The sequence below is a fragment of the Bos javanicus genome, chromosome 8, assembly GCF_032452875.1.
Source record: "Bos javanicus breed banteng chromosome 8, ARS-OSU_banteng_1.0, whole genome shotgun sequence".
In the NCBI taxonomy this organism is placed as follows: Eukaryota; Metazoa; Chordata; class Mammalia; order Artiodactyla; family Bovidae; genus Bos; species Bos javanicus.
Window position 1 is genome coordinate 19884705 of NC_083875.1, and position 72089 is coordinate 19956793.

The window sequence follows — 72089 nt, forward strand, 5'->3', positions numbered from 1 at the left end:
GGAGAAATATACAACTTTGGGGATTAAAGTTTCATAAATATTAACATAATATTTTTCTAGAAAAATTAAGATATTATTGATAACTTTTTAACCTGGCATCACACCCATTATGTCTGTGTACGTATTCATGACCACTGAATATTCTCGTGACAAAGACTATGGTGTTAACTCGTGGGGAGCCCTGGCATCAATCTAAATAAAATACCCTTCCTCTTGTTTATCATCTTGAAGAAGAAGATTGTGCTGAATTTATCCTTATTTCTTCTGTCTTAGGAAGCCAAAACCACATAAAGTAAGTTTTACTTTTAAAAAGTTTCACACTTCAAGATTCTTATAGGTTTCACCTCTGTCAATAGTCCACAGTCAATAGTCCATACACCAATGTTCTGTTCGACATTCTAGGAATCAGCAAACTGAAATGGACTGGAATGGGTGAATTTAACTCAGAGGACCATTATATCTACTACTATAGGCAGGAATCCCATAGAAGAAATGGAATAGCCATCATGGTCAACAAAAGAGTCCAAAATGCAGTACTTGGATGCAATCTCAAAAATGACGGAATTATCTCTCTTTGTTTCCAAGGCAAACCATTCAATATCACAGTAATCCAAGTCTATGCCCTAACCAGTAACACTGAAGAAGCTGAAGTTGAACGGTTCTATGAAGCCCTACAAGACCTTTTAGAACTAACACCCATAAAAGATGTTCTTTTCATTTTAGAGGACTGGAATGCAAAAGTAGGAAGTCAAGAAACACCTGGAGTAATAGGCAGATTTGACCTTGGAATACGGAATGAAGCACAGCAAAGACTAATAGAGTTTTGCCAAGAGAATGCATTGGTCATAGCAAACACCCTCTTCCTACAACACAAAAGAAGACTCTACACATGGACATCACCAGATGGTCAACACCAAAATCAGACTGATTATATTCTTTTCAGCCAAAGATGGAGAAGCTCTATACAGTCAATAAAAACAAGACCAGGAGGTGACTGTGGCTCATATCATGAACTCCTTATTGCCAAATTCAGACTTAAATTGAAGAAAGTAGGGAAAACCACTAGACCATTCAGGTATGACCTAAATCAAATCCCTTATGATTATACAGTGGAAGTGAGAAATAGATTTAAGGGACTAGATCTGATATATAGAGTGCCTGATGAACTATGGACGGAGGTTTGTGACATTGTACAGGAGACAGGGATCAAGACCATCCCCATGGAAAAGAAATGCAAAAAAGCAAAATGGCTGTCTGGGGAGGCTATACAAATAGCTGTGAAAAGAAGAGAAGCAAAAAGCAAAGGAGAAAAGGAAAGATATAAACATCTGAATGTAGAGTTCCAAAGAATTCCAAGGAGAGATAAGAAGGCCTTCCTCAGCGATCAATGCAAAGAAATAGAGGAAAACAACAGAATTGGAAAGACTAGAGATCTTTTCAAGAAAATCAGAGATACCAAGGGAACATTTCATGCAAAGATGGGCTCGATAAAGGACAGAAATGGTATGGACCTAACAGAAGCAGAAGATATTAAGAAGAGGTGGCAGGAATACAAAGAAGAACTGTACAAAAAAGATCTTCATGACCAAGATAATCATGATGATGTGATCACTGACCTAGAGCCAGACATCCTGGAATGCGAAGTCAAGTGGGCCTTAGAAAGCATCCCTACGAACAAAGCTAGTGGAGGTGATGGAATTCCAGTGGAGCTGTTTCAAATCCTGGAAGATGATGCTGTGAAAGTGATGCACTCAATAAGCCAGCGCATTTGGAAAACTCAGCAGTGGCCACAGGACTGGAAAAGGTCAGTTTTCATTCCAATCCCAAAGAAAGGCAATGCCAAGGAATGCTCAAACTACCGCACAATTGCACTCATCTCACACGCTAGTAAAGTAATGCTCAAAATTCTCTAAGCCAGGCTTCAACAATATGTGAAACGTGAACTTCCAGATGTTCCAGCTGGTTTTAGAAAAGGCAGAGGAACCAGAGGTCAAATTGCCAACATCTGCTGGATCATCGAAAAAGCAAGAGACTTCCAGAAAAAAATCTATTTCTGCTTTATTGACTATGCCAAAACCTTTGACTGTGTGGATCACAATAAACTGTGGAAAATTCTAAAGAGATGGGAATACCAGACCACCTGACTTGCCTTTTGAGAAATCTGTATGCAGGTCAGGAAGCAACAGTTAGAACTGGACATGGAACAACAGACTGGTTCCAAATAGGGAAAGGAGTACGTCAAGGCTGTATATTGTCACCCTGCTTATTTAACTTCTATGCAGAGTACATCATGAGAAACTCTGGGCTGGAAGAAGCACAAGCTGGAATTAAGAGCCGGGAGAAATATCAATAACCTCAGATATGCAGATGACACTACCCTTATGGCAGAAAGTGAAGAGGAACTAAAAAGCCTCTTGATGAAAGTGAAAGTGGAGAGTGAAAAAGTGGGCTTAAAGCTCAATATTCAGAAAACGAAGATCATGGCATCCTGTCCCATCACTTCATGGGAAATAGATGGGGAAACAGTGGAAACAGTGTCAGACTTTATTTTTGGGGGCTCCAAAATTACTGCAGATGGTGACTGCAGCCATGAAATTAAAAGACACTTACTCCTTGGAAGAAAAGTTATGACCAACCTAGATAGCATATTCAAAAGCAGAGACATTACTTTGCCAACAAAGGTCTGTCTAGTCAAGGCAATGGTTTTTCCAGTAGTCATGTATGGATGTGAGAGTTGGACTGAGAAGAAAGCTTTGTGTGAAGAATTGATGCTTTTGAACTGTGGTGTTGGAGAAGACTCTTGAGAGTCCCTTGGACTGCAAGAAGATCCAACCAGTCCATTCTGAAGGAGATCAGCCCTGGGATTTCTTTAGAAAGAATGATGCTAAAGCTGAAACTCCAGTACGTTGGCCACCTCATGCGAAGAGTTGACTCATTGGAAAAGCCTCTGATGCCGGGAGGGATTGGGGCAGGAGGAGAAGGGGATGACAGAGGATGAGATGGCTGGATGGCATTACTGACTCGATGGACATGAGTCTGAGTGAACTCTGGGAGTTGGTGATGGACAGGGAGGCTTTGTGTTATGAGATTCATGGGGTCCAAAGAGTTGGACACAACTGAGTGACCGAACTGAACTGAACTGGTAATCTCTGAAATCCTGTCTGTCTGTTTTCTAAACCTCCAGCTTTTCATAACAAAATAATAAGGTTCATGAAGGTAGGAATTACACTCCTTCACCGCTGTATTCCTAGTATTCACCACAGTATTTAGCACATAATAATCACTCAATAAACATTTAAATTAATGAACTGATTTAATTAATGGGGATTTCAGTGTATGATTCACTCATAATTTGATAACATAATTAAAAAAGCATTCTAAACATTTACTCTGGGCCTCCCAATTGCTTTACTGTAAATAATGTATTCATCAATTTTAGCAATTTAGATGATCTCCACATGTTTTTGATTGTGTACTTCTAAAAGTAAAATAATGTTGAGGATGAACCCCAAATACATATTTACTCACTTTAATTGGATGATGTCTGTTTGTATATTACTTATTAGTAATGTCTAGCTTTCATATTTTAGTTAACAGAAGTTTAAAAATTTTCTTCCTGCACCCTTATATACCTTGGAGCAGCACAATCTCCTACATGGAGCCTCCAATATGAATTCTGGACAGTAAGGCATTCAGAAGACTGGATTATCTTTTCAGGATTCGATGAGTGCACGACATTATTATAAGAGCTCCCTTCCCTATTCCTAGGGCACTGCTGCCAACATCAAAAAGAATCACCAAGTTGTCCCAACTCTGCAATGCTAGTCCAGTCAGCTCTTGCTCCATTCATAACACACTCCATAGTGCAATGGAAACTGCACCAGCCTGAGAATTAGGAGTCTTGACTTAGGACTGATTAGTTGAGAAACCTTCAGCAAGGTCCTTATACCTCTGGGTTCGGGTTTATGATTTTATAAGTGACAAGAAATGATTATCAAACCTTATGTACCTTAAGAAAGTATGAAATATAACACCTTTATGATGTGTCTGTGGACAAAAGAGCACAACCAATTTCAGAAGAGGACTTGGTACTAGAACGTATTATTTGGTTATTGTTAAAACAGTCAAATAATTGTATCAGTTTCCTGCTGGCTTTCTTATTTCTAAATTACAAAGCCTCGTGAATAACTGGCTATAAGTGATTCCTGCAGAATAGTGTTTTAGAAAGAAAACTGATGGTTTGTTCTTATGATAATTATTGTTAAACATTATTAAACACTTCTTCATCAATTTGCACATTAGATTTTTCTCTCATAATTTAGAATTTGATAAGATTTTAAGAATCTAGGTTAACAGCATTAGGATTTTCAAGCATACAGATTTATCCAAAATTAAGTTTCTGCATATTAAAAACTATTATGCAAATATGTGCAAACATATGTATTATCCAGTATATTCTATCAACTTAATTTAACTGTCTTTCAAAAGGCTTACTATTCTTCACTTTTCTTATTATGACAATCCAGTTAAAATGTATCTGTTTGTATTATCATGTAACAATATTATAACAACCATTCATATTGCACTCTGAATTTTTCAAAGTCCTTTCACATAAATTATCTCAATTTTAGTTATACAGAATTAAATATCTAATGAACAGTAGAGAACGAATCACAAACTGGGTTTTTAGACTTACTCTCACTAAAAACTCAACTGTGTCCTAAACTGAGCCAATTTTAATCTTGAATCTGTAGATCATATTTTATAATAACTGTTGGGGACTGAGGAACATTTATCTTATTATGTATTAATTTGTTTGAAATAAGGTGTAACCAAAAGTAACTGAAAGTGAAAGTGAAGTCGCTCAGCCGTGTCCAACTCTTTGCCACCCCATGGACTGTAGCCCACCAGGCTCCTCCATCCATGGGATTCTCCAGGCAAGAGTACTAGAGTGGGTTGCCATTTCCTTCTCTAGGAAAAGTAACTGAAAGCGGAGTTAAAGAGATTGTTTTCTTTTTCCATAGAGGTTCACATTTCCTATTTTGATGAGAATTTTTTTTATGCTAAAATCTTGTGGGAATCTTGATCTTTTATTTCAAAGATATTTTTCATCTAAAAAATTTCTCCCATCCTTATACTTTTCATATTATGCACTTTACCTTTTCAGATCTCATGTGAAAATATATACTATCACTCTACTTTGTTTTAATCCCCTGAGAATCCACTGTTATCTTTTCCAGCCACACCTCAGTACTGCTGACAATAATGTATACTATAGTCTAGGCTGCATTATTTTAACATGGGGAGATCCTGTGTATGGGTGTAATAAAGTTGGAAACAATCTTACTATGTTTCCCATAAAAGAGTGGAAATTTTACCTCTATAGTGAGAATTTTAAGTTTAAACCTAAGGCCCTCAGATTTGGAATTTATATACTATAGGATCAATCATAAATTTAGTCCTTTCACATTTATGTCTCTATGGGTTTTCTTTATCATCAAAGTGTTAAAATGTTCCTCAAAAATTTCAATAAGTTGACAGTGTTGACTGATACTCTTGCCTAATGTTCCAGATTCATGAAGATGTAATTTATACACTTTTTTTTACATCTGCTAGATCTGAGATCAACATCAATAGGAGAGTAGCTAGACCAGAAAACAATTCTATTGTTTTAACTCTTGACCTAGGAAATATGAAAAAATGTCAGGTAATCTGTATCATTTTTCTTCAGAGTAAACTTCAACTTAATGCATCTCATAGAATTTAAACAAACTCAAAAAACCAAGGAATGGTCACCATCATTGTTTTATATAACTGGTATAAAATTTCCTAATTATAAAATACTATATGCTTACAGTTGAAACATATAGAAAACACTAAGTAAAACTCAAATAAAAAAAGTCAACTATACAATCATCACTCAAAGAAAATACAGGCCCCTGCAGTAACTGTAAACCAATTCCATTGAACAGGATCCATTAAAAGGTGTATTCTCTGCTTTATTAGAACTTCTCCCTTTCTGATTCAAACCTTAACCCTCTCGTCTAGAGTACCTCTAAAAGTCAAGATTTTCTGTGTTTCTCCTGAGCACCTATTGCTTCCTTAGAGTTCTTGACATGTATTTAACATCCTTCACTTGCTCTCAATGCTGATGTAGACTTGCCCTCTTCTTTACTTTGCCTTAATCATTTCAACTAGTTTAGAAAAAATAGCCAAAAATATGCTCATGTCACAATCTTCTCTAGAAATCTGTAAAGATGCCATATTTTAAAATATAAAAATTAAAGCAATAATTTTAGCATTTTAAAGAAAATTATTTATTAACTAAAGATGAAAAAGCCTGCTAATAAAAGGACTGATAAGCTTAATATTTTATTTATAAAGTTATATATTCATATAACTTTATTTAAAAAATTAATAAATAGATCATGCCAAATAAATAAAATAAATATGCTAAACACAGGTGATACAATTAGTTAAAAGTCAATGAAGAACCAGAAAAAGAAACAAAAGGGGTTAGGCTAGATCATTATATATGTATATTAATTTGCTTATGTATACTCAAGGTGGTAATGTGATATGCAAATTTCAGTTTTTATAAGGAAAAGATACAAAATTAGACATATGTAATTTTTAAAAATTTTTACACAAAAATTATCAGCAAGAGCAAAAAAAGACACTATAATCACCTAATAAAAACTTGATGAATGTGTTCTCCAAAAACCTATCTATCAATTATTACAAATTATTCCTCAGTAAGAAGTCCTGATGCTCTCTTCAGTCAAGTTTCATGCAATGTTTTACCTCACAATGTCTATTTTATAAGAAACTCTAAATGGATGTGTACAGTCAACAGGTATCTGCACATACAGGAAAACTGAGTCATAAGGGCTTGAAGAATATTTTAGCAAGGAAGTAGTAATGAAGACCAAAAGGAAGTAAAGAGGTAATAAGTCAACAGCAGCCTTTGGTATGGTAGTTTGAGTCAATGGAAAGTCCACTGGACTAGTAATCAGAAAACCTAGATTCTAATTTTGGCTGAAGTACTGATTATCTATGACTTGGTACAAGTAAAATGACTATCACCTTACATTTCTCAATCAGCAAATTAAAAGACTGGACACAAGTTCTAAGAGACTATCCTTTTACCTCTAATATATGGTCACACAAACTTTAAACCTAAAAGAGCAGGATGGACAATAAAGATAATAGGAAAGGAATTCTATATGTACTTAAAAATGAGGAGTCCCATTGGGCTATAAGCTTCAAATTAAAGTGACAATACCATATCTATTTGTGGAAGACAATGAAAGTTGCTTTTTTAATTCTATGAACGGAAGTTTCCAAATAGAACTGCCATCTAAAACATATCAGTTTTATACGGCAAATCTATTGCTACCCATGGAAAAAACATCTTAAATCTTTTATTTAATTACAAGACAGATACATATTTAACCTAAATTTCAGCCTTTACTTTTATTACAGCCAAATGAAAGGTATATTTCCCATAAGATTTAAATTAAAATTGCTTTATGATGAAAGTGCATGTTTCCTTTTCCTAACATCCTACTATCATACTGAGTAGACACACATTAGATAAAAAGTAACTCCCTTACCCCTTCACCACCAAAGCTAAACACACACACACACACACACACACAGAAATGCACAATCACTTAGGTACTAAGGAGCTTGCTCCTGACCTTTGTAGAAATGCCATGGATGGGGAACACATGTATACCTGTGGTGGATTCATTTTGATATTTGGCAAAACTAATACAATTATGTAAAGTTTAAAAATTAAATAAAATTTAAAAAATCAAATAAATAAATAAAATAATTTCTAAAACTTGTTATTTTATAAAGTATTATTTTTCTTCATCAGGATTGCCAAATCACTGATACCTCAGACACTATCTTGGAATTTATTTTATAATAATAAGGAAGAATAAAACTCACATCAAGAGGCTTCCCCTATATGTTCTGGAGCCATACCCAGGGATGCAAGTCTGAAAGACTTTGTGACAATATAATTATGATATTTTACCTTTAAATTATTAACAACATACATTCTAAACTCATTTAGACATCTTTAATTTTTATCTTGTATCCTTGGAAAAAAATTATTAACACTTTTATTGGAATATAGTTGCTTTACAATTCTGTATAACATCATGAACCAGCCATATACATGTATCCCCCCTCTCTCCTGAACCTCTCTCCCATCCTCCCATTCACCCCACTAGGTCGACACGGAGCACCAAGCCGAGCTCCCTGTGCTGCACAGCAGCTTCCCACTAGCAATCGACTTTACACACAGTGGTGTGCATATGTCAATGCTACTGTCTCAATTTTTCTGCCCCCTCCTTTCCCTCCTGCAACACAAGTCTTTTCTCTATATTTCTGCCTCTGTTACTGCTCTGTAAATAGGTTGATCTGCACCATTTTTCTATATTTCACTTATTTGCACTAATATACAATATTTTTCTCTTTAAAACTTATTTCCCTCTGTATGACAGGCTTGAGGTTCATCAACATTACTTCAACTGATTCAATTTTATTTCCTTTTATGACTAATACTACAGTGTATATATGTAGTATTCTTCTTTATCCATCTATCCATTTATCTATTCATCTGTCAATGGACATTTAGGCTACTTCTTGGAAATAATTTTCAAGATATATTCAACATCATGGCTTGGTACTACTTCAATTTTACATGAAATTTCTAGGAAATTTTTAAATAATCATGTAAATTTTAGCGTATTATTTTGCTTATATGGCAATTTCAAAATATCATATTATAGAATTCAGTAGGAAGTGCACAATCCTACAGAATGCAAGACATCAAAGGAACAATGTGTGAGAAACTTGGTATTATTCAGATGCCTGCTCCATATCATTAGGAAGGTCAAATGAAGTAGCAATGTAAAAGCTACTACAGATTAAAAAGAAATCTTCCGTCATTAAAGACAGACTAATGATTAAAGTATTAACTAGGCATATATGGAGCTGAGCAATGATGAACATATAAGTTCTGGCTTCCAGGATAGTAGCAGAGTTCAATTTAGTATTCTTTACAATGCCCAGACATTTATAAATATTGATTGCAATAAATTCAGTGTCAGAGAAAGTTTTAAAATTCTTAAGGCAGAGGACCCAGAGACCAAATTGCCAACATCCGCTAGATCATCAGAAAATCAAGAGACTTCCAGAAAAACAGCTATTTCTGCTTTATTGACTATGCCAAAGCCTTTGACTGTGTGGATCACAATCAACTGTGGAAAATTCTGAAAGAGATGGGAATACCAGACCACTTGACCTGCCTCTTGAGAAACCTATATGCAGGTCAGGAAGCAACAGTTAGAACTGGACATGGAACAACAGACTGGTTCCAAATAGGAAAAGGAGGACGTCAAGGCTGTATATTGTCACCCTGCTTATTCAACTTCTATGCAGAGTACATCATGAGAAACGCTCGGCTGGAAGAAGCACAAGCTGGAATCAAGATTGCCAGGAGAAATATCAATAACCTCAGATATGCAGATGACACCACCGTTATGGCAGAAAGTGAAGAGGAACTAAAAAGCTTCTTGATGAAAGTGAAAAAGGAGAGTGAATAAGTTGGCTTAAAGCTCAACATTCAGCAAACGAAGATCATGGCATCCGGTCCCATCACTTCATGGGAAATAGATGGGGAAACAGTGTCAGACTTTATTTTGGGGGGCTCCAAAATCACTGCAGATGGTGATTGTAGCCATGAAATTGAAAGACACATACTCCTTGGAAGAAAAGCTATGACCAACCTAGATAGCATATTCAAAAGCAGAGACATTACTTTGCCAACAAAGGTCCGTCTAGTCAAGGCTATGGTTTTTCCTGTGGTCATGTATGGATGTGAGAGTTGGACTGTGAAGAAAACTGAGCACTGAAGAATCGATGCTTTCAAACTGTGGTGTTGGCAAAGACTCTTGAGAGTCCCTGGACTGCAAGGAGCTCCAACCAGTCCCTTCTGAAGGAGATCAGCCCTGGGATTTCTTTGGAAGGAATGATGCTAAAGCTGAAACTCCAGTACTTTGGCCACCTCATCCGAAGAGTTGACTCATTGGAAAAGACTCTGATGCTGGGAGGGATTGGGGGCAGGAGGAGAAGGGGAGGACAGAGGATGAGATGGCTGGATGGCATCACTGACTCAATGGACGTGGGTTTGGGTGAACTCTGGGAATTGATGATGGACAGGGAGACCTGGCTTGTTGCAATTCATGGGGTTGCAAAGAGTCGGACACAATTGAGCAACTGAACTGAACTGAACTGATGCTCTTCAATATTTGATATCTATAACTTGTATTTTTTTTTAGTCATCATTAATAGTATTTTGTTAAGATGGTCTATTTTGTGAACCATTCTCTATCACCTATGCCCCCAAAATTCATGTCTACTAGAATTTCAGAATGTGACCTTATCTGGACCTAAGATGTAACCAACCTAGACAGCATATTAAAAAGCAGAGACATCACTTTGCCAACAAAGTCCGTCTAATCAATGCTATGGTTTTTCCAGTAGTCATGTATGGGTATGAAAGCTGGACTATAAAGAAAGCTGAACGCTGAAGAATTCATGCTTTTGAACTATGGTGTTGGAGAAAACTCTTGCAAGGCCCTTGGACTGCAAGGAGATCCAACCAATCCATCCTAAAGGAAATCATCCTTGAATATTCACTGGAAGGACTGATGCTGAAGCTGAAACTCCAATGCTTTGGCCACCTGATGCGGGGAGCTGACTCATTTGAAAGGACTCTGATGCTGGGAAAGATTGAGGGCAGGAGAAGGGGACGACAGAGGATGAGATGGTTGGATGGCATCACTGACAGAATGGACATGGGTTTGGGTGGACTCCAGGAGTTGGTGATGGACAGGGAGGCCTGGCATGGTGTAGTTCATGGGGTTGCAAAGAGTCAGACACGACTGAGTGACTGACCATGCAATCATGCATACTACTTGCTTATAGTATATCATTATGTATGTGTGTGTACATATATATACATATATTGATATATATGTATAATATGCAGATGTTTTTAAGACAGGTAGTACCAAAATATTTTAAATATAAGACAAAAATTAAGTTAAAATCTAAAAATAAAAATTAAAAAAATAATTTTTAAAAGTTACCAAAAAAACCTAAAATTAACAATATCTGAAGGATTTTAAAGTACCTTGACAATGACTTGACCCTTCCCTACCCTCACCACTCCTTTTATAAATCTAGATACTTTACTAGGGATTAGACTTTTACTTAATCAGAAGCTTTACTAAGGAGACATTCATTCTTTTGCTTATGAACAGCTGTATCTCTGTATTTAAAAAAATAAAAGTATTTACAGGATACTATAATAAATAATTCTTCAGTGTAGACACCAATTGTGGTAAGTACAGAACACATCTTGATAGCTACTGGAGTTGGAAAAGGCACTGTCATTTATAAAAATAATTGTGGAGAACAAATAAGGGGCTTGGATAAGGGGTGAAAGCAGGAAGAAATGGAGAGAGTGAAGAAAAGAAAGGGAAAGGGGAAACAGTAAAAGGCAAGGGAAAGAAGAATAAAGAAGGTAGGAAGAAAATGGGAAGGAAAGAAGGAAGAAAGAATTAAAGAGAAGGGAGAAAGCAATACAAGTACTCAAATAGTAAATATTTGTCTCTCTTTTTTAAAGAGAGGCAGATGGAAAAAGGAACTGTCATAGTTAAGATTAGCCAGTTAGGATCTCCATTATGTATAACTGAAGGCAGACACTAGAAGACAAGGTAATTGCAGTTAATACCTGAAGCTACACAATAAATGCATGTTAGCTTCTCTATGCAACACAGGATTGACCCTTCATTGTAACAGAATGAAACTGAAAATATTGAAACCAGTGATTTTCAAAGTTTTGTCCTCAGGACTGCAACAACATCACTAGGGAACTTATTAGAAAGGTAAATTCTTAGGTTCCACAGGTCACCCACCAAATCAGACAACTAGGAGCTGGGTCCAGAAATCCATGTTTTACCAAGCCCTCCTGGTGATTCGGATGCATGCCAATGCTTAGAAACCTCTGATTTAAACCACACTTTTTCAGGCAGAGCACTCTGCGTGCTTTGTTCAGACAAAAGCATGATCATGTTTCCTGAGGTGTCACAGTATACAAATTAACTTATATCAATACAAACGAGTGTTAGTGAACCAACTATTCTAAGACGGAAAACCTGAAGCTACAGATGTATTCTTTCTTCTTTCATATTTCAAAAAGCTCATTTGCAGCCACATTTTCTAATTCTTTTCTGCCCAACATCCTAAATTCTATCAAGGTCCTATAGTCAGGGCCTCTAAGGCTGAACCTCCTAGGGACAGAGTTCTATTAGGGAATTGTCTTGAGACATATGAAAATCTCTGAATTTCCATATGGTTCACACTTTGAGAGTTCAGGACTATAATCCCCCTAGAATACAGGACAGAAATATCCTACCATGAGACAAAAGTCAAGCCCTTTTATCTCAGTACTGAGAAGCAGCTAAAAACCTAGATGACAAAGAACATGCATTTCTTCAACATGATATTTAAAAGAAGCTGTTAAGCTATTATGGAAAAATTATTGCTGATGCCCCTTTTGACTACAGCTGTAAACTAGTATTATGCAAGATCTGAATCACACTTTTTCTTCAGAACGGATGGTTAAATTTTAAGTACCTTGCAGTTAGTTGTTAAAATATAGCTATTTATTTAAAATTATGTTAAACACAGTGTTAAAAACAAAAGTAATATATACTGAAGGACCCTTGCTTCACAAATATTTTACTCAATCTTGTGCTTTTCTATGATTTAAGGTCATCTACATCACTTGCCATGAAATCAGAAGACGTTTGCTTCTTGGCAGGAAAGTTATGACAAGCCTAGACAGTGTGCTGAAAAGCAGAGACATTACTCTGCTGGCAAAGGTTCATATAGTCAAATCTATGGTTTTCCCAGAGGTCACTTATGGGTGTGAGAGCTGGACCATGAAGAAGGTATAGCGTCAAAGAATCGATGCCTTTGAACTGTGGTGCTGAAGGAGACTCCTGAGAGTCCCTTGGACAGCAAGGAGATTAAAGCAGTCAATCTTAAGGGAAATCAACCCTGAATATTCATTGGAAGGACTGATGCTGAAACTCCAGTATTTTGGGATTTCTGATGCAAACAGCTGACTGATTAGAAAAATCAGTGATGCTGGGAAAGATTGAGAGCAGAAGAAGAGGGCACCAGAGGATGGATAGGACCAGCAATGCAATGGAGTTGAACCTGTGCAAACTTAGGGAGATGGTGAGGGACAGAGAGTCCTCGCATGCTGCAGTCCATGGGGATGCAAAGAGTCGGCCATGACTGGGTAATTGAACAACATCATTACCTGCACATCCCTGGCTATAACTGAAGATTTCTAGAAGTCCTATTAAAAGCTGCTTTTGAAGAACAGACAGCAGACACTGGAAAAATTGCTATAAAGTTGAGAAAATGGCTTATATGACTTATATGTAGGTCATATAAGCCAAAGTTAATTAAAGATATTTAACTGATTATGAAATTTAAAAATTCACATTTAAAAAATTTAACAAAAAACTTAATGTGCAAAGGAAAAGGTGAATGGCTAATATGCATTTTTTCAACTCTAGGGCTTTTTTCTTGTGTTTAATAAAATTCAAACAGAACTATATTACTTTCTTTTCACAGATTTTCATCCATTTGTTTCTCCCTTCTCTAGTGGCTCAGACAGTAAAGAATCTGCCTGCAATGCAGGAGACCAGGTTTGATCTCTGGGTCGGGAAGATCCCCTGGAGAAAGGAATGGCTACCACTTCAGTATTCTTGTCTGAAGAATTCCGTAGATAGAGGAGTCTTTTGTGCTACAGTCCATGGGGTTGCAGAGTCAAACACGACTGAGCAACTAAGCATGCATGATGATACTTTCATTTACTTTGAGCTTTACTTTTGCACTCTCTTTTCTGAATATATATAAAATGTCCTTTTGAGTATGAACTCTACTAGTTAATGTGAAATAATTGGTTTCTTTTTGTCAACCTTTTAAATAGGAAAAATAAAAGGAGAGGGCACAATGAAATTATTGAAGCAATTGAACCTGCATGTTTCATACTTCAAATTAGTATTGTTAGGTGACTCTCTGTGAAGATACAATCTCCAGGCTTGAGAAATTTGTATTGTGAAATGGTTTCTTTATCAGTGAGGTTAATGAAGATGTCAGCAAATGGGATGAAGCCTTGCCAAATGGAATTACTTTCACCTCCAATCCAACTTGGAAAAGGTGTTAATCAGTAAAATAATCTTATCAGCAGCTGAGAAGGAGGTTTTGGATGTGGTCATTTCTGTTCCTCAATAGAAAGCCCTGAAAAGATAATTATTCTCAAAATCTATATTATCTATATTATGAAAATCTCTTTTCTAAAGTACAGACCTTTATAAAACAAAGACAGAAATGGGTTGATGGGTCAGAAAGAGTTTTGAAAGAAGAATTTAGATAGGAACATATCTATAAAGTATTTTTAAACTTTTCTGGAGTATTCAAGGCATGACCAAGAAAAGTATATATCAACTAAGCATAATCATAGAAATAGAGTCATCACATCATAGAAACATAATCACTTAATTGAACAGGATCAACACCACAGCAGAAAACTACATGCTTGCTGAGAATATCAACATGTAAAATAAGAGTGAAAGCTATAAAGTTTACTACCTGGTATAGTCTGCATATAAAAAGTAATGGAAACCCATATATAATACTGTAAGTAAAAATGAATTCTAGTAGACTAAAGGTCTCAATCTTTAAGGTAAAATGATAAGGATTTCCAGAAAATAAAACAGCAGAACATCTTACTGATATATGGTAGCCCAAGATTTTTCAGTAAGACACATAACCATCCAACCATAAAGGGAATAATTAATCATTTGGATTTCATAAAAAAAAAAAAACCCAAAACCTCTGTTCATAAACAAAATCAATACAAAAGAATAAAAAGATAAGACACAGTTAAGATTTTGGAATTGTATATAAAAAATAAAGACTATTACCAAAATATGCAAAGGGTTCCTATAAATCAATAAAGTAAAAGTGAAGTCACTCAGTCGTGTCTGACTCTTGTGACCCCATGGACTGCAGCCTGCCAGGCTCCTCCACCCATGGGATTTTCCAGGCAAGAATACTGGAGTGAGTTGCCATTTCCTTCTTTAGGGGATCTTCCCAACCCAGGGATTGAATCCTGGTCTCCCACACCACAGGCAGACTCTTTATCATCTGAGCCACCAGGGAAGCCCACATAAATCAATAATAAAAGATAAAAACCTAATTTTTAAAAAATGGGCAAAAGCTTTAAATATTTCCCAGAGAAGGTATGCTGATCTCCAATAAACTTGTGCAAAGGCACTTAACATGTTTAGTTATTAGGGAAATGCAAATTTAAAACTACAAAAGATGAAAAGATACTATTATATAACAACCAGAATAAAAATTAAGAGACTGCCAATAGCAAGTAAAATGTGGAGTAACTAGAATTCTCATGTTCTACTTTTATTTCCTCTTTTTTTTTTTTTTCAGATGCTTCTGATGACAGTAAAAAATGGTATAACTATTTTGGAAAACTCACAATGTTTACTAAAGTTGAACATAAGAGAACACTGTGTGTGTGTGTTAAATTGCTACAGTCGTGTCTGACTCTTTGTGACCCTATGGACCATAGCCTGCCAGGCTCTTCTGTCCACGAGATTTTCCAGGCATGAATACTACAGTGGGTTGCCATGACCTGCTCCAGGGGATCTTCCTGACCTAGGGATTGAACCTGCATCTCTTACGTCTCTGGTATTGGCAGTCAGTTTCTTCATTGCTAGTACCACCTGAGAAGCCCAACAATCTGGCAACTCTGCTCATAAGTAGTTGCTAATAGAAATGTATACAAATATCCCCCAAATATAATTATGAGTGCCTCTTGATGAAAGTGAAAGAGGAGAGTGAAAAAGTTGGCTTAAAACTCAATTTTCAAAAAACGAAGATCATGGCATCCGGTCCATCACTTCATGGCAAATAGAAGGGGAAACAATAGAAACAGTGACAGTGACTTTATTTTGGGGGGCTCCAAAATCACTGCAGATGGTGACCCAGTTCAGTTCAGTTGCTCAGTCATGTCTGACTCTTTGCAACCCCATGGACTGCAGCATGCCCAGCTTCCCTGTCCATCACCAAGTCCCCAAGCTTGCTCAAGCTCATGTCCATTGAGTCAGTGATGCAATCCAACCATCTACAGATGGTGACTGCAGCCATAAAATTAAAAGACGCTTGCTCCTTAGAAGAAAAGCTGTGACAAACCTAGACAGCATATTAAAAAGCAGAAACATTACTTTGCCATCAAAGGTCCATCTAGTCAAGGCTATGGTTTTTCCAGTAGTCATGTATGGATGTGAGAGTTGGACTATAAAGAAAGCTGAACACCAAAGAATTGATGCTTTTGAACTGTGGTATTGAAGGAGACTCTTGAGAGTCCCTTGGACTGCAAGGAGATCCAACCAGTCCATCCTAAAGGAAATCAGTCCTGAATATTCATTGGAAGGACTGATGCTAAAGCTGAAACTCCAATACTTTGGCCCCCTGATACAAAGAACTGACTCACTTAAGACCCTGATGCTCGGAAAGATTGAAGGCAGGAGGAGAAGGTGACAACAGAGGACAATATGGTTGGTTGGCATCACCAACTCAATGGACATGGGTTTGAGCAAGCTTCAGGTTGAGACAGGGAAGCCTGGCATGTGACAGTCAGTCCATGGGCTTGCAAAGCGTCAGACATGACTGAGCAACTAAACTTGGCAACATTATACATAATTGCCTTCAAGTGAAAATAACTCAGATGCTCAAAAGCATTAGAATAGATAAAACAAATTGATGGTATGCCCATGTAATCAAATACCATAAATCAAAATAAGATATTGTATTACTGATGAATACAATAGCATGAATGTTTCACAAAAGTGAGACACGAAAGAGTAAGTACTTATTTAATCCCACATGTATCGGGTCAAGAAGAGAAAGAACTAATCATGATAACAGACATCAGAATATTGCTAATTTCTGGAGTGTAACCTTGAAGCAGTGATTGAGAGATAGGTTAAGGGAATGCTAGTAATTTCCACATTTTGATCTAGGAGCTGCTTAAATGTCTGTGCTTACTGTGTTAAATTTTATTGAAGTATACACAGGATTTGAGCACTTTATATATTTTGTATTTAGATGTGAAATTTCCAGTTAAATAGAAAAAAAAAGAAGTTAAGAAAATTCAGTTAGATTATAGGAAAACTATAATGAACTCTGAGGAAAACTTTAAGAAAAAATATGTAAGAAGATTATTATCTTCCATCTGGAAAATTAATGATACAAGAGTGAATGCAAAGTGATCATTTGAGATAGGTTGAGTGCTTTGGTGTTCTTTAATATGCTTTGAAATAGAAAAGGTGCAATATTTATTTCCTTGTTCTAGAGACTAAACCTAGAAGTAATATAAATTACTTACATAAGCCATAAGGAGAAGTTTTTATCATCACAGATAACAAGAAAACTTGAAATAGACATTTCCCAATCTTAGTTAATTTATAAGTTAAATAATATAATCAATAACTCGGTTTTATTTCATTTTTCCATATACTCATATTGGTTTACAGCTTGAAGACTGAAACCACCCTGAGAAGTGGTGGTTTAAAACGAGATTCACAGTGTAATACTAAAGAGAGATCTTATCTCTTTGAGAGTTATGTCTCTTAGGAAGGGAATGTACAAACTCTTCTCTTAACAAGGGGAATGCTTGCAACAAAAATACTGGCACATACAAAATACACACATGTAGGGATAAACTCTTAAATATCCCCAAAAAACTCCCCCACTAACAGGGTATGGGCCTTTTCAAGCACCATCTTATCCCTTGTACAAATTTAATTTTAGTAAAACACATTTCTTCCTTGGAAGTTTCATGTCTCTACAAGGTATTAAATATTGCTAATATATTAAACTAGACTATCAAAATTAGCAGGTGCTAGTTCAATACCTCAGAGTAGGCAATGGCAACCCACTCCAGTATTCTTGCCTGGAAAATCCCATGGACGGAGGAACCTGGAGGCTGCAGTCTGTGGGGTTGCGAAGAGTTGGACATGACTGAGTGACTTCACTTTCACTTTTCACTTTAATGCATTGGAAAAGGAAATGGCAACCCACTCCAGTGTTCTTGCCTGGAGAATCCCAGGGATGGGGGAGCCTGGTGGGCTGCCATCTATGGGGTCACACAGAGTCGTACATGACTGAAGTGACTTAGCAGCAGCAGCAGCAGCAGTTCAATACCTGGGTTAGGAAGATTCCCTGGAGAAGGATATGGCAACCTACTCCAGTATTCTTGCCTGGGAAGTCCCATGGACAGAGGAGCCTGGTCGGCTACAGTTCACAGGTCACAAAAGAGTTTGATACAACGGAGTGACTAAATGACAACAACAAAGCAAATTTACATGTAATTTTCATAAACACCCTATGAAGTAAGACAGGTAAAACTGAAGTGAAGCTCAGAGGGGTTAAGTGTCATTTCCAAGGTCACACAGCTAAATATGGATAACTCAGAAATTTAAGCTCTGCTCTTTCAAAGATAAAATCCTAAATCAGGGGCCAACAGATTTATCTCAAAAGTGATAATTAGTATTTTAGGTTCAGTTAACTAAATAGTCTCTGTTAAAACCATTCAGTTTGGTATCATAGCATGGAAATAGTAATAAACAGCATATAAACTAATGAATATAATTGTGCCTCATAAATCTTTATTTATAAAAAATGGTGATGTTTTACCTGATGTATTAAAGAGGAAACAATAAGTTAAATTTTGGTTGCAAAATATTCTACAAAATTATTGACCTAGACTCCTCAAATATGTACTGGGCACAAAGAATCGTCCAAAGAAACTCCTTATTGCCAAATTAAAACTTAAATTGAAGAACGTAAGGAAAACCACTAGATCATTCAGGTACGATCTAAATCAAATCCCTTATGATTACAGAGTGGAAGTGAGAAATAGATTTAAGGGACTAGGTCTGATAGACAGAGTGCCTGATGAACTATGGATGGAGGTTTGTGACATTGTACAGGAGACAGGGATCAAGATAAAGAAATGCAAGAAAAAGCAAATGCAAGAAAAAGAAATGCCAAAAAGCAAAATGGCTGTCTGAGGAGCTGTGAAAAGAAGAAAAGCAAAAAGCAAAGGAGAAAAGGAAATCTATACCCATTTGAATACAGAATTCCAAAGAATAGCAAGGAGAGATAAGAAAGCCTTCCTCAGCGATCAGTGCAAAGAACCAGAGGAAAACAACTACGGGAAGGACTAGAGATCTCTTCAAGAAAACTAGAGATACCAGGGAACATTTCATGCAAAGATGGGCTCAAAAAAGGACAGAAATGGTATGAACCTAACAGAAGCAGAAGATATTACGAAGAGGTAGCAAGAATACAGAGAAGAACTGTACAAAAAAGATCTTCACAATCCAGATAATCATGATGGTGTGATCACTCTCCTAGAGCAGACACCACCTAGGGCTTCACATGGAATGTGAAGTCAAGTCAGCGTTAGGAAGCATCACTACAAACAAAGCCAGTGGAGGTGATGGAATTCTGGTTGAGCTATTTTAAATGTGAAAAGATGATGCTGTGAAAGTGCTGCACTCAATATGTCAGCAAATTTGGATAACTCAGCAGTGGCCACAGGACTGGAAAAGGTCAGTCTTCATTCCAATCCCAAAGAAAGGCAATGCCAAAGAATGCTCAAACTACTGCACAACTGTACTCATCTCACACGCTAGTCAAGTAATACTCAGAATTCTCCAAGCCAGGCTTCAGCAATATATGAACCATGAACTTCCAGAGGTTCAAGCTGGTTTTAGAAAAGGCAGAGGAACCAGAGGTGAAATTGCGAACATCCACTGGACCATCAAAATAGCAAGAGAGTTCCAGAAAAACATCTATTTCTGCTTTATTGACTATGCCAAAGGCCAAAGCCTTTGACTGTGTGGATCCCAATAAACTGGAAATTCTGAAAGAGATGGGAATACCAGACCACCTGACTTGCCTCTTGAGAAATCTTTATGCAGGTCAGGAAGCAACAGTTAGAACTGGACATGGAACAAATAGGAAAAGGAGTACGTCAAGGCATTACACTGTCACCCTGCTTATTTAACTGATATGCAGAGTATATCATGAGAAACACTGGGCTGGAGGAAGCACAAACTAGAATCAAGATTGCTGGGAGAAATATCAGTAACCTCAGATATGCAGATGATACCACCTTTACGGCAGAGAGTAAAGAAGAACTAAAGAATCTTTGATGAAAGTGAAAGAAGAGAGCAAAAAAGCTGGCTTAAAGCTCAACATTCAGAAAATGAAGATCATGGCATCCGGTCCCATCACTTCATGGGAAATAGACGGGGAAATAGTGGAAGCAGTGGCTGAGTTTATTTTTTGGGGGTCAAAAATCATTGTAGATAGTGATTGTAGGCATGAAATTAAAAGATGTTTACTCCTTGGAAGAAAAGCTATGAACAAGCTAGATAGCATATTAAAAAGCAGAGACATTACTTGGCCAACAGAGTCTGTCTAGTCAAGGCTATGGTTTATCCAGTAGTCATGCCTGGATGTGAGAATTGGACCATAAAGAAACCCAAGTGCTGAAGAATTGATGCTTTTGAACTGTGGTGTTGGAGAAGACTCTTGAGAGTCCCTTGGACTGCAAGGAGATCCAACCAGTCCATCCTAAAGGAGATCAGTCCTGGGTGTTCTTTGGAAGGACTGATGTTGAAGCTGAAACTCCAATACTTTGGCTACCTGATGCAAAGAGCTGACTCATTGGAAAAGACTCTGATGCTGGGAGGGATTGGGGGCAGGAGGAGAAGGGGACGACAGAGGATGAGATGGTTGGATGGCATCACCAACTCAATGGACATGAGTTTGGATAAAGTCCAGGAGTTGGTGATGGACAGTGAGGCCTGGCGTGCTGCCTTCCATTGGGTCGCAAAGAGTTGGACACGACTGAGTGACTGAACTGAACTGAAGCAGACATGATAAGTGAAAGCAATGCATAATCCTTGATTGAATTCTTCATGAATGAATTTTTCCAAATACCGGACAATTTGTGGACTGTTATATCTGAATATGGACTGTATAAGATATAAGATTACTAAGTTGATACTAAATTTATTAGGTAGAGAAGTGTTCTGACTCTGTTTAAAAAAAGTCTTATTTTTCTTTGGAGATACAGCTTGGTGTGCTGCAGTCCTTGGCGTCACAGAGAGTTTGACTGAACTTAGCGACTAAACCAGAACAGACTAAAGTACTGGAATGGAGGGAAGAAAGGAAAAGAATAGGAATGAAAAGAGAAGGGAAGGGAGAAAAAGAGGGAGGGAGGAAAGAAGGAAGGAGGTGAGGAAGGAAGAAAAGTACTGGATCGTGTTGTCCCATGGCCGCAGTTTGCTGCTCCTCTCCTTAAATTTTTTAATAGTCTGGGTGCCCACCACATATCTTTAAGATAACACTGCTTACAAGAGTTTCATTTATTTATTTTTGAATACTAAGTGTAAGAAGATCAAAAGGGTCTAATTTTGACCAACTCCAGCAGCTGGCCTCCATGTTGCCCTCAATTCAGTAGAATTTTAGGTAAGTTTCTTACTGAGTTTCTTTCATTGACCTTTTTCTTAGAACAGTTAGTTTAGAAAAATGTGCAATTGTAATTTCTTTCTCTGCCCCTTTGAGATGTAAATCTTCTACAGTCCAGGGATGTCTTTGTCTCTGTCAAGAACCTGGGAGCCAGCAAATCCCTTTGAAATGTAATCATCAAGAAGAGAGTGCCTCTATCCATCCAGTCTCTGGGTGACAGCAGGGGCCTAAATCTGATATACTTCAATTAGCAAATCCTAAGAGCCTAATCACAATGACCAACTTACCCCCTAACATCCTCTAGTACTTTTCCACTAGCTCATCCAAAACTTCAAAAATCTCTAGCCTTTTGTTTCATGGAGTTGAGTGCAACCTTTTTTCCCTATGGCAATAGTCTTGAATAAAGTTTTCCTTCACATTTGTAACCGGTACCCAGTGCAATTTGTTTCTTTTACTCTATATGTCAGAATATCAATGGCTATTAGGTCTCAAACAACCAGGTTTGGGTCCATTAGTAATTGTGATTCAACATTATTGTAATTAATTTTATAATGTGTTCTGTTTGTATTTGAGTCCTTCATGAAAGTTGGCATTAAGAAGGACATCAAGCAAAGCAAAATAGATTTGAATGAAATCTACCTGTGCCTTCAAGTTACATCTAATCTTTAAAACACTAAAGTTGCATTTTCTGAATCACTATTCATGAGCAGAAAGTCATGTGCATCATCTGCTTCCCAGAGAAGGCATCTTCATTTTCTTAAAAGGTGACTTTAATGTGACACCCGGTGAAATATTTAAGGATGATCAGGCCTTCATTACTTTGGCCACCTGATGTAAAGTGCAGACTCATTGGACAATACCCTGATGCTGGGATAGACTGAGGGCAGGAGGAGACAGGGGGGACAGAGGATGAGGTGATTGGATAGCATCATTGCCTCAGTGGACATGAGTTTGAGTAAACTCTGGCAGACAGAGAAGGACAGGGAAGCTAGTGCTACAGTGTATGGGGTCACAGAGACTCAGACACAACTTAGTGAATGAACAAGGCTTTCCTTTGTTCACTATTTCCTAACATATCTTCCCTGATATATGGACTGAAGGTCTAACCCTTGAAAAAGAGCCAGAAGCAAACTATATTCTACTAGTCAGCCTTATTTACCAAAGACAACAAAAACCACGATCCCCATCTAGGATTATGGAGCTCTAAATCTCATTTGGGCCTCCCCTTGTGGTTCAGCTGGTAAGGAAGCCACCTGCAATGTGGGAGACCTGGGTTCGATCCCTGGATTGGGAAGGTCCCTTGGAGAAGGGAAAGGCTGCCCACTCCAGTATTCTGGCCTGGAGAATTCCATGGACTGTACAGTACATGCGGTCATAAAGAGTCAGACATGACTAAGTGACTTTCACTTGTAAAAATTCTTTTGATTCCCTGGTGGCTCAGACAGTAAAGAATCTGCATGTAACGTGGGAGACTGGAGCTCAATCCTTGGGTCTGGAACATCCCCTGGAGAAGGAAATGACAACCCACTCCAGTATTCTTGCCTGGAAAATCCCATGGACAGAGGAGTCACAAAGTGTTGGACATGACTGAGTGACTTTACTTTCACTTTTCAAATCTTCTTTACTTAAATGCTTTAGTTTCAAGAAAGTTAGAGAACACTGATTTTTTGTGATCACCTTATTCTTGTGCCAACCTTGGAGTTTTTTTTATTTGCTTGTGCTCTTTTCCCTGGAGTCTGATATGATGATTTTAAAAGGTGAAGGTGGTGGTAGAGGGGATCTAAAGGACAGGAACTATAAAGTAGATAGAATGAACTCATTAAATATGTCTGTGAAATGCACCAGAAGTCAGCCAAGAGTTGAGTAGCAGCTGAAACTCACTATCCCAACCTTGAGTCCAGAATATGGATCATGTCTATCTGCAGGAAAAGGTGGCCCTTCTCTCACAAGGCATCCTTTATTCTCCTAACCATGCTCCCTAGAACCATACATGTCTAGAAGGGGAGCCCTTCTAATTTGTCCTTTTTCTAGAGAAATCTCTCTCCTTCTCTTTCTTATTTTCTTAATAACAACAAATAGTCAATATAACTCAGGACTTAGATGAGAAGCCTAGTATTTCTAGACTCAACTATACTCTGAATTTCTGCCATGGAATGATTATATAGTGCAGATTTAAAAGAAAAAGAAACAGTAAAGATTTCAGAAACCTGAGTCATCATTCTGATTTTTCCAACAGTGCCCCAAACAACTTTATACTTGATTCTTAAACTCCTTTAGCTACAAAATATGATGACACTGAAGCCAGAGGTCCACAGCAGTACAGATTAAATGAAATGACAGATGAAAAAAATGCTTTGAAAATGTTGCAAACATAATCTAAATGCAAAGCATGACTGCTAGGCAAAGGAGATTTAGTTGTTTTGTTTTGTTCTTTATGACATACTTTTTTGATTCTAGTCTTTTTTTTTTTTCTTTGTCTGCTTCACATCATCTCCTCCCTCCCTTCTCCCATGTAGCATTAAGGGCTTAATAACTACAGTCACTCTTCCCATCAGTAGTCACAGAATGTTTAAGTTTCTTGTTGATTTTCTTCTTAATTTAATTAGAATTTTAATGGAATAATTGCAACTTTACATACTCTGCATAGTGATTTAGAGGATTATGTTTACTCTGAGGATTTTTTTTAAGTCTCTGGAGGAGAACAGACAATAAACAAAAATGAATAAAATCATTACAGCAATTTATTGAGAATAGTAAAAAGGAAAATGCTTCTGAAATTCCACTTGAACATCAACGTGTTGGGTTTTCTTAAAAATCCTCAACGAAGCCATTCAGTCATTTATTCTGAAAGTATAAGAGAAGTAGAAAAATCTCCTGAGCCTTACCATTTTGCTTGTGTAATCATCTATTCCATATTCTTCCCAAACTGAGAAACTTGATCAAAACCTCTAAGGTATTGTTTTCCTTCACATTCTTGTTCTGTAATTCCCTCCCTTGATGAGGGATTAATTAATTTTCTGGTTGGTAGTTTACTTGAATATTCTTTTTAACTAGGAAGCATAAGTATATATAATATACACATATAGTAGCTTTGTTCACTATAAAACACCATTTAAGTTATTCTGATACATGTAGTGATATTGAAGGTCAACATAGAAATTGTATCATTTTTTTAAACAACACATGCACATCCTGATCTCTTACCAGCTTGCCATGCCCTAGGATGAATACCTTATCTACACTATATTATTTAATTCTCAAAATAGCCCTATAAGAAGTAGTTAATCTTATTATTTTATGCAAAAATGAATGAAATTGGATAATTTGTAGAGATGTGGATGGACCTAGAGACTGTCATACAGAGTGAAGTCAGAAAGAGAAAAACAAATAACATATACTGTGTGGAATCTGAAAAAAACGTATATAGATGATCTTATTTACAAAGCAGAGATAAGGACACAAACATAGAGAACAAATGTATGGACACCAAGGGAGAAAGGCAGAGATGAGATAAATTGGGAGACTGGGACTGACATAGATACATAGTGATACTATGTACAAAATATATAACTAATGAGAACTTACTGTGTAACACAGGGAACTCTACACAATGCACTGTGGTGACCTAAATGGGAAGGAAATCCAAAAAAGAGGGGATATATGTATACATATAGCTGAGTCACTTTGCTGTACAGTAGAAACTAACACATCGTAATTATAATTCAATTAAAAAATTTTAATGATATAGAGAAGATCATTGGATAAAAAGTCTAGACTCTTAAGAATCACTTAGCAAAGCAATTTGCACTGGCACTTTCTCCAGATTATACTAGTGGATGTAGCCTATGAGGCCAACATGTACTGGAACCCTGAGTTTTACCCCAAATCTCTCACTTCAACCCACTCACTCAAACTTACTTCACCTCACTGAGCCCCAAGGTCTTTTCTGTCAACTAAAGCAAAGGGGTTTCATGATATTTCATGTTCCTCTCAGAACAGTCCATGAATCAATGGGGACTGTGCCTACAATTTCTTTAAAAAATCTGTTTAAAATGTTTGATTTTCCTTGTTGTGTATCTTACAAACTAAGCACAAAAGTTTTATAAGCCTAAATTATCATGTATACATTTTCAGAAAACTCCATAGACTTTATTTCCACAGATTGATTCTTTGTTTTCATGAAAATTAAAATGGAAAGCAGCTCATATTTGCAAGTTAGACTTCCAATTACAGACTTTGTAATGCAAATTTGAAGTTCAATTCTAGAAAAGAAAAGGATAAAAAGGAGAACCAAGGCTTTAAAAAGAAAAGATTCCTTTTTGCCTTCTTCAATATAATGATTTCTGGAAAGCAAAATAAGTAACAGAATACTGTCTGGTATTCTTGCCTGGAGAATCCCATGGACAGAGGAGCCTGGTGGGCTACAGTCCATAGGGTTTTAAAGACTCAGACAGTACTGAAGAGACTGAGAATGCATGCATGCATGTGCACTGACTTATCTTCACTTTCTTTTATCCAGAGTCCACTCAGTTGCTTTCTCTAGCATGTTGCAATTGGATATGGCAAATTCATTTTTTGCATGTTTCATTTCTTACAATAATTTTTTTAAAAAAGAATGAGTATATTTTCTTAAAGAAGTTTATCGATGCTGTTTTTGTAGAGGGGTAACCAAAACTGAGTAATAGAAGGCTAATAGAAATTACTGGGCTTCCCCCATGGCTCAGGGGTAAAGAATCTGCCTGCATTGCAGGAGCCAAAGGAGATGCAGGTTCAGTTCCATTCCTGGGTTGGAAAGATCTCCTGGAGGAGGAAATGGCAACCCACTCCAGTATTCTTCCTGAAAAATCCCATGAACAGAGGAGCCTGGAGGGATAGAGTCCCAAAAGTTGGACATGACTAAACTGACTCAGCACACAAAAATAGAAATTACTATGTATTAAGCACTTTGATCCAAGCAAAGTGTAAATTTTTAATCAGAATGAGTAAAATCAATGTCCCTGGCAGTAGGATAGCAGAATCATGCTCTGTCCTCTGCCTGTGTATTCCGCTTTCATGCAGTACCTTACATCTGGCAGTCAGCGGTCTGCGCAAACAGAAGCAACTAACTGTCAACTTCACACCCTCCATCTCCAAGACTGCTTTCCAAAGGGTCAGCAGTTGGGTAAATTCTCATGGTAAGACTTCTAGGTCATTTTTTATATCCTCTTTCTTCTCATTAAATTCTCTTTACCTTCTGTAACCCCTAATATCAGGAAAGTAAGTAAGTAAGTAAGTGTTAGTTGCTCAGTTGTGCCTGACTCTTTGCGACCCCATGGACAGCCGCCCACCAGGCTCCTGTGTCCATGAGATTTTCCAAGCAAGAATACTGGAGTGGGTTGCCATTTCTTTCTCCAGGGGATCTTCCCTGACCCAGGGATTGAACCCGTGTCTCCTGCACTGCAGGCAGATTCTTAACCAACTGAGCTACAAGGGAAGCCAATATGAGGAAGAAACCTAGTAAATCATTCTTGCTCAGCCATTTTCACTTGGGCAATTCTTATTTTATTATTATCATGTAAAATTCAGCTTAAATATCACATCTTCTGGGAAAAACTTCTAGAAACACCAATACAGACACTATCTTCCTTTGCCTCTTCAGCTTCTGTAACAGTCATGATCTTGTAGTGCTATTTATCTGGCAAATATTTATTAAATGTGAAGGTCACTGGGAATATAGATGAAAAGAACACAGAACTCTTATCCTTGTGAAGTTTGATGTACTTTAAACAAGCAAGCTAAAAAATACATATAGTATAATACAAACTTTAGTAAATACAAACTTAGTAAATGATATAATACCAAAAAAGGGAAAGACAAGTGAGAAGAGAATCCTCTTTTGAAATAGAGAGTTTCTCTGAAGAGAGGACAGAATCAAGATGGCTGGGAGAAATATCAATAACCTCAGATATGTAGATGACACGACCCTTGGGCTCCAAAATCATTGCAAATGCTGACTACAGCCATGAAATTAAAAGACGCTTGCTCCTTGGAAGAAAAGATGATCAACCTAGACAGTGTATTAAAAAGCAGAGATATTACTTTGCCAACAAAGGTCTGTCTAGTCAAAGCTATGGTTTTTCCAGTAGTCATGTATGGATATGAGTGTTGGACCATAAAGAAAGCTGAGCACCAGAGAACTGAAGATTTGAACTGTGGTATTAGAGAAGACTCTTGAGAGTCCCTTGGTCTACAAGGAGATCCAACCAGTCCATCCTAAAGGAGATCAGTTCTGAATATTCATTGGAAGGACTGATGCTGAAGCTCTAATACTTTGGCCACCTGATGTGAAGAACTGACTCATTGAAAAAGACCCTGATGCTGAGAAAGAGTAAAGGTAGGAGGAGAAGGGGACGACAGAGGATGAGATGGTGGGATGGCATCACGAAGTCAATGGACATGAGTTTGAGGAAGCTCTGGGAGTTGGTGATAGACAGGGAAGCCTGGAGTGCTACAGTACAGGGGGTTGTAAGAGTTGGACATGACTAAGTGACTGAACTGAGCTGAAGTGTTGATAGTTAATTTTCATACTAGTTTTAGAAAATGGGGAGATCGTTACATAGTGTTCTACCTCTGACATTAAATATTTCTTTTTTACACTGAGTCACAATATTTCTCCTTCTAAACCCTAGCCTTTGATCCCACACCTCATCTTAAGGGCAATCCTAGACATTTACTCTGTAATATAGTATTAGGCCCTAAAAATACAGATTTTGAAACATTGAGTAAATACTGGTATGAAAGTAGATGCTTTCCAGGCTAAATATGCTCCACTTATTCATTTCCTATATTTAACTGAAGATGGTTTGTAGAAAATCATCATTCATTGGTCTCTGAGCTGCTTGTTGGGAGTGGAAGTTGTAAGAAGTAAAAGAGACAGAAACTCCTCATTATATGAAGAGAACTAATTTTTAAAGTTAATATATATTTAATATATAAACTGATATGAATGAATATCCTTGCATGTTCCTCATCTTATTCAATACAAGTCCTGTTCAGCACACCAACAATTCTGGCCACTTGTTTCTTCAGTGAGAACTCTAGTTGTTGAAAGTGATTTTAAAAGATCCTGGTTTCAAAAGTCAACCTGCTCCTATACCTTAGGAAAAAAAAAAGTACTTGTTATAAAGACTCTTTACAACCCCTTGGACTGTAGCACACCAGGCCTCTCCGTACCTCACCATTTCCCAAAGTTTGCCCAAGTTCATGTCCATTGCATCTGTGATGCCATCCAGCCATCTCATCCTCTGATGCCCTCTTCTCCTTCTGCCCTTGATCTTTCCCTGCATCAGAGACTTTTCCAATGAGTTGGCTGGATTTTATCAATCTTTATGGATCTGGGCTAAAGTCTGAAGGGAAGGGAAGGCGCTCACAAATGCAGGGGATCAGAGAGTCTTATTCTATTTTAGGAAGCCCCATGTGAAAGGCTGTGTGTCTGATCAAGAAAATAAAATTCTGAAGTCCTGTTCAGCACACCAACAATTCTGGCCACTCGTTTTCTTCAGTGAGAACTCTAGGGGCTAAAGACAACAAAATTTATGTGAATCTGGAAGTTTTCCCCTGAAGTTTCTGAGCCCAGGAAGTGCTGTGTGAAGGTGTATAAGTGTACTCTGGTCTCGCCAATGGATAAAAGGCTTGCTTTCTAATTGTAGTTGCCTATACAGTACTTGCCTTTAGAATACAGTAAATCAACAAGCCAGTGAAAAAATTAATGGTACCCCAAACAGCATAGCCCTCTTGTTCAAAGAAGTTTATTTCACTATTTTGTATCCTGGAGTTCCAATAGAGACTGTGACAACAGGATCATTTTGCTGACCTCACAGAAAACAAAATAACGAAAGGGAAATAATCAGACTTGTTGTGCAGTCTGCCAGCAGATGCTGTGAAGAAAGGCAGAACAGCAGCAGTCAGCCATGTTCCGCTACCGGCAAAGTTTAGCTAATCAATATGGGCTTGGTGTCTGGGAGTGCATGCGTCCAGGCATGAATTCAGCAAAACACATTAGCGAATTTTCTTCCTCATTATATCTGCCCTATTCCTGAGGCCAAGACAGGAAATATGGTCAGTAAAAAATACAATTTGTGGATTTTAAATTTCACACATTTCTGTTATTCATTGTTACTGTATTTATTGCTTTATAAAATAAAGTGGAAATAACCCTGATTTTCTCCTCAGTTTTTATTACAAATTGAATTGCAAGTTTCACATTCAACCATTTGATTGTAAAATATTTAATGGATATGTTTCTGGAAAAGGTTCATACACTTCCCTCCTCTAGAAAAAATGGAATTAATTTTTAATTTATTTAAATGTATATTTGAATACTTCCTGATATACTTCAGAAACACTAAACAAATATAGTTTTAAAATATACAGATTTTTTTTTCCATTGACAGGTGGAAGCAGACGTTACAATTTAAGACAAAATTATTATTTTAGATTTTATCTGAATAGATGTGATTAATAGATCTCAAAAGATTTTTAAAGTATTGTATGTATATGGCCCACTTCTTGGAGATTCCAGCTGAACACTAATGTGGACCCCACTTCCCCCAAATAATTTAATTTCCCCATAATACTATCATTGAGTATATGAAGCAATGAGAATTCTCACACGTTGTTGTGAGAACAAATTAGTACATCACTTTGGAAAATAATCTGACATTAAGTAGCTAATTTGAAGATTCACATATCTTATGTCCTAGCAGTTCAACTCCTCATTGAATATCCTAAAGAAATTAATGATTCCCACACATGCGCAAAAGTGCTCATAGCAGTATTATTCATAATAGCACCAGCCTGGAAATTACTCAAATAGTTATCACTAAAATAAATAAATCAATTGTAATATAGTCACATAATGAATGCTTCACAATAATGAAGGAGAACAAACTACTACTAAAATGTAACAAACGAATTTCCAAAGCATAAAATTAAGTAGAAGAAATGGACACAGAAACAACACGCCAGTATGATTCCATTCACAGCAAGTTCAACCTCCGGCAAAACTCATCATTTGTTTAAAAATATTTTTTCATTTAAAAATCAACTATACTTCAATTAAATACATATATTGATAAAATATATGTATATATTTTATCATATAAATATTTTCATATTTTATATTTCATTAAAATATCATATAAAATATTAAAAAATACACATATTGATAAAACAAAAAACTTATTATCACAAAACATAGGATATGATTACACCAAAGGGGAACAATCTATTATTCACTATTTGGCTTCACCTATTTTCAAGAGGTTTTTCTTTTTTTTGTTCCTATTTTTCCCTATTTTGGTTCCTATTTCCTACTATGAACCATATTCAACTGATAAAACTAGTAGTACCTACCTTCTGCTCAAAACTAATAACTTCTCTTTCTGTATTATTACACACAGTCCACCACCTTATTCACCTACCAGGGAATTAAAAGTAATGGTGGATCCCAGTATGTGAAATCACAGCAAATAGCACTTCTGGATGAAATAAACAAAACACCCACCACTTCAGCTAGAATTTCCCAACAGTCTCTCTGAATTTCAGTACCTGTTCTCTGAGAAAGTTTGGAACAGTGTAAAATATATCATGTTTTGTTATGTTTCTCTCTTTAATATCTTGTGAAGGTAGTACAAAGAAGCTAGAGTAGTTTTCTTTTTAAAATGAGTATGCATGGGGTATCTGATGCTATCTAGTAAGTAGCTGTGTCTGATTAACACACTGGGGAAGAAATGTGCAAAATGAGCAGTCAGGACTGTTTCCATGGTTGCCAAGCTCTTTGCATGGAACAAAAATAAGAAGGCCTTAGAAGGTGCCTCTGTCCTAGAGTTGAGCATGATTAAGTGCTGGAAATGCAAAAGGACGTGGTATTCACTGAAAAATGCAGTTCATATATACAAATAATACTGTAACTCTGTTGAGGCAAATATGTTATAAAAATCATTTTTACAATATATAAGAATGTGATTTAGAGAAGGCAATGGCACCCCACTCCAGTACTCCTGCCTGGAAAATCCCATGGACAGAGGAGCTGATACATGGGGTCGCTGAGGGTCGGACACGACTGAGCGACTTCACTTTCACTTTCATGCATTGGAGAAGGAAATGGCAACCCACTCCAGTGTTCTTTCCTGGAGAATCCCAGGGACGGGGGAGCCTGGTGGGCTGCCGTCTATGGGGTCACACAGAGTCGGACGCGACTGAAGTGACTTAGCAGCAGCAGCAGCAAGAATGCGATTGCAATGCTATAGTGTAGTAGAACTTTATAGAGAACTTATGAGGGGAAAAAAATCTGACCTTTACTCAGCACATTCTATTAGACTGGAATAACCCTAACCCTAACCCTAATTTTCTTTGGATGGTGGAATAAGCTTTGGAATAAGCTTAGACTACCTATGTACCAGGAGATACAATTATCTTTTCTCTTATTTTAATAGATGAGAAAAAAAGACTCAAACAGATCAAAGTACCTTTTCCAAGATAAACACCTGAAACTTTTCCTCTTCTCCAAAACCAGGGCTGCATCTGCCACATTACAGACTGGCATCATATTTTGGATATGTGAGATGTTTAATGGAATATTCTAACAAAATGTATTGCTATACAGTATCTGCAGACTAAGGAAGATGTTCATAACAGTATCTATGTCTCTTTACTATAGACTCAACTTTGAAGGAAAATTTTATACCAGTATTAGAAATGGCTATGATTCTTTTGAATAGTTTAATTTTATGTTATGGATTTTTTGAATTTTATAAGTGACCACATGTCCATCTTTGCAATGACCTGAAGAATACTTGGAGTGGTATTTGGACCGAGCTCAAACTCTAAAGCCTGCAATCTATATCTTGGTCCCACATAACCACTCTTATCCTCACTTTCCTCTTGCCTAGTTTTTTTTTTTTTTCAATCCATATACTTTAAATTATATTTACGTTTCCTTAAGCCTACATTTTTATGTCAACATAGACAAAATGCATTGCAAATAATAATAATTTTCCTTAAAGATATGCTTCATGTTTCATCTCTTCGTAAATTTCATAACTGGGTGATAATTCTTATACTACAGGTTTCCTACCCACATCTCTGATTTCTCCTTCCACACCTCTTTTATACATGTCTAATATGTTGCATTATAGAGATATCTGCTAGGGACAACTAAAAATCCATTTTGTCTTGTTATATCTTTGTCAGAAGAATGAATTCTCCTCTGTCTCAATCTGACCTTTCGAATGTTATGCTTTGACAGACTCTCTCCTTCACCTGTCAGACAGTCCAGGAAAAAAGAGGAGAAAAAACACCTAGTAAATCATTCAGGATGTATCTCTATTACAGAAGAAAAATGAAATGGAGAATTGAAATACAGCGGTCCTGCTTCCTTCCCAAGGAAATCAAGGGGCTGGGGAGATCGACAAAAGTTTTTACATTACAGTTTGAGAGACACGTGGGCATATCACATTAGTTATGTTTAAATTCTTATCTTCACAGAAGAAGCTCCATTCTCCTTTATTTGCTCAGTTTTGTCACTCTGCTCATGACACATATGGGTGATGAAGGTGAGGGGTCATCGTTACTATAGTGCTAAGATACAGTCTGTAAACAACCATGACTCATGGGATACCAGTGACACTGAGGACCAGGTTCACTCAGAATGCTGGGGAATTTTATTGGCATTTTTCATACTGGTTAGCCTGAACTATAATATGAATCAGTCATTAGTATCTCCTACTTAGTGCAATGGAATATACACTATAAACATGACTTATTTATCATCAAAATCCTTTTGTTTAATTGTTCGAGTATTTCTCAGTTCTCTCTCAGTTTTAATACACATCTCTCCTATTATCTTCTTCACTTAAACCTGAAACCAATGGCAAAAGCACATAACTGTACCAAGAGAGACAGGAAAAGTCATAGATAAGCCTACTTCTGGCCTTTGAAGTATCAAATAATTTTCCACAACCAAGTTATTAGCATTCATTCAGAGGACTATGATTATTATTATTATTATTATTTTGCAGAGAATGGAGTTTTCCTCAATAACACTAATGATAGCCTTTGGAGTATCCCTGCTTCAATTTCCACATGCCAGATGAATTCCGAAAATTACATACTTATTGCATGTCAGCTTAGAGAAGCCAAAATGAAGCACAGGAGATCAACGGCAGAGTCCTGGATGATAGAAGCCTGTAACACCAATTCCAGTGCTGAAGGACAACAGAGAATCAACAGGAATCCAAAGGAGATCCCCACCATTCACTGCTAACTAGGAATGCAAACTCCACAGATCCATAAGGAGGATACTCCTAGCACGAGTCTATAAAATTCCAGATCTGAAACTTTCAGAATTCAAAAAAAAATATTAGTGCCTACATGTAATAGAGTAGATGCATTAAAACTTAGCTCAGCACCAGTCACTTCTCTCCCCCCACCCTCCCCACACACCTCACACGCTTACACTCATAATAGATGAGGGAAGATGGCAAAACCTATGGTTCCAATTATCTTGCTCAAGGTCACATACTTGTAAATTGTAGAATTGGGTTTCAAATCACTTGAAATTAAGCTGTGTTTTCTAAATTCAACTATGACTAGCTTTTGGTCAAAGTCAGTGTGAATTTTCAGATCCTCTTCACCTATCAGCTGCATTGAATACTTGGATCACCAATGAAACCATCTTCATCCTAGAATCAAGTGAATCCACATTTTCCTTATCTACTTTATCCTTTTCTGTTCTTTTCAGAATGTTTATTCTGCCATTTTCTGGTGAATCATGTTTGCTCTGCACTTCTTAAATGTTTTCCCTCAGCTCCTTTATGATAGTTATTCTTTTCAATTCCCTGACCATTATTACCACACTTACATATCAAATATGTCACCATCATATCTCTGATATGTTAATAAAGTTAAATCGTCATAATTTAGCCTACTTTCACCCAAGCTCTAAACTCATATTCACCTCTTCAAGTTCACCTGGATGTCTATTTCAGAGGAATTAGTTATATTTTAACGTTATTAGAGTGAATCATCAGTGTTACATATTGTAGTATCTGTCACTCCCAGTGGATAATAGATTTCCTAAACCGAGGAACTGAAACTTACATATCCAGTCTCTGTGCATGATGTGTGACCAACATAGTTTGTTGAATGTGTTAATAATTCAATGTATTAATAATCAACCTGACACTGCCCAATAATGAAATACATGCCCTCTCTTCTCCTTAATACTAGTCCTAAAATCCCTACTATCTTTTCCATAGAAGGAGGACTTAATAAAGTATCTAGTATTTATTATACTACTATATTAGCCATTCCATATATAGCAATTATATATGTAGAAAATATAGCTATAGCTACTATATGTATAAATTATACATAATGTATATATACAACTGCTATAGATATAAAATATAACATTTATAATGTAATAAATGTACATATATATAAATATATATATAGACATTTAACATAATGAACATATTTATAGAGATAAATATATAGGTATTTATGTATATATCATATAAATGCATAAACATAAATGTTATATAAAATATTTAATTACATAAAAATGCAATTAGATACCATATATAATACAAATTATCAAAATTATCATATATAGATGGATAAAGGAATGGCAACCCACTCCAGTATTCTTGCCTGAAGAATTCCATGGACAGAGGAGCCTGGTGGTATACAGACTATGGGTCACAAAGAGGTGGACACGACTGAACAACTAACACACACACACACACACACACACACACCTTTTATAGAATACTATAAAGATATATATTACAACTATAAAGACTCAGAGAGGTACAGTATCTAATCTAGACTCGCCTAAATATTTATACACAAAGCTGGGCACAAAGCCTCCAAGTCCTATTTCCAAACTGAATGCTCTGATCTACTCTGATATGCTGATCAGTCAGTTGAGTGGGAGCTGTTTTCTGAACTCGATTTGTCATTTTCTTAAAAAACACTGGGGAGTCAAACAAAAAGTAGGTGCTCAATACATCTGTGATGAATAAATTATAAAATAAAAGTTCAACTTGATACTTTAAGATATCTAAATGAATATTATGTCTCAAATTTGGACACTTTTAGATAAAATGATAAATAGCAACCCAGTATGCTAAGTCACTGAAGTCAAGAAGAGTAGAAAGTATTTCCTAAAATAGAAAAAAATGGGACTAATTTTCCAATGAGGTAAAAGATTGACACCACTTTTTAATATCTTACTGATTGAAAAGATACTGTGCTATGTAGTCATCTAGCCTCTCTGAGTTTCAATATAGTCATCTGAAGTATAATTATATACTTCTATAACAACATATTTATATTTTGCAAATTCTCTTACCAAAAAACAGACTGTTTACCCTGAGGCTATAGATTCTTTAGGCAACTGCTATTGGTTTTCCGCCATGTATACAAATTATTCACTTCCTCCCAATTATTGCTATTATTCCAATATTGTATGCATATTTAAGAAGGCAATGGCACCCCACTCCAGTACTCTTGCCTGGAAAATGCCATGGACGGAGGAGCCTGGTGGGCTGCAGTCCATGGGGTCACAAAGAGTTGGACACTTACTGAGCGACTTTACTTTCACTTTTCACTTTCATGCATTGGAGAAGGAAATGGCAACCCACTCCAGTGTTCTTGCCTGAAGAATCCCAGGGACGGCAGAGCCTGGTGGGCTGCCATCTATGGGGTCGCACAGAGTCAGACACGACTGAAGCGACTTAGCAGCAGCAGCAGCAGCATGCATATTTAAACGGCTCTCTTAATACTTAAGTAATACACAGATTTTCAATAGAGAAATTTTTATACACCCTTCTCAATGTTCTTTTTTTTTTAATAACACTAGCCCATCCAAACCTTTCTACTATATCCAGTCCAAATAAAATTTATTCATTGTGCTGGATTACAAGTATTGGTTCATAAATAGAGTTGAAATTCAGGACACTTTTTTCTTTAGTTGCAATGACCTAGGAATAAACTGGAGAAGGCAATGCACCCCACTCCAGTACTCTTGCATGGAAAATCCCATGCATGGAGGAGCCTGGTAGGCTACAGTCCATGGGGTCACTCAGAGTCGGACACGACTGAGAGACTTCACTTTGACTTTTCACTTTCATGCATTGGAGAAGGAAATGGCAACCCACTCCAGTGTTCTTGCCTGGAGAATCCCATGGACAGAGGAGCCTGGTGGGCTGCCATCTGTGGGGTCGCAAAGAGTCGGACATGACTGAAGCAACTTAGCAGCAGCAGTAGCAGGAATAAACAGTTCTAAATTTTAATCCTAGGTTTTTCCCTTGACAGCTTTATGACAGATAGTAAATTACTTAATCCCTTTGTATTTCTAGTTCTTTATTTGTTAAAATTAGTGCAATGGATCTGACTACATGTGCCACTCAATTATTTTTCTAATTTTATTATAAAATGAGATGTATGTTAATTCCTAAGAAAAATTATGATTTGGAATTAAAATTTCTTCATTAAGTGATTATTATTTTTTGGCAAAGTTAAAAGTAGGCTAGATGGCAGTTGCACACTCACTCACACATACTGATAAGGTGGTAACAAGTTGCTACAACTTTTGCAGAAAGCAATTTGTAAATATAAATCAAGAGCCTGAAAAATATTCAGAGCCTTGATCTGCTAATTAGTAAGCTCAAAGTCTATTTTAAAATTATAAACTTGTATGATAGATAAATACTTATATACACATAATATATTTCTAGTGAATTTATGATAAAAAAATAATTCACTGTACAGCAATAAAACAAATTCAAACAACGAAAAATTATGTAGCCATTAAGATCATATTTTTTTTTTACTTAAACAATCTTCCATACAATCATGTTAACTAAAATGTAATGATTCTGATTATACATTATATAAACAAGAAGAAGTGCACAGAAATAATAATGGAATGAAACATGACAAAAATATTAGCAATGACTTTCTTCAGAAGATAGGATAATAAATGTGTTTTTCTAAAATGTGCATATTTTTATTGGATATTTAGAAAAAATTAATAACAGTGAACACAGATTATCAGCTACTAATGATCAGTCTTCATTTCAGTTTCAAAATAAAAAAGCATGTTTAGACAGAATTCAAATGTGGCTAGACTTTCAGGTTTGAAGATGATAAACTACACGTAGAAGTTTCCCTACTTTTTGAAGTATGCATGCATTCACTGTTCAGTCACATTGTCGGGATATTTTGTTCAGTTTTGAAATTGCAAATAACAGGACTAGAACAATTTTTGAGTTTCTCTAAAATTTATTTTATAGAAGTATAGTTGATTTACAAGGCTGTGTTAAACTTTGCTTTATAGCAAAGTGATTCTGTCATACATGAATATGTATACTCTTTTTCATATTCTTTTCCATTATGGCTTATTACAGGATATTGAATATACTTCCCTGAGCTATAAGTAGGATCTTGTTGCTTATCCATTCTATATATAAGAGTTTGCATCTGCTAATCCCAAATTCTCCATATAGCACTCCCTCACCCTCTTACCCTTGGCAACCACAAGTCTGCTTTCTATATCTGTGTGTCATTTTCTGTTTCATAGATAAATTCATTTGTATTGTATTTTAGATTCGACAAATAAGTGACTTCATACATTTTTTTGTCTTCCTCTTTCTAAAGGACTTAAAAATTCTAAAGTATATTTTCACTCTTAGAATCCATATTCCTAGATTACATGGGAGAACACACACCCAGAGGAGTGAGCAGTTCAAGCCACAGACTGGATGTCCTAGTCCTGGGGTCCTCCATGGGAAACACAAGCCCCCTTGTCTAGCTGGAAGATCTCTGGAACTAACAGAATCGCTGTGGGAAGCCTGGACTCTACTCATGAGGAGGGAGTAATTGCTTATGTAGGCTTAATGGCAAGGCAGGATGGAGAGAGATCTGCATTAGTGACTCCCTGGTTTCCTTGATCACTTTGCCCTGTGCCCTACCTGAGGCCAGTGAACACTCCAGTTCCACTTATTCCAATTCACAGTGCAGCACTGGATCTAGGGCAGCTAAGACTAATAAAAAGACTCAACCAACGGGAAGCAGAGGTGACCTGGTCCTGGGGTATGGCCTAAGGGCAGCAGTGGTGACCACTGTTGGCATCTACTCAAGCAGTACCTCAGAAGGAGGCCAGGTTTCTGATGGCAGCCACTCCACCACGACTTACCCCTAGGCACACACTTAGACTAATGCAGTTCCTGCAAGCCATACAGAGCGATTTTACAACAGGATGAGGGCAGTGGAGGCTGAGGGTAGCAACTGGCTTGTGAGAAACAAAGCGGACTTGCACACGAGGCTTTGCATGAATGAAAACATGGGCACTTGCACAGGCAGCAAGAACTCTATCCGTGGCTGACACAACCACAGCCCACTGAAGCAACTGAGGATTCTAACAGTTCAAGTGTATCCTAAAACTGAAACACTCTGTCATTTGAAATTTTAATACCTAATAAAATATCCTGACAATGTGATTAAACAATCATATGAATGAAGACTTCAAAAAGTAGAGAAATGGCTGCCTACAACACCATCTTCACATTTGAAATTCTAGACATACTTGAATACTATTTAAACATGATTTCTTAGATTGAGATCAGATAACCCTGATCATCAGCATTTGATATTTTATGTTCATTTTTATTAATTTTTTCTGAATATGCAGAATACATTGTTTCAGCAGTAGCTGAAGAATTGATGTTTTCAAACTGTGGTGCTGGAGAAGACTCTTGAGAGTCCCCTGGACTGCAAGGAGATCAAACCAGTCACTTCTAAAGAAAATCAGTCCTGAATATTCACTGAAAGGACTGATGCAAAGCTCAAAGACTCTGGCCACCTGATTTGAAGAGATGATTCACTGAAAAAGATCCTGATGCTGGGAAAGACAGAAGGCAAAAGGAGAAGGGGGTGGCAGAGGATAAAATGGTTAGATAGTATAACTGACTCAATGGACATGAATTTGAGAAAATTCTGGGAGATAATGAAGAACAGGGAAGCCTGGCGTGCATCAGTTCATGGGGTCAAAAAGAGTCGGACACAACTTAGTGACTGAATAACAACAACAAGGGAAAAGAATCTGAAAAAGGATACAAACACACATACACATATTATATATATAAATTAATTGCTATGCTATATACCTGAAACTAATATAATACTGTAAATCAACAATACTTCAATAAATAAAAATGAAAATCTACCAATAACAAATGCTGATCCTGATGTGAAGAAATGGAACCCCTTTATACTGTTGGTGGGAATGTAAGTTGGTGCAGTAACTATGGAAAACAGTCACATAGGTTCCTCAAAAAACTATTAATAATATGAAGTGAAGTGAAGTCGCTCAGTCATGTCTGACTCTCTGCGACCCCATGGACTGTAGCCTACAGGCTCCTCCATCCATGGGATTTTCAAGGCATGAATACTGGAGTGGGTTGCCATTTCGTTCTCCAATATAGAACTACTATTAACCAGCAATTCCATTCCTGTGCAAGCATTTGGAAAAATTAAAAGCACTAATTCAAAATGATACATGGTCCCCCATGTTCGTAACAGTATTGTTTTCATTAGCCAAGATATGGAAGCACCCAAGTTTCCATCAACATATGAACAGATAAAGAAGAGGTGGTATATAGTAATGTGGCATATGTGTACAACAGTACTCAGGATAAAAAATGAAATTCTGTCATTTGCAGCAAAGTGGATGGACCTAGAGAGTATTATGCTTAGTGAAATAAGCCAGAGAAAGACAAACAGCATATGATACTACTTATATGTGGGATCTACAAAATAATGCAAACATAGGCAGTAAAAGAGAAACAGACATATAGAAAATAAAATCAAGAATACCAATGGAGAGAAAGAAGGGTGTAGTAACATATTACGGGATTAAGACGTATAAACTACTATGTATAAAATATAAGAAAATCAAGGATATATTGTATAGCACAAGGAATAACAGTCATTGTTTTGTGCTAAACTTTAATGGAGTATAAACTGCAAAAATACTGAATCACTATGCTGTGCACCTGAAACTAATATTGTAATTCAACTATACAGAAAATTTAAAAAAAAAGTCAAATCTTCAGGTCTGAAAGCAACATTTTAGAAACATGTCCATGTGGTACCAGTCCATCAAATGAAGGCCTTATCTAAATTATTCTACAGATTTAATAACTTGAGAAATTAATAATTGGTTCATAATTTTAGTGATTTATCTTCCTTTCAGTTTTACTATGAATTAAAGTTATGGAACATCTGAATCATTGTCTTGATAATTTAGAATAATCTAAATGTTTTACACATTCCTGATGCTAATCTGAATATTATAGTAACAAGTGTTCTAATGTTTGCCATTCCATATGGATGAGCACAGATCTAAAATGCCCTTGTTAAAGTTTATGGTGTCATATTTGTACATACTGTAAATTTGCAACTGAAAATTGCATTCAGTAAGAAATAAAGTATCTGCCTATAATGTAGGATACACAGGAGATTCAGGTTCAATTCCTGGGTCAGGAAGATCCCTTGGAGAAGGAAATGGCAACCCACTCCAGGATTCTTGCCTGGGAAATTCCATGGACAGAGGGGCCTGGTGGGCTACAGTCCATGGTATCACGAAGAGTCGGGCACAACTGAGCATAGCACAAACACAAAAATACTTTACAAACATACAAAAATAAAAATCTTTTAAAAAGCATGTAAAGGGAAATATATCTTAACTCACTGCCTTCTCCCAGTGACAATTACCTATTAATTACTTAAATTTTCTGAAGGTTTACACATTAATAGATGCATTTCATGCAATTTGACAGTCAAAATAAGCACTGAATCTGGACTTTGTTTAGCTTGCTGTTTTTCAGGGGTTTTTTAAAATACAATTTTAACACATCTGTAATTTAGTATAATGTATAACTGAGTTTCTCTGTAGACCAAGGTTATCATTGTTTCTGTTATAATATCATGGACCATGGAGCACAGATGTATAACAGAGTACTCCATTTTAATTTACTGAAATACATGAGAGATAAAAGTGTACAAATTTATATACAGAAGAGTTCCATAAAAATTATAAGTATGGGATGAATTCTATAATTGAGGAATATTTTGAATTATAACCTTAAGCCAGATGATCTCTCATTTGACTTTTCTCTTGTATAACAATGGAGAAGGATGTTTGACTCATCCATAAAAATGTAATAATGATCAAGCTGCTACCCTTTAAAGTCATGCCCTTGGGTTTTATTGAGGGTTGATGCAAGGAACGGCCATATGCAGATGGCTCCTGCATCAACTATAAAATCATTTTTGATGGCATTATTCATTTACATTATTCAATGTTCTCGGTAAGAAAGACCTTGGGTGTTATATTTTTCGAACATAATGTCAGGGGGAAAAAAGAGTTTCTGTAGGACTGATTTACATCATCATACTTTTAATAAAATCAAAATTCATTTCCTATTTTTGTCCTGGATGCCAGGAAGCTCAAAGTTGTATGAAATACTAGCTAACATAACTAAATAAATTCTTATAGCTAATGTACTTGTCTCAAACATTTTATTGGGTTGGCCAAAAAGTTTGTTCGTTTTTTTCCATACGATGTTAAAGAAAACTCGAACTTTTAGACCAACCCAGTATTTGAATTTCTATTTGTTCATCTTACTGTAGGAAGATTTCCATCATAACATGCCTTAAAACTTTCTGGAAGAGGGAAAGAGTAGAGGAGAGAACTGAGAAGACTCACATTTTTTAATCCCTTGCTTTGTGAAGTAATGTAGTACTATATTAAATGGGTTACATATAGTACTTAATCACTCTAATATTTTCGGTAAAGCTCATAACCCTTAGTTTACAGATTATAAACAACCTGAGGGGTATAAATAGTAGGCTAATTACTAAGAGTCACTTAAATGTGTACAACAATGGGTTTTTGTAGCCTTAACTGGTCATGGAACAACAGACTGGTTCAAAGTTGGGAAAGAAGTATGTCAAGGCTATATATTTTCATCTTGCTTATTTAACTTCTAGCCTGGCATTCCATGTGAAATGAAGCGCAGGCTGGAATCAAGACTGCCAGGAGAAAGATCAACAACCTCAGATATGCAGATGATACCACTCTAATGGCAAAAGTAAAGAGGAACTACAGCACCTCTTGATGAGGGGGAAAGAGGAAAGAGAAAAAGCTGGCTAAAAACTCAACATTCAAAGAACTAAGATCATAGCATTCAGCCCCATCACTTCATGGCAAATGGAAAGGGGAAAAGTGAAAACAGTAACAGATTTTATTTTCTTGGGCTCCAAAATCACAACAGACAGTGACTGCAGCCACAAAATTAAAAGACACCTGCCCTTTGAAAGGAAAGCTAGGAGACATCTACACAGCATATTGAAAAGCAGAGACATCACTTTGCTGACAAATGTCTGTATAGTTAAATCTGTGGTTTTTCCAGTAGTTATGTACAGATGTGAGACCTGGGCCATAAAGAAAGCTGAGTGCCAAATAATTGATGATTTCAAGTTTTGGTGAGTGAGAAGACTCTTGAGTCCCTTGGACTGCCAAAAGATCAATCCTGAAAGAATTCAACCAGGAATATTCTTTAGAAGGACTGATGCTGAAACTGAAGCTCCAATACTTTGGCCACCTGATGTGAAGAGCTGACTCACTGGAAAAGACCCTGATATGGGAAAGATTGGGGGCAAGAGGATAAGGTGGCAGCAGAATATAAGATGGTTTGAGCAAGCTCTGGGAGACAGTGAAGGACAGGGAAGCCTGGCATGATGCATTTCATGGGGTCAAAAAGAGTCAGACAGGACTTACCGATGGAACAACAACAATCCATATATGTTACAAAATGTAAGCCTGTTACTCTAAAGCACATTTACCAATAAATATAAACATGAAGATACAAATTAGTTCAAAGACAGGACCATGATGGAGATCATATGAGCAAAACCACTCAGTACATACCCACACCTGTATATAATCATTTTGGTTTGAGACTGCCACAGTTTTTTCAAAATTAGTTGACTGTACCTGAAATCATAAACACACTCGCCTTTGCACTCATCCAAACAACTCATTTCATTCCGTAACCTGTAAAACCTACCAAGCTATCTACCAAGTAGAGAGGAAAAATATGTGAGGCACCAGGTGAAAAATAACTGTTTCTAGAAATATTTATTTATAAGAGCAGCGTGTAGTTTCCTTTATGCATTATTCATCTAAACACTGCCATCAACTCTTCATTTCCTTTGGGTCATGTCAACATAATTTATAAGCAAAACATTGAGGAGGCAAGATTCTCACTCTAAACCTAATTGCATATCACCATTATAAAGCATGATTTCTTTATTTTTGACCTCAAAATTAAAATGTCTGCTTTGTAAAAATTATTCATACCTGTGATCATGCTGAAAGACCATGATAAATTTTATCTTGCATTGGACTGCTGCATTAGTATTTTTTAAAAGCTCTCCAAATGATGATAATGTGAAACCAGGTTGAGAAACATTTATGATAAAACAATTTGTATGTGATGAATAAGGAATTAATTCCCTATACTTACTCAGCACCCAATCCCCACACACTCACAAACACACATACACACATATGTACTTATTTCTCCAAAATTACTTGATAGCATTGACTCCCTCTGAGCTCTTGATTGCTGCTGCTGCTGCTAAGTCGCTTCAGTCATGTCCCACTCTGTGCGACCCCATAGACAGCAGCCCACCAGGCTCCCCAATCCCTGGGATTCTCCAGGCAAGAACACAGGAGTGGGTTGCCATTTCCTTCTCCAATGCATGAAAGTGAAAAGTGAAAGTGAAGTCACTCAGTCGTGTCCAACTCTTAGCAACCCCATGGACTGCAGCCTACCAGGCTCCTCCATTCATGGGATTTTCCAGGCAAGAGTACTGGAGTGGGGTGCCATTGCCTTCTCCAGGGCTCTTGATTGCTGTCTCTTTAACCTCTTTGACTCTGAACTCTTTAAATTTACCATGCATTTTAAAGTCTTTCCCAAGTAGATCTCAGTTCTCATCACTGGACTTGGTTATAGCTTACTTCTCTAGTACTTCCCCCTATCATCTGAGGTAGGAATGCCCTGATCAAGTTAGAATTTAATCATTCCCATTGGAGATATGGCTAGCTTCAGACCCCAATGTAGAGAAGATGTAAGAAGGTTATTTAGGGCACTGAATATAGATGACCATAACTGTCTTCTACAAAAATATAAGTACCAGGTAGCTGAGAAGGACAAAAGACAACCCACTCTCTAGAATTATTTTCTTACAATAACATCATGTAAAATTTGTCATAAAAGTGGATTAACTGATTAACTCAATCACAGATTAATGATTGCTACCAAGGAATCCTAAGAGTACTCCCCCATACACTTAAACTACTACATTATCATTAAAATTTAGTGTAAAAAATAAATAAAATGTCTGCTCACTTTATTACAGTGTTATACAAAATGGATTTTCATCTAGTTTAATATTACTGGCAAATTTTGGTAAAGTGAATAATTAAAAAAGCACAATATTATATTTTGGAACAGTTCACTGATCAAATGTTATACATTGGCACCACATAACATCTGTAACTTGGTGTTTATGACAATTGAACTCAAAATAAATAGCTTCATATCAAAACTTGAATCACAGCTGGGAGCCAAATTAGACTAAAGGACAGCTTGCGAGCATCTTTAAGTTATATATCCTCCCCCATTCCCTGCTAAAACTGCCTTTATCATTTTAATCCACATAATAGCTTTCACCATTATAAATATATCATCCAGATTATTATTCAAATACATGGCATGCATAATTATAATTAATTTGCTGAAGGCTCATTTTGCTGCTTCTATTAATTATGATCCTATGGCTTTAAATAAATCAGTGAGAAAGAAGAAAATCTAAACTAGTAGAATACAGTAAACTAGACTAATAAAGTGCATCACTTCAATGACACTCCTTGATGGTGTCAGGGAGATAACTCACTGGTAGCATTTAAACATCAGCACTAAATTAAAAATTTAACTAGTGAATCAAATGGTGCAAAATTTTGCCCTGTTCTGTCTTCCAGATCAATTTCCACTAATAAATTATCAGATTGCAAATAGGAATACAAGGGCTAAAATATGGCAATAAGAAACACAAGCAGTGTAAATTATGATTCCACAGAAGTTTAATTAGGTATTTCAATTAAAATAAGATGAATTTTCCTTTCCAATCAAGCATACAACCCCATCTCCTTGCCACCTACCACACACAAAACAAAAACAACAAAACACATTCCAAGTTGTTACACGCCTTGTCTGCCTAAATAAAATGCAATCATGTATTGGAAGAAACCCAAGTAACTTACACATTTTCTCTGTCTCTTTCTTACTTGCTCTCTTTGAAACACAAAACTCAACTAAAGTAAACGTGGTGGGAAAAACCCAATATATCCTAAAGAAACTGCAGGGAAGATCTTTGATAATTTATTGATGACGCTTTTGAGAGTAGATAGGCTTTGATCATAAAAACCAATTTTCAGAAAATCCCTAACATTTTTCAGGGGAAAAAGTGAAAGCTGTTTGAGGATATTAAGCAGCACAGTGATTCTGAACAATAGTCTCCCATTTCTGAACAAGAACCTCAGGGGAGTATATTGCATTATAGCCCCAAGCCATGCCTAAGCCACATTTTAGTACTTGTTTGAATTGAAGCATCCCCTATAAAAAATGTTTCCTAGCATTAGAAATCAAATATAAATGGTACATGCCTCAAGTTTCTCAGAAAGCCATAGGAGTCTTCAGATGATTTATTTTTGCCAGTGTGCATATTTTTGTAACTGGTTCAAAATCTTTGGACACTCTTGCAATACAATGAACCAATATTCTTTATAATAGGATTACCATTCATCCCTGACTCTTTCTGATTCCATGGACTGCTGCATGTCAGGCCATGGTCTCAGAATTCTTCTTAATGATATTCCCTTCAACTATCTGAAGTATCTTGCTTTACAAAATAATGTGCTGACACTATTTATAGGGATCTCAAATTAATTTTAAAAAGAAAGAGACAAACCAAACCACTTTTATCATATCTCCCTATGAGGTTAAGGGGTTTTACCTGCTTGTTCACTGATGCATATATCCAGAATCTTGAACCATCTCTGATACAAAGTAGGTCCATCAGTTCAGTTCAGTTGCTCAGTTGGGTCCAACTCTTGGCGACCCCATGGACTGCAGCATGCCAGGCTTCCCTGTCCATCAGCAACTCCTGGAGCTTACTATTCAAACTCATGTCCATCGAGTCAGTGATGCCATCCAACCATCTAATCCTCTGTTGTCCCCTTCTCTTACCACCTTCAATCTTTCTCAGCATCAGGGTTTTTCCAATGAGTCAGTTCTTCTCATCAGGTGGCCAAAGGATTGGAGCTTCAGCTTTAGTATCAGTCCTTCCAATGAATATTCAGGACTGGTTGTATCTCCTTGCTGTCCAAAGGACTCTGAAGAATCTTCTCCAACACCACAGTTCAAAAGCATCAATTCTTCAGTGCTCAGCTTTCTTTACTGTCCCACTCTCACATCTATACATGACTACTGTAAAAACCATAGCTTTGACTAGATGGACCTTTGTTAGCAAAGTAATGTCTCTGCTTGTTAATAAGCTGTCTAGGTTGGTCATAACTTTTCTTCCAAGGAGCAAGCATCTTTTAATTTCATGGCTGCAGTCACCACATGCAGTGATTTTGGAGCCCAAGAAAATAAAGTCTGTCACTGTTTCCATCGTTTCCCCATCTATTTGCCATGAAGTTATGGGACTGGATGCCATGATCTTAGTTTTTTGAATGCTGAGTTTTAAGCCAGCTTTTTCATTCTCCTCTTTCACTTTCATCAAGAGGATCTTCAGTTCTTCGCCTTATGCCATAAGGGTGGTATCATCTGCTTATCTGAGGCTAGGCTATTGATATTTCTCCCGGCAATCTTGATTCCAGCTTGTGCTTCATCCCAGCCTCCACCTGCCAGGATAAGAAATATCTCTTGAGTTGATGAATAAATATTTAAAAATAAAAGGCCAAAATGTGGTCCAAAGCTCTGAATCCTTAACAAGAGAGCTGTCTATGAAAGTCCTTGAGTTTTAAATCAGAAAGTAATATTTTATACAAGAATTTAAAAAGCTAGTTCTATATCAGAAATCATAATGTATCAATAAATAGAAGAATTAAAATTATCTTAATTTCTTCTTAAATTAAGAATTTTTCCAGAGCAAGATTCATCAGTCCACACATTTTTGAAATTAAGAATTCATTTTCCAAGAGCAGCTTAAGATTCACAGCAAAAGTGAGGAAATGGGACAGATATTTCTCCACACCTGCAGAGCATGCATTTTATCAACATCCCCACCAGAGTGGTGTATGTGTTACAACTGAAAAACCTAGAGTGACACACCATAATCACCCAAAGTCTAGTTTACATTATGGCTCACCCTCGGTAATGTGCATTCTGTGTGCTGTGCTGTGCTGAGTCTCTTCGGTTGGGTCTAACTGTGTGACCCCATGGACTGTGTCCCACCTTACTCTGTCCATGGGATTCTCCAGGCAAGAATATTGCAGTGGGCTGCCAATTCCTTCTCAATGTACATTTTGTGGGTGTGGATAAATGTATAGTGGCATGTGCTCATGATTATGGTATCCTATAGAGTATTTTCACTCTTAAAATTCCTCTGTACTTCACCTCTTCATCCTTGCCCCACCTGACCCCTGGCATCAATTAATCTTTTTACTATCTCCACAGTTTTGCCTTTTCCAGAATGTCATAGTTAAAATCATGAAGGATATAGCCTTTTGATATTAGCTTCTTTCACTTACTAATGTGCACTTAAGTTTCTTCCATATATTTCTTTGGCTTGATAGATTATTTCTTTACAGTACTGCATAATATTATGTTATCTGGATGCACCAGAGTTTATTTATCTATTCACCTACTGAAGGACATCTTGGTTGCTTCTAAGTTTTGGCAATTATGAATAAAGTTACTATAAATATATTTGTGCAGGTTTTTGAACAGACTCCCAAAGGAGTTGAAATACGAAGGAGTGCAATTGTTAGACTGCATGGTAAGAGTACACTTAGTTTTGCACAGTTTTCAAGGCAAAAAATTATTGAATACAATTGAAGAAGCAGATATTTAAAATAGTAATGAGATTTGCCAAGAATAAAAGTTAGTTGATTACTTAAAACTAAGTCAAATAAAAAAAGATTATTGGGAAGGGGTAGAAGCTTACCATTTCAAAAATGAAGAGTTTAAAATCTACAAATTCCCCATTTTCATATTTCCCAAAATCATGTTTTCATATCACCTTAGATTATCTGAAGTGGTAGTATTTTAAGTAGTTTGTTAACAGAATTAAGTATCCCCCCCTCTCTTTTTGTAGCAGTAACTTGGTCAGGCATGACAAAAAGCAGAACAACAAAGTATATGAATATTTTATTAAGTTGACAAAAGATGAAGGGAAAAGAGATATCTCCATTATTTTTGCATATATGCATACTTATAAAAAGAAAGAGGGGTTGGGAAATAAATCAGTCTGTCTTTACAATGGTTCCTAGACTTCTTTTCTATTGACTTCTCTCCAAACCCCAGGTTCTGAGTCTCCATTAACCCCGGCTTCTGGGTCATTTTCTTATTCTCCACACAGTGGTATTCCAAAGGACAACCTTTGTATTTTCCATAACCTTTATCTTCTTCAGTTCAGTTCAGTTCCTCAGTTGTGTCCAACTCTGTGACACCATGAACTGCAGCATGCCAGGCCTCCCTATCCATCACCAACTCCCAGAGCTTACTCAAACTCATATCCATTGAGTTGGTGATGCCATCCAACCATATTGTCCTCTGTTGTTACTTTCTTTTCCTGCCTTCAACTTTCCCAGAATCAGGGTCTTTTCCAATGAGTCAGTTCTTCACATAAGATGGCCAAAGTATTGGAGTTTCAACTTCAGCATCAGTCCTTCAGTGAATGTTCAGGACTGATTTCCTTTAGAATGGACTGGTTGGATCTCCATACAGTCCAAGGACTTTCAAGAGTCTTCTCCTACACCACAGTTCAAAAGCATCAGTTCTTCGGTGCTCAGCTTTCTTTACAGTCCAACCCTCACATCTGTACATGACTACTGGAAAAACCATAGCCTTGACTAGACGGACCTTTCTGGCAAAGAAATGTCTCTGCTGTTTAATATGCTTTCTAGGTTGGTCATAGCTTTTCTTCCAAGGAGCAAGTGTGTTTTAATTTAATGGCTGCAGTCATCTGCAGTGATTTTGGAGCCTAGAAAAATAAAGTCTGTCACTGTCTCCATTGCTTCCCAATCTATGTGACATTAAGAGATGGGACCAGATGCCATGATCTTAGTTTTTTGAATGTTGAGCTTTAAGCCAATGTTTTCACTCTCCTCTTTCACTTTCAAGAGGCTTTTTAGTTCTTAGTTTTCTGAAATAGGGTGGTGCCATCTACATAACTGAGGTTACTGATATTTCTCCTGGCAATCTTGATTCCAGCTTTTGCTTCCTCCAGCCCAGCGTTTCTCATGATGTACACTGCATATAAGTTAAATAAGCAAGGTGACAATATATAGCCATGACATTCTCCTTTCCCAATTTGGAACCAGTCTGTTGTTCCATGTTCAGTTCTAACTGTGGCTTCCTGACCTGCATAAAGATTTCTCAGGAGGCAGGAGGTGGTCTGTTATTCCCATCTCTTTAAGAATTTTCCAGAGTTTGTTGTGGTTCACACAGTCAGTGGCTTTGACATAGCCAATAAAACAGAAGTAGATGTTTTTCTGGAACTCTATTGATTTTTAATGATCAAAAACAGATATTGGCAATTTGATCTCTGGTTCCTCTGCCTTTTCCAAATCCAGCTTGAACATCTGGAAGCTCATAGTTCACGTACTGTCAAAGCCTGGCTTGGAGAATTTTCAGCATTACTTTGCTAGTGTTTGAGATGAGTGCAATTGTGTAGTAGTTTGAGCATTCTTTGGCATTGCCTTTCTTTGGGATTGGAATGAAAACTGATCTTTTCCAGTCCCATGGCCACTGTTGAGTTTTCAAAATTTGCTGGCATATTGAGTGCAGCACTTTCACAACATCATCTTTTAGGATTTTACATAGCTCAACTGGAATCCATCACCTCCACTAGCTTTGTTCATAGTAATGCTTTTTAAGGTCCACTTGACTTCACATTCCAGGATGTCTGGCTCTAGGTGAGAGATCCCACCATCATGATTATCTGGGTCATGAAGATCTTTTCCGTATAGTTCTTCTGTATATTCTTGCCACCTCTTTGTAATATCTTCTGCTTCTGCTGGGTCCACACCATTTCTGTCCTTTATTTTGCCCATCTTTGCATGAAATGTTCCCTTGGTATTTCTCATTTTCTTGAAGAGATCTCTAGTCTTTCCCATTTTATTATTTTCCTCTGTTTCTTTACAATGATCATTGAGGAAGGCTTTCTTATCTCTCCTTGCGAGTCTTTGGAACTCTGCATTCAAATGGGTTTATCTTTCCTTTTCCCCTTTGCCTTTCATTTCTCTTTTTTACACAGCTATTTGTAAGGCCTCCTCAGACAACCATTTTGCCTTTTTGATTTTTTTTTTAGGGATAAACCTAAGGCGGTTTATCCCTAAACCCGCTTAGGGATAGTCTTGATCCCTGCCGCCTGTACAATGTCACAAACCTACATCCATAGTTCTTCAGGCATTCTATCAGACCTAATCCCTTGAATTTATTTGTCACTTCCACTGTATAATCATAAGGGATTTGATTTAGGTCATACCTAAATGGTCTATTGGTTTTACCTACTGTCTTCAATTTCAGTCTGAATTTGGCAATAAGGAGTTCATGATCTGAGTCACAGTCAGCTCCTGGTCTTGTTTTTGCTGACTGTATAGAGCTTCTTCATCATTGACTGCAAAGACTATAATCAATCTGATTTCGGTGTTGACCATCTGGTGATGTCCATGTGTAGGGTCTTCTCAGTGTTGTTGGAAGAAGGTGTTTGCTATGATCAGTGTGTTCTCTTGGCAAAAGTCTATTAGTCTTTGCCCTGTTTCATTCTGTACTCCAAGGCCAAATTTGCCTCTTATTCCAGGTATTTCTTGACTTCCTACTTTTGCATTCCTATCCCCTATAATGAAAAAAACATATTTTGGGGGTGTTAGTTCTAGAAGGTCTTTTCAGTCTTCATAGAACCATTCAACATTAGCTTCTTCAGCATTCCTGATTGGGGCATAGACTTGGATTACTGTGATGTTGAATGGTTTGCCTTGGAAATGAATGGAGATAATTCTGTCTTTTTTGGAATTGCAAACAAGTACTGCATTTTGGACTTTTTTGTTGATTATAATGGCTACTCCTTTAATTCTAAGGAATTCTTGCTCACAGTAGTAGATATAATGATTCAGTTCAGTTCAGTTCAGTCACTCAGTTGTGTCCAACTCTTTGTGACCCCATGAATCGCAGCACGCAGGACTCTCTATCCATCACCAACTCCCAGAGTCCACCCAAACCCATGTCCATCAAATTGGTGATGCCATCCAGCCATCTCATCTTCTGTTGTCCCCTTCTCCTCTTGCCCCCAATCCCTCCCAGCATCAGAGTCTTTTCCAATGAGTCAACTCTTCGCATGAGGTGGCCAAAGTACTGGAGTTTCAGCTTTAGCATCATTCCTTCCAAAGAAATCCCAGGGCTGATCTCCTTCAGAATGGACTGGTTGGATTTCCTTGCAGTCCAAGGGACTCTCAAGATTCTTCTCCAACACCACAGTTCTAAAGCATCAGTTCTTCGGTGCTCAGCTTTCTTCACAGTCCAACTCTTGCATCCATACGTGACCACTGGAAAAACCATAGCCTTCACTAGACAGACCTTTGTTGGCAAAGTAATGTCTCTGCTTTTCAATATGCTATCTATGTTGGTCATAACTTTTCTTCCAAGGAGTAGGTATCTTTTAATTTCATGGCTGAAGTCACCATCTGCGTGATTTTGGAGCCCAGAAAAACAAAGTCTGACACTGTTTCCACTATTTCCCCATCTATTTGCCATGAAGTTATGGGATCAGATGCCATGATCTTAGTTTTCTGAGTGTTGACCTTTAAGCCAACTTTTTCACTCTCCTCTTTCACTTACATCAAGAGGCTTTTGAGTTCCTCTTCACTTTCTGCCATAAGGGTGGTGTCATCTGCATATCTGAGGTTATTGATATTTCTCCCGGAAATCTTGATTCCAGCTTGTGTTTCTTCCAGTCCAGCGTTTCTCATGATGTACTCTGCATAGAAGTTAAATAAGCAGGGTGACAATATACAGCCTTGACGTACTCCTTTTCCTATTTGGAACCAGTCTGTTGTTCCATGTCCAGTTCTAACTGTTGCTTCCTGACCTGCATATAGATTTCTCAAGAGGCAGGTCAGGTGGTCTGGTATTCCCATCTCTTTCAGAATTTTCCACAGTTTATTGTGATCCACACAGTCAAAGGCTTTGGCATAGTCAATAAAGCAAAATAGATGTTTTTCCAGAACTCTCTTGCTTTTTCAATGATCCAGAGGATGTTGGCAATTTGATCTCTAGTTCCTCTGAGAGGGAAAGTGAAAGTGAAGTTGCTCAGTCATGTCTGACTATTTGCGACCCTGTGGACTGTATCCCACCAGGCTCCTCCGTCCATGGGATTCTCCAGGCAAGAATAGTGGAATGGGTTGCCATTTCCTTCTCCAGGGGATCTTCCCAACCCAGGGATCGAACCCAAGTCTTCTGCATTGCAGGCAGATGCTTTTAACCTCTGAGTCACCAGGGCAGCCCATAAACTGGGTCTTATGCTGATGGGTGGGGCTAAGCTCAGTAAATCTTTAATCCAATTTTCTGTTAATGGGAGGGGCTGTGTTCCCTCCTTGCTATTTACCAGAGGCCAAACTATGGTGAGGGCTTCCCTGGTGACTCAGAGGTTAACCCATCTGCCTCCAATGTGGGAGACCTGGGTTTAATCCCTGGGTCGGGAAGTTCCCCTGGAGAAGGAAATGGCAACCCACTCCACTATTCTTGCCTGGAGAATCCTATGGACAGAGGATCCTGGTAGGCTACAGTCCACGGGGTTGCAAACAGTCAGACACGACTGAGCGACTTCACTCACTCACTCACTCAAACTATGGTGAAGGTAATGAAGATAATGGGGACTTCCTCCAAAAGGTCCCAGGCAGGCACTTGTACACTCAATGCCCCCAACCCTGCAGCAGGCCACTGCCAACTGATGCCTCCACCAGCGACTCCTGGACACTCACAGGCAAGTCTGGGTCATTCTCTTGTGGGGTCACTGCTCCTTTCTCCTGGGTCCTGGTTCATACAAGTTTCTGTTTGTGCCCTCCAAGAGTCTGATTCCCCAGTCCCGTGTAAGTTCTGGGGGTCTATGGTGGGGTAATGGAGGCCTCCTGCAAGAGCACTCACGCCATACCCAAGTCTGCTGATCCCAGAGCCCCTGTCCCTGCAGCAGTCCACTGCTGACCCATACCTCCCCAGGAGACACTCAGACACAGTTTTGTCTCAGTCTCTATGGCATCTTTGGGTCTTGGTGCACACAAGGTTTGTTTGAGCCCTCTGAGCATCTCTGGTGGATATGAGGCTTGATTCTAAACACAATTACACCCCTCCTACGATCTTACTGGGGCTTCTCTGCCCTTGGACATAGGGTATCTCCTCACAGCCACTCCAGCACCATGCAGCTGCTCCTCCAGCACCTACCATTTTGCTGGAGCTTCTTCACAAAGTTGTTTGTATGTAAATAATATTTTTTATATATTGTTATAGTTTGGAGACCATCACAGATATTAGGAATATAACTAAAATTTATGTGTATAAACAGTGGATTAAACTGACACTGTGGGATGGTAAGGTTAGGTATTCAGTCCATTAGCCTATTGGGTCTGCCTTCTTTGCATTTCTAATTAGTGCCCATTTCCCACCATTGTCTCCTTAAATCCATTCTCCACAAAACAACCAAAGTAAATTTTAGGAGCAAAAATTCTGTCATGCAATTTCCTAGTTTAAAGCCCCAAAACAGCTTGCTTTCCACTTTACTTTGGATAAATCTCAAAAATTTAACATGATCTAAAGAATTCAGTTGACTTGGTCTTTGCCCACATGAGTTTCACTCTAGATCACTCTCCTGAATACCACCTTACTGTCTTGTCAGCAAAGCTCTTCTTCATCTCCTATTGGTCCCTTTTATAGGACTACTCTTATCCTGAATTTTCACTGATACCTCTTGTCCTTCATGTCTTAGCATCAATGTAAGAGAGAACACAAGGGCCTACTGCATTGCAGAGGTAACTCTGCTCAGTATTCTATAACAGTCTAATTGGGAAAAGAAATTTTAAAAGAATAGATGTATATATATATATATAAACATATATATAGAGAGAGCTTCCCTATTAGCTCGGTGGTAAAGAACCTGCCTGCCAATGCAGGAGACATAATAGATGTGGATTCAATCCCTGGGTCAGGAATATTCCCTGGAGAAGGAAATGGCAACACACTTCAATATTCTTGCCTGGAGACTCCCATGGACAGAGGACTCTGGTGGTTTTAGAGTGCCTGGGATTGCAAAGAGTCAGACAAGTGACTTAGCACACATTTGTATAACTTACTCACTTTGTTGTACACCTTAAACTAACACAACTAATTGTCAATATAAAATGAAAAGTTTTAAAAATTAAAAATAAATAAGTAAAAGAAAAAAAAGTGATAGAACACCCTGATCCTGCATCCAGGCCAGGTATTTCTTATACAGTTTCTTGGGATCACTTTTATTTTTCTTCACTGAACTTACCAAAACATGTAATTGCTTACTGTTAATTCTATCTATTAAGGTAAAGTCTCATTTACTGACCTGTAGACTCCCTGAAAGTAGACACTATCTCTCTTTAACGTGTCACTATTACACCCTTTTTTCCTTGAAATAGTAGGTGGTCAGTATATATTTGCTGAATAAATAAATAAATTAATGAAACCCCATGATGCCACTTAAGGATATAAAACAACTCACTATTTTATTATTGAGCAAGGTAGATTTTTCACTTTGAGGCTAGGATAATTTATTATGAATTTTCAAATAATCATAAGCCACACTACTAATATCCCATATACATTAGGGAAAATTGGCATCTAAAGCAACAGACAAAATCAAGAGCAAAAATCTGACCAGCATTTTGATGAGGCATACATTTGCATGCATTTTACACTTCATAAAATGAATACTAAGGTATAAAACATTTTCAGCAAAATGAATGAAGTCCAAATAAACTGCACATTAACATATATTTAAATATCATGAAAATTGTCCAATTTTGCACATTTCTAGTTTTCTAAAAATTGTTACATGGTGAATTTCAACTCTGTATCCCAATAAACTTTTAATGGAACTTTCCTGCATGATAACACAACAAAAGGAATCAAGGGCTAATACAATCTCTACTGGATATCTTCAGTAAAGATCATATATATGTAAATCCGTGAGAAAACATTACTTTTAATTCTAGAGTGTTGGCTGTTGTCTACAATTTGTGTTTAAAAATTCAAGAGTGTATTTTTAGGTGAATTTGAATAAAAGTTGAAGCTAATGAATACAAAAATAATTGTAAAGAAGAACATCATTTCATTTATTATGAAAAAGCTGTGATTTGCCGTGTCCATCAGTATGCCATGCTAGATACATTACTGACCCTACTACACACACACATAAACACATTACAAACACACACATATATATGTTCTTTTATGAATTTCTAAGTTGGCAAGAAAAAAAGATTATTCAAAAACAAACAAAACTAGCCAAGAATGGAATCCAGAAAGAAAGCTGTGCCCTAAACTTAGCCCTTGAGATCATAGCTAAACCTCATAAATACTTTTTAGAACTTCACTTTTTAGTTCTTTATAGAACTTGGGAGATAAACAGTAAGACTCAGATGCATTCAAGTTGAGCTGTTTAATAGGAGGGACTTGTATTAAATAAAGGGTATCTACAGTTGATCTATTTTAAGTCTCTTTCCACCATCCTAAATGGAAAAAACCCCATATATAATAGGTTCTTATCTCTGTTAATTTTATGCATTAATTTGACTGGGCTATAGGGTGCCCAAATTTTTGGTTAAACATTATTCTAGGTATAGTGTGAGGGTGTTTTCTGCAGGAGATTCACATGTGAATCAGTAGACTATTCTCTCCAGTGAAGATAGGTCTCATCCAATCTGTTGGAAACTTGAATAGAACAAAAGGTGGGGTAAAGGAACTTTTGTCCTCTCTGTTTTCAAGTAAGGACATTGGTCTTCTGCACTTGGATTGGAACTTACTTTATCAGACCTCAGAGGTTCTCAGGCCTAGGGGACTTGGACTAGAACTTATACCATCAGTTCTTCTGCTTCTCAGTATTTCAGACTCAGACTAGAACTGTACCACTGGTTCTCCTTGGTCTCCAGCCACAGACAGACAGATCATGGGATTTCTCACACTCCATAATTGCATGGGCCTATTCTCATAATAAGTCTTTATATATAGATAGGCAGATAGAGAGATATATAGGTGTAGATATGTATCCTACATAGGGTCTCTCTCTTGTTTTCTCTCTCTCTCCACATACATATATTCTATTGGCCTATTTTTCTGGAGAATGCTGACTAATGCATCACTTTGTGCAAAAATGAAGACAATTTTTAAAAGTCAGATGTAGGCAGTTTAATTTGGAGATGATTTCAGGAGGGACAGGTGATAATACGAGCAAAAAAAAAAAAGGAGAGAGAAGGCCAAGAATTTGCCATTAATAAGTAATTCTTAAAAAATGAGGCTCTATTACACTAGTTACCTAAGAAAACCTTTGGAATATTTCTCAGTATGTGGGGTCATCCACTGAAGATTTTCCTGGGATAGTAACCCTCTCCCATTACTGGGTTTTGCTTGCCTGAGGCCTAGCCAGCTCCTGTGGTGCTGGAGAAAGAGTACAGCCAGAGAACAAGAGGAACCTAGTCACTTTTGAGGGGGAAGCATCTAGCTGCTGGAAACCTATAGCTGCATATGAACTTAGGCCAAGGGAATTACAGTGGTCATGAATACAACATTGGTTAAAAAAGCAATTTGTACAAAGCCTACTATAAAATTCTTCCTGGAGAAAGCGAGCCTCTTCCCAAATATAAAATATCCAAATTTATAGTTTAAGTTCAAAGAAATGTGATTTTCAGTAAAACTGTCAAAACACAAAGACAAAAGATATAATAAGCAGGTGCCCAGAAAATAAAAAGAGAATACTTATAGCCTGAATATATTTAATATATTCACAAAAATGTATTTAATATTTTATGTATCTAATTAAATATTAAATATCAGTGCATTTAATTATTAATAATCATTTAAATTAAATAATAGTTTATTATTATATTTTATATTACTTAAAGGAATATTTAAATAAAATATTTAACATATTTAGTATTTTAAGTATATTTAAAAACAATGTATTTAATATATTTAAAAATAAAAAGGGACATCAAACCAAAGAATAAGATAAATTACTAGGAAAATTTGAAAATGAACCAAATATTTCTAATTATAAACACAAAAAAATGAAAATTAGAAGCCTAAGGACTTGGCTTCTGTCAAAAATGGAATAACAGAGACGAGATTTATCCTCTCATCTGAATCAACAAAAAACAAAACATGCATGACACAACAGTCAGGCATGGGGCGGCAACAATAACGGACACTAATCCTTAAGAGAAGAGAAACAAATAAGGTGAGTCCTACAATTACCAGAGTCTACTGCCTTGAAAGAGTTTCCAAGCCATAATGCACAAAGAAGAAAGTAAGGAGGAACCTGGCAAACTCCCCAAGTTTAAAAGTTATTTTGAGTTCAGAGGGATAAAGGAAGATAAATATTCTCAGGACAGAATACTAGAGAAGAGAATTGCATAGAGACATAACCCTAGAAATCAGCAGAGTCCCTATAAAAAGGTGAAAAAAAAATGTACCAAGCAAATACAAAGCAATTGCAAACATGTACTTATTAATATCAGAGAAAATTATCTGAAAAGTGAAAGCATTGCTAGAGAGAGTCTATATAAATGATGATTGCCTGGAAAATCCCATGGACGGAGGAGCCTGGTAGGCGCAGTCCATGGGGTCGCTAAGAGTCGGACACAACTGAGCGACTTCACTTTCACTTTTCACTTTCATGCATTGGAGATGGAAATGGCAACCCACTCCAGTGTTCTTGCCTGGAGAATCCCAGGGATGGGGGAGCCTGGTGGGCTGCCGTCTATGGGGTCACACAGAATCGGACATGACTGAAGTGACTTAGCATAGCATAGCATAAAAATGATGAAATGTTCAATTTTTTTCAGAAAGTTTTATGTAGTTAAACTTTCCTGCACTCAATAGCACATACTCAGATATACAAAGGAAACTTTCAAAATTGTAAAAACGGAAAAATATAGTAACATAATCAGAGTTAGGCAGGTGTTTGCTTCTTGCCAAGTGTTACCTTTCCCCCCTCCAAATTCAAATTGCATTAAATGCCTATATCAATATTTGGCAAAGTGGGTGTGTACTTGTCTTTCAGTCATGTCTGATTCTTTGAGACTCCATGGACTATAGCCCACCAGGCTCCTTCGTCCATAGGATTTTCCAGGCAAGAATACTTGAGCAGGTTGCCATTGCCTACTCCAGCGGATCTTCTTGACTCAGGGATCGAACCCACATCTCGTGTCTCCTGCATTGGCAGGTGGATTCTGCTACCACTGCACCAACTGGGAAGTCCATATTTGACAATGCATTTACCATAAAAACCTCAGATGGAATCTAAAGTTCAAGAGTATAGAAAGTATAGAAATCAACTGTGAACTTGAGCTTGCTATTGAAGATTCAGAACGTGCATTACCTTAGAGTTTGAAAAGCTGTGTAATTAAAAAAAAAAAACCTGCTAAAGCAAACACGTGCCTAACTTTTTTAGCTACACAACCCTTTCTTTGAAGAGCACCTAGCAATACTTTTTGGAATATATCTAATGACATATCTATGCTTCTGGGGTTTACACTCTGAGAATATTGCCCAGAGTCTTCAGTCTTACCAGGCAATCATAATGCTTTGTGTATATTTTGAAATTATAAATGTTTTATGATTTCTTCATCTTATTTATAAATTTTCTTCTCAGAGGCAAATATCACAGTAAAAAAATAAAATATCAGACAGTAAACCAAAATATTTATATATATATTCAAAATCTTCATCCCACAACTTATGCTGTATTAAAAATTCAATTTATTGAAGAGGAAGTAAGACTTACAACCTAGAAATACTGTCACCAGGGTAATGATTGGTTCTAATAATATATTATTGAATGGTCAATTTGGTCATCATTCATTAGGCCTATTAAAATCAAATCTGCAGTTTTCTTAGAATCAGTAATATATATGCACATGCAATCATAAACTGGTATAAATTGGAATTTCACTGAACTAATTATTTTGGAACTCACTATGTTATTTGCCTGGGGCTTCTCAGGCAGCACAGTGGTAAAGAATCTACCTGCCAATGCAGGAAATGTAAGAGATGTGGGTTTGATCCCTGGGTCAGCAAGATCCCCTTGAGGCAGAAATGGCAACCCACTCCAGTGTTCTTGCCTGAAAAATCCCATGGACAGAGGAACCTTGTGGGCTATAGTCCTTGGGGTCACAAAGAGTCAAACAAGACTGAGCAACTGAGCACAATATAATTTGGCCACACTAGAATCTTGTGTCAAATATTTCTTGAGATAGGCAATTGGTTTACTGAACAAAGTAACCAGATATTGAAAATCTTTGCCTCTGTATTCACATGAAGAACTTTTTAAGAAGCAATATTTGTAGAAAAGTTATTCAATAAAGAAAGATATTGAGATACATATAAATATCAAAGATAAACATGATAACATTAAATGTAATAGAGAAGTTAAAATTAAATCATAAATAAGTTTGAAACATATCTCTGAAGGTTGAGGCAATATCTGTAATTGTTGGAAAACAAGTCCTCCTCCATACTCCTTATTTCTAGTCTAAGCAAGACCTACATATTGGGACTGTGGTTATATTCAGTTTGAGTACTTGATGTCATTTTTCAAAGTTTGCAGCTATCAGCTATTTTGGTGTATCTAAACAAACAGACTATCAGAACAGAAATCAGGAAAAATAAAACTATATTCTACACATCTGAGCTTTGCTTCTGATCATCATATAATTTATAAAGGTATAGATACATACCATAGGCTTATAGCCAAATAAGCTTCCATTATGGAGTTAAGAAATATGTATTATATAATATTGCTATTTATGTATCTACCTAGCTAAGGTTCACCTATCACTGAGAAAAATTCACCTGCATACAATTTACTTAAACCCACCATTATAGAGCCATAAAATAGGTGCAAAAGATATAAGCAAATACATGATGACACTGTATACAGTGTCAACTTGTAATTATTAGTTTCAAATTACTAATGTCTGATTGACCCTTACTTTTGTATAATTCTTCAGTCTTAAAAATATCTTTATGTACATTAACCAATTTAGTAGCACATTACCACAAAATGTCCAGTACAGTAATTGATCACCTAAAATAAAGTAATCAACTAGGTAAAGCAATACTTTTGCCAACTGATGCGAAGAGCATACTCATTGGAAAAGACCCTGATGTTAGGAAAGACTGAAGGCAAAAGGAGAAGGGGCAGCAAGATGGTTAGATAGCATCACTGACTCAATGGACATGAATTCGAGCAAACTCCAGGAGATAGTGAAGAACAGGGAAGCCTGGTGTGGGGCGGGTAGAGCCAGAACATGACTTTGCTACTGAATAATAAAGCAGATTATCTTCTCTTAGCCGTGTTCAGTGGTGAAGAAAAGGCTCAGGATTGTCAAGGGGATTATACAAATCACAGAAATACTCTATGGTACTGCTCACATAAGAGTAAACATAAAGGAAAAACAACAACAAAAAAAATGTGTTTTTTTGTACAACAAATGTTGTTGTTGTACAACAAAAAAAATTGTAGAGACAATACAGGAAAATATGTTTGTTACTTGTAATCAAATTACAATGGCTCCATATCCTGAAAGAGACATCATGAGGAATGGAAATGAATTAGCAATGGCGAACATTTTGAAGCACTGAGGCAAATGTTCTCGCTCTCTGACTCTCAGAGCCATTTGGATAGATGTTAAATCCATTTTGCAGATAAGAAAACAAGTTCAAATATAGAGACAACTAGTTACATATATGAAAAATCACAACAAAATAAAAATAGATAATCTAAGAAGCAAACATAGAGATTTTCCACATAAGAGATTATTTAAGAGAATCCTTGAGAATGAAAAGGGGAAAGAAGAGAGATACCAGGCTGTGATGAAGGTCTGACTCCTGGAAGACAGAACAAAGAGGTAGAGCTGGTAGGAAGAATCCCAGCCTGAAGTTCAATTTTTCAGACATTTGACCAAGTCAATGAGGTGCCCTTAAGTCAAAGTCAGAAACAAAAGGTGTTCATTATCTCACAGGAATGGGCACATCCTAGTATCCCTGACAAGCGAATTCATTAGGAAGTGTCTTCTCAGCACATATGCTATAGATTCTGTGTGTCCTCCCTTAATTACACTCCCCAAGGCAGGAGATTTCAGCTACACATTTTCATTGTTGCCACTTACCCTGGACCTCACACCATACACAGAATCAGTTCATGTACACTGAGAAAAAAATAAAGGAAAAACAACAAAAATAATGTTTAGAAAACAATACAGGAAAATATGTTTCTTATTTTTCAGTTCAATTCAGTCGCTCAGTTGTGTCCGACTCTTTGAGACCCCATGAATCGCAGCACACCAGGCCTCCCTGTCCATCACCAACTCCCGGAGTTCACTCAGACTCATGTCCATCGAGTCAGCGATGCCATCCAGCCATCTCATCCTCTGTCGTCCCCTTCTCCTCCTGCCCCCAATCCCTCCCAGCATCAGAGTCTTTTCCAATGAGTCAACTCTTCGCATGAGGTGGCCAAAGTACTGGAGTTTCAGCTTTAGCATCATTCCTTCCAAAGAAATCTCAGGGCTGATCTCCTTCAGAATGGACTGGTTGGATCTCCTTGCAGTCCAAGGAACTCTTAAGAGTCTTCTCCAGTATCACAGTTCAAAAGCATCAATTCTTTGGTGCTCAGCTTTCTTTACAGTCCAACTCTCACATCCATACATGACCACTGGAAAAATCATAGCCTTGACTAGATGGACCTTTGTTGGCAAAGTAATGTCTCTGCTTTTGAATATGCTGTCTAGGTTGGTCATAACTTTCCTTCCAAGGAGTAAGCACCTTTTAATTTCATGGCTGCAGTCACCATCTGCAGTGATTTTGGAGCCCCAGAAAAATAAAGTCAGCCACTGTTTCCACTGTTTCCCCATCTATTTTCCATGAAGTGATGGGACCAGATGCCATGATCTTAGTTTTCTGAATGTTGACCTTTAAGCCAACTTTTTCACTCTTCTCTTTTTCATCAAGAGGCTCTTTAGTTCTTCTTCACTTTCTGCCATAAGGGTGGTATCATCTGCATATCTGAGGTTATTGATATTTCTCTCAGCAATCTTGATTCCTGATTGTACTTCCTCCAGCCCAGTGTTTCTCATGATGTACTCTGCATAGAAGTTAAATAAACAGGGTGACAATATACAGCCTTGACATATTCCTTTTCCTATTTGGAACCACACTGTTGTTCCATGTCCAGTTCTAACTGTTGCTTTCTGACCTGCATACAGGTTTCTCAGGAGGCAGGTCTCATATACTGAGTGTTATATGTGTGGTAGGGCAGATTGCTAATAAAAAGGGACCCTGAAAGGAGTATAAAATCAAGATGTTTTACTGATAAGATATGTAATACAGTTATATATAAACCATCCTGACACACCTCTCTAATTTAAGGGTCCCAGAAGCAAATTAGTATTCCAGAATAGTATCTGAATCAGGATTTCAACATAGTAAATTATCTGCTATTGGAAAAGTCTTGTTAATGGAATCACTTTTATACTAGTTAAAAAACTTTACACTATTTTAGAAATTAAACATTTTCCAAATTTTAATGATTTAATGGATCTCTAATTCAAGCTTCTATCTTTTTTATCTCATCATATCATTCAGCTCTGATTTTTGCTTAGGAAAGGAGAAAATTCCTTCCAACATATTAAGCCACATCTTAGGTGCAATCTCATTTATTTATTTATTTATTTTTGATTATAGATAACTAAAAAAAAGTACCAAATAGTATAATAAGATCAACTGAAATTGACATTAAGATTTTTCAGAGAAGTTTGGATATAGATTACTGTGGGCCACAATGATGTTTTCAGAAAAGTTTATGAAAGCATAATACTTATTAGTTGAGTAGCCTTAAGAAAATTGCCTTTGTGAGTCTTAGTTTTATCATTTATAACATGAAAGTCATATATCTACATCACAGATTATAGTGGTGAATCAGGGAATTGAATGTGTAAAGCCTGTGATATATTTCCTAGGTCACAGAAGCAGTCAATGGCAGCATACTTTAACTTTAAAATTCCTCATCTCTTTCTACACTTTCACTCTTTACCATGTGTATTTGCAGATCTGCCATGTTTGTGTGCACACATGTGTGGGTACTTATAAATTTATTTTAACACGTAAAATTATTCACTGGCATTGTAATGCTTCCTCTGACATTTTCAGTAACTTGAGGTCATTCAATAAACTTAAAATGAGTATAATCAACACATCTGTTAATGGATTTTTATCATTGCACTTTGATTTATAAAGAAAATTTAAATATAAAATTGCCCCTTGTTAATAATTGGTTGTTTGAAGTTTTCTGAAAGTTTTTTTCCACTAAATGTGATGATCTTTATTTTTTAATATAAATTTATTTATTTTAATTGGAGGCTAATTACTTTACAATATTGTATTGGCTTTGCCATACATTGACATGAATCTGCCACGGGGGTACATATGTTCCCCATCCTGAACCCTGCTCCCACCTCCCTCCCTGTACCATCCTTCTGGGTCATCCCAGTGCACCAGTCCCGAGCATTCTGTATCATGCATCAAACCTGGACTGGCGATTTGTTTCACATATGATAATATACATGTTTCAATGCCATTCTCCCAAATCAACCCACCCTCACCCTCTCCTACAGAGTCCAAAAGACTATTCTATACATCAACATCTCTTTTGCTGTCTCGCATACAGGGTTATCGTTACCATCTTTCTAAATTCCATATATATGCATTATTATACGGTATTGGTGTTTTTCTTTCTGGCTTCACTCTGTATAATAGGCTCCAGTTTCATCCACCTCATTAGAACTGATTCAAATGTATTCTTTTTAATGGCTGAGTAATATTCCATTGTGTATGTACAACAGTTTTCTTATCCATTCGTCTGCTGATGGACATCTAGGTTGCTTCAATGTCCTGGCTATTAGAAACAGTGCTGTGATGAACATTGGGGTACACGTGTCTCTTTCAATTCTGATTAGTTTCCTTGGTGTGTATGCCCAGCAGTGGGATTGCTGGGTTGTATGGCAGTTCTATTTCCAGTTTTTTAAGGAATGTCTACACTGTTCTCCATACTGGCTGTAACTAGTTTGTATTCCCACCAACAGTGTAAGAGGGTTCCCTTTTCTCCACACCCTCTCCAGCATTTATTGCTTGTAGACTTTTGGATAGCAGCCATTCTGACTGTCATGAAATGGTACCTCATTGTGGTTTTGATTTGCATTTCTCTGATAATGAGTGATGTTGAGCATCTTTTCATGTGTTTGTTAGCCATCTGTACACCTTCTTTGGAGAAATATCTGTTTAATTCTTTGGCCCACTTTTTGATTGGGTCATTTATTTTCCTGGAATTGAGCTGCAGGAGTTGCTTGTATATTTTTGAGATTAATTATTTGTCCGTTGTTTCATTTGCTACTATTTTCTCCAAATCTGAAGGCTGTCTTTTCACAGCTTATAGTTTCTTATAGTTGTGCAGAAGCTTTTAATTTTAATTAGGTCTCATTTGTTTATTTTTGCTTTTATTTCCAATATTCTGGGAGGTGGGTCATAGAGGATCCTGCTGTGATGTATGTCGGAGAGTGTTTTGCCTATGTTCTCCTCCAGGAGTTTTATAGTTTCTGGTCTTATATTTAGATCTTTAATCCATTTTGAGTTTGTTTTTGTGTATGGTGTTAGAAAGTGTTCTAGTTTCATTCTTTTACAAGTGGTTGACCAGTTTTCTCAGCACCACTTGTTAAAGAGATTGTCTTTTCTCCATTGTATATTCTTGCCTCCTTTGTCAAAGATAAGGTGTCCATAGATGTGTGGATTTATCTCTGGGCTTTCTATTTTGTTCCATTGATCTGTATTTTTGTCTTTGTGTCAGTACCTTACTATCTTGATGACTGTGGCTTTGTAGTAGAGCCTGAAGTCAGGTAGGTTGATTCCTCCAGTTCCATTCTTCTTTTTCAAGATTGCTTTGGCTATTCGAGGTTTTTTGTATTTCCATACAAATTGTGAAATTATTTGTTCTACCTCTGTGAAAAATACCATTGGTAGCTTCATAGGGATTGTGCTGAATCTATAGATTGCTTTGGGTAGTATATTCATTTTCACTATATTGATTCTTCTGATCCATGAACATGGTATATTTCTCCATCTATTAGTGTCCTCTTTGCTTTCTTTCACCAGTGTTTTATAGGATGATCTTTAAATTTAATTTCTACTTTTAAGCTTGTGGATATTTGCTTTCCAATGTCACATCACTGGTCAAAACCAGAGATTGAAAAATTTTGATAAATTCTAAAATCTCCTTGATATGCTTTTTTTACTGTCCATGGATATACATGCATTTTGTACTATTCATTGAAAGTTTGTTTCCTGAGTGCTAGTAGTTCCTGTTCCAACATGCTAGCTAGAGAATTCATAATCACTCAGACATGACAGGTCGAGGCTCCAAGACAAATAGGCAACTGGCCTCCCACTATGGGGCCTGCTGCTGCCCCAAAGTGGATCATTTTCTTTCTCCCATGGTCACTCCTGCTGCTTCTGGTGGCATCACCACCTCCAATCTGGGCCAGGTTGCCCTGAGCCTTCCTCTCAGGCCCTCAGGACCCACAGACTTCTCTGAGGCAAAAATGTGCCTTTCAGACCAACTGCTGTTTGCACTACCCTCTGTGCCTAGCTGCTACTGGGTCAGAGGAGTGGCCTACTTGCCGTCTGCTATCAACTCTTTTCATATACCTGCTCACTGTTCTACCAGACTTCAGGGTTCCCTGGTGTCTCAGGTAGTAAAGAATCTGCCTGCAATACAGGAGACCTGGTTTTGAGACCTGGGTTGAGAAGATCCCCTGGAGAAGGGAATGGCTACCCACTCCAGTATCTTTGCCTGGAGAATTCCATGGACAGAGGAGCCTGACAGTCTATGGTCCTTGGGGTCACAAAGAGTCAGACACGACTGAGTGACTAACACATTCAAATCAAAATACTAACAAAATATACCAGACTTCACTTATAAAACTTAACTTCAAAATAAAATTAAGAATATCCAGATGAGGAGAGCAGAAAATTAAACCAAATAAGAGGCCCTTCTCAGCACAGGGCCTTGCACAACTGCCACACTCCCAGGAAGCTGACCATAATCACAAAGAAGAGATGAAGTCAGAGATGATTATAAACACTGTGAATGCCAACAGAAACCAGCCATTGCAAAACTACTTTTGAAGGGTTTGGAGGGGTAGGAGTGGAAAGAGGCAGAAGGTAGTGAATTCAGTCTTAATAATCAACTGAGTGCAGAGGTAAAACTTCCAAAACTAACTGGTGTTTATGCAGTTAGCACTTTAGATGGAGAATCATTTGCCAGAAACAATCAACTATGGAAGAAACTCCCTCCTCTTTTCTTCTTATTTTTGCCCTCTCTTCCTTGGGTTCTCTTTGCAACTCAAGTCTCTCCTCCACTTCTCTTTCATATCTCAGGGATATAGTAACTCAATTTCAAGGCAGTTTTAAAACATATCTTCAAGTTCTGTGACACTCCTCTGAAAGGAATTATATTGCAACCAATAAAAGACTGTGACGCACAGAAGTCATGTATTTTCTGCCTCCTATTATGGGAACACTCATTCTCCACATGTCTCCTGGGACACTACCTCTCACAACACAGGAAGGAGCTGGAGGAAACGCAAGAGACATGGAGAGTGGGAATGTAAGTGCTCCAAGCTGTGCTCCAGCTAAGGCTAGAGTTTTGGTCATCTCAGCCTAGGTACTGTATCTGTGAATGAAGGAGCCATAGTAATGTCAGCCTTCAGCCATTAGTGATGTCACCCTCAGTCTTCAAGCATTCCCAGTTAAAACCCTAGACAATGTAGAGCAGAGACAAAACAGGCCCACTGTGCCTTACTCAAATTTGGAACCCACAAAGTCCATAAACATAATATAATGTTTGCCTTACACCAGTGAGTTCTGGTTGGTTGGTAACACAGTAACGGTAACTGGGACAACCTTTGACTTCCACACAAGTTAGAGTGAAAAGAGGCAGATATGCTTTTGACTTTGAGCTTGACGATGTTTGCCATTTCCATGAGAAGAGTTGCCACTGCCCACTCAGACTGGGCCCCACACATGGAATAGACCTAAGCTCTACCTTCAGTGAGGAGACATAGCCTGAAGCAGATGCACCCATTCAAACCACGCAGATGTACAATGGAGAAGAAATAATTGGTGTCAGCCCTTGAGTTAATCCACTATAAATGCAACATCAATATGGCAATAGCTGACTAATACTATAGCTTCAAAGTGTTGTGTATGTAGCCTTAAAAATAGCTTAAACTTTTAAATCTTTAATGTATTCACCAGTTTAGGGATGGTAATATATTTTTTGTGAGATATTTGTGAGAATTCATGAGTCAATATTTCTAAAACTCTAAGGATGCTTTACACATGCTGGGACATAGGGCACACAATTAAAAATTGATATCTTATTGTGCTATTATTGTTAACAGCTTTCAATTCCTATATTTTTACATTGTTATGTGAGTCCATCATTTAGTGCCCATGTTTCTATTCAGAGAAAAATAATTGAGCATAGAAAGTTTGTGTTCCTCCAGTTTGGAAGTTTAGTTAGAGAATAGATCTCTGATTGGGTCCACAAGGGAATTAAGCCCACAAGTTAACAAACATATAATTGACATGTGTTTTAGGTACACATGTAAACAGAATGACTTTCAAACATGTAGCTCCACCAGGAGTAATGTTTGAAAGAAAGGTATCAGTTCAGTTCAGTTCAGTGGCTCAGTCATGTCTGACTCTTCGTGACCCCATGAATCACAGCACGCCAGGCCTCCCTGTCCATCACCAACTCCCAGAGTTCACTCAGACTCATGTCCATCAAGTGAGTGATGCCATCCAACCATCTCATCCTCTGTCGTCCCCTTCTCCTCCTGCCCCCAATCCCTCCCAGCATCAGAGTCTTTTCCAATGAGTCAATGCTTCTCATGAGGTGGCCAAAGTACTGGAGTTTCAGCTTTAGCATCATTCCTTCCAAAGAACACCCAGGGCTAGATTAGGGTAATTCTAATCAAATGCATAAAATCATTTGATGAATTTGACAAGCTGAAGCTAAAATGAATATGGAATTGCCAGGGATCTGAACTAGCCAAAGTATTCTAGGAGAAAAAAAATAAAACAAAATTAAAGGACCCTAACTACCTGATTTCAGATTTACTATAGAATCAACTGAGACAATGTGACTTAGATTAAGGATAGACATGCAGATCAATGAACAGAAAAGACAGTTCAGAAATAAAGCCACACATGTATGGAAAATTGGTTTTAACAAGGTAATAGAGCATTTCAATGGAGAAATGGGGCTAGAACACCTAGATGTGCATTTTAAAACTTATTATTTTCCCTCATGAAAAAAATTACTCAAAATGAATCATATACAGAAGAAAATATCTGTGATCTTTCAGTGGCCAAGATTCCCTAGATAAGATTTTAAAAATTCATAAAGAAAAAAATTACAAATTAGACTTCATCAAAATTAAAACTTTCTATTTTTAAGAGACTCTCTGAAGAAAAATAAACAGCAGAGACTTCAAAAATTATATATGTGGTATACATTTTACATATATAAAATATATAGAACATATGAAGCAAAAACTGCAATTCAAAGATAATTTAAAAATGAGCAAATAATTTGAAAACTTTTTATAAGCAGATAGATAAAAGGCTAAGAAATATTTAAAAAGTACTTATCATCACTAATTACCATGGAATTGCAAATTAAAAACAAAATGACATACTATTACATATCCATTAGTATGATTAAACTTATAATCTTAGGAACAAGTACTGATAAAGAACAGCTAGACTAGACTTCTCATATACCAATGATGAGAATGTAAAATAGGTATAACAATTTTGTAAAACATACTGACAGATTATTATAAAGTTCATATTTCCTTATCTAAGACTAGTTAATTTCACTCCTAGGTATTTGCATAAGAGATATGAGTTCAGAAAAAGACTTACAGATAAGTGTTCATAACAGCTCTATTTAAATAGACTCAAACTGGAAACAATCCTAGTCTCCTTAGAGAGTGAAAATAAATTGTGGTATATCCAGACACCATGAAATATAATGCAGGAATATAAAGGATTAAAATACAGAATCACATAACAATATGGATGAATCTCAAAATAATTATGTTTAGGAAAATATGCCAGACACAAAAGAGTATATGTGGAATGTATTTCTTCATACAAAATTTAAGAATAGGTAATACTAACCTAAAGTGACAGGAAGAGGATTTGTGCCTGCCAATGACCTGGTCAGGACTGGGAGAATTCAACAAAAAAGATTGTGAGAAATGCATGGTGTGATTGAAAGAGTGTATACCTGGTGTATTTTATACTATAAATTGTATCTCAATAAATATTACTTTTCCTTCAAACAAACAAACAAACCAAACCAGGTAATTTGTATACTCTCTGCTGTGAGAACAGGGTTTCCTTCCTATAGGAGAAACAGCCTAAGGGAAGATAAAGTAATTATACACATTTGTGTAGATAATTTCTTGAAAGATGATGATAAAAATTTTCCCAAGTGATATTAGAAATTGAAAAGGCAGCATTCTACAGTATTTTAGAAAGGAAGTAGACATTTGGCCAGTAGTTAATCACAATTACTAATTTTAGGCTTTGACAATCTCTATAGTCTCACCACACAGAGGGTATCAAGTATTTCTAAAGAGTATCAAAAGATAAATTAACTTATTTAATAATTATTATTTTATTTCCCATCAGTATAGTCTTTGGGTATTTTACATATTCAAAGGGAAAATTTCAACTTTACAGTTCTATGACCAACCTTTGCACAAATGAGGACTTGGATTCCTTGAGGAAAACCAATGACTGGAAATATTTTGTTATTTCTATGGAGAGAAAAAAAATGACAACAATTCTGTTGTCAAGTGTACAAAAGATCACTACAACAAATAGTAAAAAGACTATCAAGTCTGAGCCATGAATCAGGAGAAATCATTTAAACTTCAACAGAAAGAATCACTCAGCTAAGAAACAATTCAAAATAGAAGAGTGTTTAAGAAAAAAAAAGAAACATTTCAGAATTTGATTAAATCTTGTTCTATCTTCAAGAATAAATAAATACTCAAGAAATTAAAATATTATGAATCATACACTTCAACAGACCAACCTAATGAGGTGAATACATCAATCAAAGAGTTTGTGAAAAAATAAGAACAAATCTTGGAATCTAGGTAAATTATTTCTTATATATTCAAGAAAAAATAGAGCCCCAAGGAACTAGAGTAGTTTGTCTTCACTTCAGCTTTGAGAAAAAGATCTGGCTAAAGTCTTTCCAGCTTACATTCAAAGAAAAGTCAATGTCCCAGAATACATCTCTAAATAAACTCTTGAAAGGAAATATGGTCACTAAAGAGATATTAAAGTTCGCTTCAATTCGCATGTAACTTTTACCAAATGTCTAAAGTAAGATGGATTGCTGTGGCATAGAATCTGAAAATAGTTTAGTACCAGAGAATTTGATAAATTACTAGGTCACGTCATCTCTTAAAACTGCAATCAGGCCAGGATATTTATAATCTGTATAACATGTAGATTTTTATTACTGAGAAGTTTTCATGAATTAAAAGCTTTTTAGTAAGAATGGGATGATCACTG